Source organism: Mesoplodon densirostris, chromosome 18 (genome assembly GCF_025265405.1).
Source record: "Mesoplodon densirostris isolate mMesDen1 chromosome 18, mMesDen1 primary haplotype, whole genome shotgun sequence".
Lineage (NCBI taxonomy): Eukaryota > Metazoa > Chordata > Mammalia > Artiodactyla > Ziphiidae > Mesoplodon > Mesoplodon densirostris.
Window position 1 is genome coordinate 15,682,464 of NC_082678.1, and position 69,793 is coordinate 15,752,256.

Consider the following 69,793-nt stretch of genomic DNA (forward strand, 5'->3'; position numbering starts at 1 on the left):
GCCCGCCCCCTCCCCGGCGGCGGTGCCTTTCTGGGTCCCAAAAGGAGAAGGAAACGACTCATCTCCCCTACCCAAAAGTACTCTAGAGTGGGCCACCGCGGGCTCCCCCTCTACGTCCTCCCTTCGGCCAGGCCCTCCAGCCACAAAGGTAGGGAAGAAGGATGTGTCCAGCCCGCCGGATCCACCAGGCGCCCTCGGGCTGGACCGGGAGGCGCGGGGCCGAGCCTCCGGGATGCCGTGGGCCAGGTCGGGCCCCTTGGCAGCCCAGCCCTTTCTTCTGGGAAGGCGGTGGATTAGGCGATCAGATCAGCAGCGCAGAAACTAACAAAGGCCAGTGTGGGTCAGGGCCCCCCCTCGTGCACGTCTGGCCGGCGCTCTGTACAAGCGGACTCGGGCCCACCACCGGGAAGGGCGCGGGTTCTTACTCCCTCTAGCCCGCTCTTTCCTGGCCATCCCCAACCCCTTTCTGCTGCTCTCAAAGGCCGAGGACAGGACAGCTAGGGTCGTCCCTGCCCACCTCCTCCAAAAGAAAGCCGCTCCAGCCACCGAAGGCACAACAAAAGAAAACATGCCAGCAGCCTTCCCCGCAAGAATCTGATTTCAAATTCGCAGGGCTTTTTCTGGAGCCGGGCAGAGCTGGGGGGTGGGGTGGTGGTGCATTGCTGTTTGTATTGGGAATCTCCTCCCGAACTAAAACATTCAGGCCTTCGCCCCAACTAGCCTTTCAACCAGTGGTGGCCAACGTCCAGGCCCAACTTCTCTCTTTACTTCAAAGGGAGCTTCATTTTCCCCGGAGGCTGAAATTTATGAATAAATTCATGCTGAGGGTAATGCAAACCTTAAAGGACCAGGGAAGGTTATACAATAAGCAAATCATCTCTTTATTATGAGCCATGGGTTAGGAGTCGTAGTAGCACCACTGATTCAGTTTCTTGTGCTTCATGGCAACTCCCCTGGAATTTTATTGCTGTGTCCTTTAGAAGTGTTACCACATGTGGTGGATTCAAGGGGTTGAGCAGCTTTGCAACACAGTATCACTGGATACTGTGTGTGTGGAAATTTTGTTTTAACCTAAAGAGTTAGTCTCTGGGAGATGTCTCAGAGTGAGCTTATAATGTATTGCAGCATCCCTGGCCTCTACCTACTAGACGCCAGTAGCAACAACACTCACCCCTGCCCCCGAGTTGTGACAACCAAAATTGTCTCCAGGCATTGCCAAATGTCCCCTTTGGTGCCAAACTGCCCTCCCTGGGAAATGCTGGTATAGGGACTCATAATCAACCCCACCTCTTTGCTTAGAACATTTTTTTTTTTCCATCCCAGGAAAGTGGCTGAGCCTTTCCCAAAGTCTTTAATTTTTTCACCCCATGATTCAGTTCAAGTCCAGATAACTATTTTGCCTCAAGAAAGGGAAAGTGAAGAGACTGTTGTTTCCAGGTATCACTCATGACATACACCAGGCTGAAAAGTCAAGAAAAGAATTTATTGATATACTAAGAGTTAACAAAAAGTTAAAGACAAAAATCCTCTGACACCTTTGCTAATGACTCTCCCCTGCAAAATAAATTAACATCAGTCTAAAAAGATCTGCAACCTATTGCTAGTGTTAGTTCTCCAAAAATACTAGAAAATCCACAGAATCTTTAGATGCACTTGAGCAAAAATCTGGTCCTCTAGCACTACCTCTCCCCTCCTCCCACCCCTTTCCCCCAAACCATTGTGGGTTTCCTGGGGGAAGCATTTCCTTTAACTGGTTGGTCCTGATTGAATATGGGGGCTGGGCTGCTGTGCTGTTTCAACAAAGATCTTAAGTTTCCCAGGGCAATAACATATTCACTTTTGTTCTCTCTCTTTTAAAAAAAGCAAACAAACAGCCACACTTTAAAGTAATTAGAAGTGGCATACATGAATAATTTGGCTTTTTTTTAAAAAAAATTAAAAAACACAAATCAAGCCAGTGATTGGCAATGGTCCAAAGCTCTGGTCCTCCCCGCTAGTTTTCCCCTAATAAAACCTCTAGGCCCAGAGCTCTCTTAGTCAGGTCAGAATCTTGAGTGTAACCAAAAACAAGAAACACTCTTTTTGGTACCAAAAATATATATAAAAATATGCCAAATCCTCTAAAGAAGAAGATAGACTGGCCACTTCTTCCTATCCATTACAAAAGCAAACAAAAACAGGATTAAAACACCCACTCGATATACACTGTGATGCAGTTCACATAAGAAACCCTGCAGGATAAACAAGTCAGATGTGTGGCCAATGCCTAGCCACACACACACACACACACACACACACACACACACACACACACAGCAGCAAAAAAAGTACTACTTTTATTTATTGGTAAACATGACGACCAACTCTGAGCATCTGTCCAACTCTTCAGCGAAGGCTGTCACGCCTGCACGTGTGTACACACACAAACACACACAAACATGAACCTCTTGGAGTCGCAAACACCAAGAAAGACACACAACACAGCAAGAAGGCAAAGTGGCTGGGAGTAAGGTGTTTGCAGATTCAAACTTTGGGATTGAAGTAGCTGGTAAACAGAAAGGCACCTAATCAGAGTTTGGAGACCTGGCTGCTGGGGCTGTCAGATCAGCCCAGAGCAGGGTCACCCTGAGGGCTTGCAGGGGAGAGCTGCTACTGGCCTGGCTCTGCAGGCTCTAAGGCAGCAAAACTTGGAGGTTACGAGCTCCTTTGAGGGGGAGGCAGCCCATGAGAGCCCCTTTAGTCTCACCCAGGGACATCTGGGGACAGGAGGGGAGGTTGGTGCCAGGGGCCCAGGGTGCTGGCACCCCTTCCTTCCAGACTGTGCAGTGTGCTGGCATCTCGCCATCTCCTGCTGGGGCAGTGGAGGGGGCATTCTCCCCCTTTACTGCCCACTTTCCAGTTTCAGCCTGGCTGTCCAGGGCCCCCAGTCCTCAGGTTTGCCAGGGTGGGCACCATTCCTGCTGCAGCCAGCATGTCTATCACATACAAGAGTCGGAAGCTGCATTTCGATGCCCCTCAGTGAGGTCTTGGATGTGGATCTGTCCCCAAAGGCACACTGTTGAAATCGATTTGGCTTCACAAAAGCCACCTCTTCCTATTTGGCGTGGAGGGTGAGGGACTGAGGGGACTGGAGTTCTGGCAGGCCCACCCTCAGAAACCAGAGCCCACCGTGTCCACTGCACTCAGGGCTATGGGGACAACAGAAGATCCCACACCTGCTGGCTGATGTTAACTGATAATTGAAGCAGAAATAAAGTTCCCTGCATTCCCACTTTTCTTTTTGGCATCAAAGACCAGTGACCCCACTCACTGATGTACCTCTCTATCCCAAATCAGTAATGGCAATTCTGTTGTTGGTTGGAATTGCCAAGACAGCTGCCGGACTCAGCCATCTGGGGGGAGGCAGTCAGGCTGGAAGCTCTGGCCTTTCCGAAGGCCAGGTGGGTCACTCAGATTTTGTCCCATTTCCCAAATGGTACAGGGATACAGCTTCTCAGCTGGGTAAGAGAACATGGAACCCCCAGAAGTGGGGAGGGATTGTCAGGGGAAGGTAGGTGGGAACTGTGGGAAGCACCTGCACGGCAGCTGGAAGCCAGCGGGTGTCGGCAGGGGAGACCTACTTCCAGCAACTGCCCACCTCCCAGTGGATCTGGGGCAGTTTGTGGGGCCATGACTAGGACGAAGGCAGTCCTTGAACGGGCTGGCAGAAAGGGCAGCAGCAGGACACCCTTCTCCTGCCCCCCGAACTCGGAGGTTTAGGTGGAGGAGCTCTGGGATCAGCCCCCTCCCTGCCCATGCTGGACTCCTGAGTCAACATTTGGGGGCTGCTGTTGTTAATCTGAATCAGGGTTAGATGGCACCAACACCAACCTCTTCAGGGTTCCTGATCCCAACTGCCACACCTGTCCTCTTCCATTAAGGCCACAGCCCTCATCTGTCCCGGGTGGGGGCAGGGACAGGGAGGTGGACAGTCCCCTCACCCTTGCCAGCTCAGGCATTGCTGAGGGGGGAGTTCCGACCAGAAAGGCCCCTTTCCTGCTCCCCCCCGCCTTCCACACACTGAGCAGAGTCCTCCCTGGAGCAGCTCCCCAGGCCTTTCCTCCCCCCAGCCCTAAGTACACCTTCTCTTTCAGCCGCTGGGCAGGAACAGCCAAGCTGGGCCAGGAGAAGCCCCCTCCTCTAACACCTGTGCTCTGGGAAATTGGGAGGCAAGGTGACCACCGCTGCCATCAAAGGCCACGGAGGCAGTTCAAACAGCGAACATGGTTGGGCTCAAGAAACACAGGATGCTCTTGAGAAATATTTCGCTGAGCCACAGGCGGCCACCTAGACTTCCTGAGGCAAATGGAGAGCAAAGCGAAGGCCCAGAGGTAGGAACAAGGGCGAGGCTGGGTGGCAAGGCATCACGGGACCTCCCCTGCCAAAGTTGCAGGCAGGGCTGGGTCCAGGGGAGTTCCCATCCAAGCCTGCCCTTGAAGGAGGCCACCGGCCCCTGGAGAGGATTTGGGATGCGGGCCATGTATCAAAGCAAAGCCAGAGGCCGGAGACGGGCAGGTGAGACCCGGGCAGCCAGGGGGTCAGTAATGCCTCAGGTTGAAGAAGCCCACGCTGGTGGGAGACTCCTTCACCGTGACTGTGATGAGGTTGGCGGTGACATCGGTGACGAAGACGTGCTCAATGAGGCTGCGGGTGGGCTTCCAGTCCTGGCTGGTTTGGACGGACACTGACAGGTTCTGTCCGGCACTGGGCAGGGAGGCCGAGTCAGGGTCCGAGTCGGAGCTGCTGTTCTCTTCGCCGGTGCTCATCTCAGACAGTGTAGCCGTCTTCCGCGCCTCTCCCGGAGTCGGGTGGCCCTCCTGCCCTGGGGTTATGCTGCCCTTGACAAAGTCCCTCTTGCCGGCAGGGGTGGGCAGTGCTGCTGCCCTGGAGGCCAGCTTCTCACTCTTGCTGGCGTCGGTGGGCAGGCCAGCCCCACTCACCGCAGTGAGGCCACCCCCGGCACCCTTCCCAGTGGCTGGGTGGGTGGCAGGGTTACCCTTGGTGGTTGTGGCATGGCGGGCGACCATGCCCAGCCCTGGTGTGCCGTTCTTGACACTCTGTAAGTCCAAGACCTGGAGGCTCAGCTCCTGGGTGGGTGCAGGCTGGGGGCCCAGGCACCCGGCAGGGACCTTGTTGCCACTGAGGACGTGTGGAGGCCCTCCTGTGCCCCCCACTTTCTGCTCCAGAGCACCACTGGGGGCCTTTGGGACTTTGCTTCCCGGGGGGCTTATCCCCAGCTCCCCCTTCTGCGTCCTCACTTTCAGGTCCAGCCCTAGGCTGCACTTGCTGGCAGTTGGGGCCCTGAGAGCCAGTCTGCCGGCAGCCTGGGCCTGGCTCTGGCTCATCCGGTTCATGTAGTGCACGATGGAGCTCTGCCAGCTGATACCACCCCGGCTGGGGCTGCCGGCCATGCCCTTCATCAGGCTGGCCAAGTTCTCCGGGGTGGCCATGGTGCTGGGGCCACTGCAAGCCTCCTTGGCATGGGCCTTCAGGGCTGCCAGGCCGGCCACGGGGGCACTGAGTGGGGGGGGCAGCTTGCCGGCCGGTGCCCCTAGGTCCTTCCGGGCCGTCTTCAGCACCTTGGCCAGGCTCACGGGCCTCCGGGCCGCCTTCTGCTCTGGGGGCAGGGGCTTGCGGCCCCGCTTCTTCCGGATGGGATCCTTCAGTTCGGGCTTGGCTACCAGGATCTGGGCCTTCTTCTGAGGCACTGGGTGAGTCTCACGGCCCCGGGGGCCCCTCTTGGCATCTAAGTCGCTGTCATCCTCTTCATCTGAGGAAGAAGAGGAGGACGTGGAGGAAGAGGAGGAACTGCTGGATTTGGATTTGGAGGGGGCGTCGGGTTCCTGCAACGACAAAGGGGAAGGTGTCACTTCTACAGCCTGGTCTCCAGGGGCATCAGACACCTTGGAGCCAGCCCCTCCTGTGGCTTCCAGACCAGAGAGGTAGCCAGGAGGGAGCGATCTCACTGTTTGGTTCCAGAAAGGATTGAAGAGGTCCTTACGAGGTTCCAAGAAATGCAGTTAAAAGTGAAAGAGAACGAAGAAAAATAGGTGGTTCACAAAGTGAAGCCAGAACGATGGAGGGAAACGCTCACATGCTGACAATGGACGCCGAGCTCTCCAGGGACGCACGGGGAGCTCCTGGCCCTCAGCAGACACCTGGAAAAGGGAAATTCAGAGCAGCATGATTCACATGTCTCAGAAGGGAAGGGTGGAGTGAAGCAGTGTGTGTGAGAGCTTGGTAACCTAAAGCAACTGGACGTCTTGCTTCCATCTCCCCATTTCCAAAGCTGACCCCTTCAGAACCTTCCAGCACATAGGAAAACAAACCACTGCCCTCCTCATCCTCTGGGTGTCATCCCAAACACTAATTAAGCACACCCTACTATTTCTCAGGTCCCCGTGTAAGAAGTGTGCTTTAGGTAGACAGAGCCAACACCTGCTCCCGGCCGCAAAGCTCGCCTGCCCCGAACTGGGGATGATGGAATCAAACCCAGGGAGTCTGGAGCCTCCTTGCCTGGCTGGCCCCCCGCCTTGCTGAGGTGTCTCAACGTACATGTCCCACATTCTCCTGCAGTAAAGCTGACTCCTCCAGCCCCACTATCCTGCTCAAAAAGAACATTTTGAAGACAAAACCAGGCCAGCGTACCCTAGCCAATAAGACTCACGGCAGGGTTCTCAGCCTCCTGGAAGGGCAGTTTTGTAAGAAGTGACTGAGCTCCTGGCCAGTGTGTGGGTTCAGGCCCTGGGTGCAGTGCCTTCAAGAGAGAAATCAAAGACACATCTAAGACGGGACCCCTTCCCCATCCTGCCTCTGAGCTACTGGAAGGAGGGGCTGTGCCATGGAGCCCAGGTGTGTGCGCCCCTCTTAGCTGCACCTACCTGGCAAACCTATGAGCACCTACTGTGTACATGCTTCCTGTTTTTCGTTCCCTGTAAGCCAATGGAGGTGAGAAAGGAGCAGAGTGGACGTCACAGGACCACGAAACCAGCGTGGGGGGCTTAACCATTGCAGGGCCCTCCCCAGAGAGACAGGGCAGGAGGTGGAGAGCTGAGGTTTGCTGTTGCCCCCTGCTGGCAGAGGCTCACAGCGGCAGCCTAGAGAGAGGCAGAGCCAAGGTCTTCTGAGCAAAAGAAAGACTTACGCGGAGGTGCCAGCTGGCCTCCTTCCCCAAAGCCCGCAACCCTCCCGCCGCTGCCTTCCACTCAGCCGGCCGAGAGCCACTGCTGGGAGGGAAGCAGCCACCCACCTTGAGCTTGGAGTGCCGGCTGCAGGGGGACATCACTGTGTGCTTCCTCGGCCTGCCCCTGGGCCGCTTGCCTCTCTTCCGGTTCTGCACCTCCTTCTCGTGTTCCCTGAAGACAATCAGCAATCAGAGTCACAGACTTTCCTTCTGCCACCCTGGAACCCCGTGGTTTCAAACACCCCCAGGTAGCTTATCACCAGTTTCCCTGCAAAAACATATCCTGTTAATGAACACATCCAAGGCAGAGGTCCAGACCCCCCTCTTTGCATTAGGGGTCAGTATTATTTTTACCTCCATCTATTTCATTTACATTTGGGTAAAGACAAGTCACGAAATTCAAGTAAAGCTGCGAAAGGAACAGTTCCCAGTTTTCTCCGACTCCTCTTAAAACCCTGTGCGAATCCTGGCCACTTTCTGCGGGAGACGGTATTGTGGAAATTCTACAATACCACAACTAGAAGGAGGCTTTGTGGTCATGTGGTCCAACCCCCTCACTCCAAGTAAGAGAGTCCAGAGGTAGGGAGGTGAGGACCCTTGCCCCCCATTCTCAGTCTTCTAATGCCTGCACAAAATCTCACGGTCGTCAGAGCACTGGGGTAATCAAGGGCTCCTGTTCCCCACGCGGTCTACCCAGAGCCAGTGCCCCTGGCTCACATTTCTTTTCCGGTTTCCTCTTTCTAAGCCCTTTCTGTTCCTAGACTGCTCTAGATGGAAGTACTGGTGACGCCTGATTCCGAGGTGGCCGGGGCTCAGGGCTCAAGGTAGGACACCGTTAACCAGCTCCGTGACTTGGGGTCAGGGAGCCAAGAAGGCCGCCTCCACCCACCACCCCCAAAAGCCTCTATTCCAGGCTACCCCTGGGGAAGAGGCTCTATCTGGAGCAGTTTCCCGGTAATCAAAATGGGCAAACATCATCGCATTGAGGCCTGTAAGGTGATCTCTTCAAGAAGCCAATCAGTACAACGAGACACAGCTCATACTCAAAGCAGCCCCAACCTGTCTCCTAAAAGAACAGGAGCACTCACGGGTCTCCGCTGACACATTAACCTGTACCCGTGAGCTCTGAACCTGAGACTTCCCCTTACAGTCAAAGGCCACATCACCACACCAAGCAAATCACCACCAGTTCCTAGTTCCCAGGGGGATCTCTGGGGTGGACAGGAAGGCCGAGCACCCACCTTCCCAGTTTTCTCTCCCCCTTGATGTAAACTAGACCACCCCATGGTTCTCTGTAACTGCTGCATCTATCTCTCTGGTATTTGCTAACCTCAGTTCCTGTCTGCTGTGCTGTAAGTAAAAGTGATGTTAAGGACACACACTCTCTCCACGGTCAGGACACTGTCTTACAGAGAAAAGTACCAGCTCCCACCCTCTGTGACTTACAGGACCTGAGTTATGGAGTAAACAGCAGACAGTGAGCTTGCTGATAAGCTTCTTCAAAGGCACTGAGGCAAGCATATGCTCGATGTATTTTCTCTCACCCCCCCCCACCAAAATCTATCTCTATTTTTCCCCATTGCTATGGCCCTTCTGAGAAGACCCAAAATGTCCTGCTATAGTGAAAAAAAAGTGGACACAGCTTGAGCTACCAGAGAACAGCTGGCCGGATCGACCCCATCTGGGAAAGCTTTTGAGCACCCAATTTATCAGCCTCTATCAACAGAGCAATCCCCACACCTTGCCCCCACCAGCCTGCTCTGGAATAGCACTCCCTGGAACCTTATGCCATCACATGCCCCTCACCACCCTTCCCCCTGAGTATCTCAAAGAGGTCTCTCTTAACCCAAGTCTCCTACCTAAAAACAGACATGACATCTAGAATTACAGAAGTAAATTCAGCCCCTGAGACTGGTAAAGGGGCCCCCGTGGTGCTCACTTGGTGCTAGCTGTTTTGCAGCACAGAGAAAAATAAATGTGTTGTTCTTGGTCAGACACACCACAGTAGGCATAACTTTCTGCTGTGTGTCCCAGTTCCTTCTCTGAGCCTTCTCTTGCTCAATGGCACCCACGAGGAGGACTGGGAGGCCAGGTCTGCAATTTTTAGGGCAAACCTGCCATCCTTATTTTTATCAGTGCTGTTTGCAAACTAGTCAACAGAAAAGGCCAAGAAGAGAAGCCACAACTTTTCACGAAGGAACCAAGAAGGTTCATTTTGGCAAATCTCGCTGTCACAAAGACGAAAAGCAGCACTTACTCAGTGACTCCCAAGGTCTGGGCACAGTGCTGGCCAGCCGAGGGAAGATGGGGAGAGGACTCATCTGGGACCTCAAACCACAGCCCAAGCCTGGGACTCCTGGAGCGCCATCACTACCCTGTACGACTGTGTGACAGGCCAGGGTCCCCCCAACAGTCTCCCCCTCCCACAGGTCTGTTAACTTTCTCACTTCTTCTGGAAAGCCAAGAGCAGCCTCGGGTCCAGGATGTTTTCCTCTGGCTCCCAGCTGTTGTGTCTGGAAAAGCAAAGAACAGGGTATCTTAAAGCACTACGCACTGATCAGCCACTTCAGAAACAAGCCCAAGTGGGGTTGCCCCATTGCTCTCCGATCCCTGTTGGCAGCCAGGGTACCGGGGTGCTGGGGAGAGTCCCGAAGGGTCTCACCCACGCCCAGGACGAGCTCCTGGACACCGAATCTTGAAGCTAACACCGTGTCCTCAAACTCAAAGGGAAACCACTATCTCAACCCCCAATTAACACCCGGCCTCAGGAGGACTCTACAGCCTCCCTCTGGAGGAAAACAAATCCCAATAAAATGGAAAGTCGCAGAGAGGGAAGACCCCAAACCCTGGTCCGGAGCCAGGGAGGGAAGGGAAGGCTCCTTCAGGATGCAGGGAGGAGGAGGCCTAGGGGCACAGAAACGCAGCCCAAAGATGTTGCTGTCGCCCAGGCCTACGCGGGCCAGGAACCCGGAGAGTTAAGCAAAGAAAGAAAAGTGGGGTCCGGGAAGAAAGGGGAACTGGGTCTGCGCGATTGTCTGTAAATAGAGCCCCTTCCGGGATGCCAAGTCCCCTCCCTTCCATTAAAAGGGAAAAAAAAAAAAAAAAAAAAAAAGGAGCCCTACATCCATGAATAGAAAGCTCAGGTTACAGCGGGGAAAATACGGACTAGAGGAGGGGGGCTCGCGTCCCGCGGGGAGGGCTGAGGCGGGCGGGGGCGCATGCAACAAATGGGCGCGGGAGGAACGCGCGGCGCCGGAGGGGCGCGGGCCAGGCGCGGGGAAAGGCGGCTGGGGCGCCGGGAGCGGAGCTGGGCGGGCTGGAAGGGGAGGCCGCCCAGCCCTGCAACCCGCGGGCTTGTAAACAAAGGGCACCCCGCGCAGGCTGGGTGCCCCCTCCCGCCAAACCCGAGGAGCCCCCGGAGCCCCCGCAAACTTCCCGCCCGGCGCGCGGACGCCCCCCGACGGCGCGGCCGAGGAACCCCACGCCGCCCCCCCTTCACACCGAGGTGGTGCGGGCGGGAAGGCGGGCGCCGCATTGTTGGGGACTCACTTGGAGGACCAGCCACGCCACTTGACCAGGTACTCCAGCTTGCCCTGCAGGGAGAGAAGAGGCGCGTGAGCCGGGGTGGGCGGGGGCGGGTGGGCACGGGCCGGGCCGCACGCACCTTGCGGAGCCGCTTGCTCAGGATGCACTCGGCGGCGAAGACCTGCTCGCCCACGCTGCTCAGCTCCTCCATGCTGCCCCGCCCAGACCGCGGCAACCGCCGCTCCCCGCACAGCCACCGCCGCCGCGCGCCCTGCCGGCCGCACACAAAGCACCGCCCCCGCCCCGCGCAGGCCCGCCCCGCGCACGCGCAACGCCCCCGCGCCCCGCGCGCCCCAGCCCGCCACCAGCCCTGCGGACCGCCCTGTTCCGGCATGGGCCAATGAGCGAGAGGGGGCGGTGCCGGGGGGCGGGGCGCGCATTGTTCACGGCGGGATCAGCTTCGCGCCCCGGGCGGGGGTCCGGCGCGCCTGGTCTGGGTGGGTTGGGGCCGCGGGCAGCGCGCGTGGGTCAGCCGAGCGCGGGCGGGTCCCTCGCGGGGAAGAAGGAGGCGCCTTGCCTCTTCGGACCTGGCGATCAACATTCGAGTCCCGCTTGGTCTCCGGGGTGCGCCCGGCCTCCTCCGAACTTCGTTTTCCGGGCAAAAAGCCATTGTTCTGCCCCGAAGCGGGGGGAAGTTGGGACGCGGCGAGGCGGCCGCTTCCTGCCCCTGTCCCCGAGGGGCGCTTCTTGGGGCGTGGAGGGCCCAAGCGCCCTCCGCATTTTTGAACTTGGTCTCCTTTGGTCTTGGGCAGTCGTACTATTTTGCGTGGGAGCAAAACGGGCTGGGGCGGGGGCGGGGAAGGAATGGAAGACAAAGTACTGGGGGAGGAGGTGAGCGGCAAAAACGGAGCAGCCCAGCTTTTTCTCTCAAAGGCGAGAGAGGAAAATGCATCTGGTGGAAACGAACGGCTCTTCGTTCTTTAAGTTGTGAAGAGTGGCACCCAACCCCCAAGTTTTAGGGCGTACGTAGGGGGAAAAGCAACTGCACCTTTTAAAAATTTGTTTCATGATTTTAAGGAAATGAATGTGGAGGAGATGGGATCGGGATTTGAGGACATGGTTCTAACCTAGGACTAAGTCATTAATGGGCCCGCTAGGATTTGGCAGTCCATGTCCTTTGGATCAATTGCATGCGGCAGAGAGGAGACTGGACCGGGTTTAGAGAAGGCGGTGGGCTGGAGTGCGGTGGGGTCATCTTCGGCAGCCACCCTTAATGCTGTTCAGATCAGTATTCCGTGAGCAACTCTTCCCTTGAATCATTTAGATCTTGGATCAGAGCAAGTCAAACTAGTAATAAGGGGGATATACGTTAGAGCTTTTTTTCGTTATCAGTACAGCTTAACTCAAAATTCATTTTCTGGCTTTGTTTTTCCCTTGGACACAGCTGCAAAGTACTCTCTGGGTTGAGTAAGTCAAAAAGTCGTTTCTTGTTGCAGGAAACTGTCTCAATGTAATTTTGATCATTAAAACCATATTTATAAAGGATTCTGCAGGAGAAATGTATTTTTGTTGTTGTTTTGATAGGAAAGGCCTACTGTAGAAAATATGGAATTTCAGGAGCCCATCTTTCCATTTCTGGCATGTTCTTCCGTTTATTTGGTTAAATAGGTTACATTCATATGATATCCTGGAGAGAACTTGGGTAGCATTTGCAAACTCAGATATTATTTGCAAAGGAGGTGGGAAAAAGGAAGATTGCTTTCGGTGGGGGGTTGATTGCTTACTTGGGAGGGGCTGCAGCCCAGAATACCTGTTTTGGGATAAAACCTGCACTCCTGGGGTAGAGAGAACTGCGTACAATCTCTCTCCAGTTCTTTTTGTATCCTCATCTTGTGGAGCCAGGCAGTAAATTGTGGGGCTGAGGCCAAAGGTGTATTTATTGTAACCCTACAAATAGCTGGATCAGTTTCAACTCACATTTCCTTGCAAAATTCATCTTGGGTGTGAGGTTTTTTTGCCCTGGAGGTTTCCAGTTTCCTCCTGATGATATATGTTATCCTGGGATACTTGCTTAATTTTTTTTTAAAGGAAAGAAAGCTTAAAAAAGAGAATGTTTTCTTCCCCTAATAAATAAATTTGTCCAGAATGTGATCCTAACTCACTGGGGGAAAAAAATCAATTTCTTGGAAGGTTTAATACATACATTGTCTATCCAACTGGGGACACCCAGTTTGGGTAAAATAACGTTTAGATAATTTATTGGGAGAAACAAATATGACCTATTTGACTATAATTAAATTATCAGATAAATAGGGTGAGGTATGATCCAAAGTTTGTGAAGTGTTCCCTAAAAACAAAACTGGAAGTTGGCAGAATTGAGGAATGATTCCAGCTAATCCAATTGTGTCAAAACATGGGTTTGGGCCAAAGCTGATTCCTTTTTGACTGTCACATTTAAGAATTATTAAGACAAATTAGAACTAATTATTTTCTTATTCATTCAACAAATGGTTCCTCAGCATTTGCTGTCATCTAGACATGACTGGATATAATGCAGAGTCCGTAACAGCGCTGTCTAGTAGAAGTTTCAGAGAGGATGGAAATGCCTTATGTCCATGCGCTTCAGTGTGTCAGCCGCCAGCCATCTGTGGCTAGTGAACACTTGAAATGTGCTGCTGAGGAATTACTTTTTAATTTAATTTTATTTTAAATAATTTAAATTTAAATAGCCACGTGTAGCTAGTGGTTAAGTACTGGGCAATACAAGTCCTTAGGAATGCAAGGACTATACTTTAGACATATTTTCAACAAAAGTAATGCAATTATTGATACTTAAATTAATCCTGGAACATGAATAGTTTATCTACATTTCCATTTATACTGTTTATGAGAATGTTTAAAACATGTACAAAATGATATTAAAAAATACAGGCATACAGGCAAACATAAGTACTCTGTTTAGTGCCACTTTCTTTCTGTGCAAGTGACAGCACCAATGACAAATATTAAGTAATTAATGTCTGAAATACCACTAAGAAAGGTTAAATATTTTCATGCTGCTCTTGTGGATCCGAAAGCAAAGATACTGAGACAAGAAGTGAATGATGTGACGGTATTATTCTCAAGTCAATGGAAAAGTCAGGAACTGAGATGAAGCCAATACACAGGATCTGTCAGCTTTGGCAGTTAAAACTAAATAACACTGGCTACATCTTACAAAACAGTTTCAGGCCAGCTCTTAGTTTTTTTACAAATACTGTCTCATTACCGTAATCAGAGTTGGCTAAAAGGAGTAACTAACACCATCCACACGGGACACACGCTCAATGGTCTGCATGGGATAAACTCAGGATGTATAATACATTGCACAAACTTGAATATTTAATGTGATGATTTGTCCCCCAACCAGGTCCGCTCACATTTGCAAGCCTGAGGTATAACTTACAGGCTAGCTGTGTTATGTGATGCTGACTCTGTATATGCAATGGATAAATGTTATACATACGTGACACACAGTGTTTATGTATCAGAACTCAAGTAAAAATAAGCACAGTTAGGGCCCTTGCAGAAGTTCTCAAGCTTTCAGTTTGCCTAAGTATCCCCTGGGCACACAATGCAAATATTGACCCCTGGGCCCCACCCCAGACATCCTGACCCAGGAGACCCCCGAGGCCATCTGCAGCTCACACTGTTTAGAACACTTCTTACAAAGGGCAGCCTGTCCCAGCCCTCATTTTACAGATGAGGACAAGGAATCGTAAATTGCTTCAAGTCCTGAGGCTGTGGAGCCTGTTCCTGCCATTTCCCACTTGTGCCTGGTGGGGGCGGGCAGGCTACGTCTGGAAGCAGTGAGGCAGCCTGCACGCAGTAGGCCCTCCAGGGCTGCACGAGGCCCGCCCCAGGCCGCCTAGCCTATTGCATGGCCCCTAAACATACGCACAGACTGGACCCCCCCCTTGGATCCTGGGGGCTGGGGAGGTTAAGGAATGCTGTTGTAGGAGGTGGGGAACGACAATTAACCAACTCCTTTGCGATCGATGTTGCTTTGGAGACCAGACCGCAGCCCCCTGTGAGAGACCTCTGTTGTAGAAGGCTTTTATTTTAAAGAGTGTCGTTTATTAATTTTGCAATCATATCAGTCCATGATTCCAATTTCTTACTATTAGAAACAGTACAGTGACGAACATCTTTATTTTTTTCTTAATTGAAGTATAGTTGATTTTTGATGTTGTGTTAGTTTCTGGTTACAGCAAAGTGATTCCTTTATACATATATGTATATACACACACACACACACACACATATATATATATATATATATATATATATATATATATATATATATAAATACATTCTTTTTCAGATTCTTTTCCATTATAGTTTATTACAAGATATCGAATATACTTCCCTGGGCTATACAGTAGGACCTTGTTGTTTATCTATTTTATATAGAGTAGTTTGTATCTGCTAATCCCAAACTTCTAATTTATCCCTGACCCTCCTTTCCCCTTTGGTAACCCTAAGTTTGTTTTCTATGTCTGTGAGTCTCTTCTGTTTTATAAATAAGTTCATTATATTATTTTCTTAGATTCCACATATAAGTGATATCATATGATATTTGTCTTTCTCTATATGACTTACTTCACTTAGTATGATAATCTCTAGGTCCATCCTTGTTGCTGCAGATGGCATTATTTCCTTCTTTTTTATGGCTGAGTAATATTCCATTGTATATATATACCACATCTTCTTTATCTATTCCTCTGTCGATGGACATCCAGGTTGCTTCCATGTCTTGGCTATTGTAAATAGTGCTGCTATGAACATTGGGATACATGTATGTTTTTGAATTAGAGTCTTCTCCGGATATATGCCCAGTAGTGGGATTGCTGGGTCACATGGTTAACTCTAGTTTTAGTTTTTTAAGGAACCTCCATACTGTTGTCCATAGTGGCTGCACCAATTTACATTCCCACCAACAGCGTAGGAGGGTCCCTTCTTTTCCACTCTCTTTCCAGCATTTATTATTTGTAGACTTTTTTCTTTTTTGGCTATGTTGGGTCTTCGTTGCTGCGCGTGGGCTTTCTCTAGTTGTGGCGAGCGGGGGCTACTCTTCGTTGCGGTGTGCGGGCTTTTCATTGCCGTGGCTTCTCTTGTTGCAGAGCACAGGCTCTAGGCGCGTGGGCTCCGGTAGTTGCAGCATGCAAGCTCAGTAGTTGCGGCTCACTGGCTTAGTTGCTTTGTGGCAGGTGGGATCTTCCCGGACCAGGGATTGGCAGGCGGATTCTTAACCACTGCGCCACCAGGGAAGTCCCTATTTGTAGAGTTTTTGAGGATGACCATTCTGACTGGTCGAACATCTTTTTTTTTTTTTTTTTTTTGGCCGCACCGTGTGGCTTGTGTGATCTTAATTCCCAGATCAGGGATTGAACCTGGGCCCTCTGCCATGAAAGCGCGGAGTGCTAACCACTAGACCGCCAGGGAATTCCCTGGTCGAACGTCTTTATCTTTACACGTGCAAGGTGCTAGCACATCTCTGGAACAGCATGCCTGGATGCTGTATTGAAGGGCACTGGGTCTACTTTTTTTGTTGTTGGCTATTGCCAAAGTGTCCCCCAAGGGTCGGCACTGATTTAGACTCCCACCCCAGGTAGATGGGGTTGCCTCTGTCCCCGAATTCTCAGCAACTATAGGAGGTATAAGTCCATCTAGGGCATTTCTGAAAGTATTTGATGCTTAGCTGGTTTCAGTGGTATTCTAACACAAATTAGTCACGTCTGTTACACATCCCACATCTGCTTTTTTTCAAACCTTTGCCTGGTGCGGGATTGTTAGAGTGTAAAAATGATTTTATGAGTGCAATTTTCCAGTGTGAAATATCAATACATTATTTTCTCAAATTTAACAATAAGTTACACTTAACAAAGTTTTAAAATTTAGGGTGAAGTCCTTATTTAAAAACCAATAATTAGCTTGAGGATTCAAAGCAGTAAACAAATACACATCGTGAGTTTGCTAATTGTTGTCCCTGGATGCTAAAGGCGATCCTGAGCATCCTCTATAAATCCTTTGGGCACCATCGATAAACAAGGGTTTCAGGAGTGATGGACCTGAGAACTGGGTTGCAAATCCCCCTGTGAATCAAATGCACGCTCTTGTTCACTCCCTTCATTTGCTGGGTTACTTCTTGTCTAAAAGAACCCAAACAAAGAAATGTCTGTCGCTCAGGTCACATGAAACAAGAGATTTTTGTTTCCCTCTTTAATCCTGCTGCTTTGGTGAGATAGTACGAAGGTAAGTCCAAAAGACACATATTCTTTTAAAAAGTCATTTTCCTGCTTCTTGTTGGCAAACATCTCAGTGATAATCAGAGGAACTGCATTTGGAGGCAAGGAATGTTAGAACCAAAAGGCACCGTGAAAATTCTGCTTTGCAGGTGAGCACAGGGTGGCCCAGAGGACGGCGGGAATGTCTAGTTTGACATGTCCGAGGCTGGGCCCCTGCTCATGCCGGGCAGCACCTTGCCAGCCCCCCAGCCTCCAGCTCTGCTCCTCCATCACCATAGGCCTTTGTGGCTGTTAACTGAGCAAGGAGAGTGGGGCATGCCCCGGGTGCCAAAGGTTCAGACGGATACTGAAAAAACTCCCTCCCCCTCCTGTCCCCAGCAGCCTAGTTCTCCACTCTGGAAGCAACAAACTCGACCCCTTCCTAGGTTTTCTTCCAGGGACTTTCTGTGCCTGAACCAGCAAGGATGCGTGGAGCATTTTCTCCTGGTGCACCCTCCCGCTGGTTTCTTCTGATCACACAAATGGTAGTGCACTAAGGCTGTTCTGCCTGCTGCTTTTTTTTTCTCTTAGTTGTATGGCTCGAAGGTTACTCCCCAACCAGTGGATAGACCTACCTTGCTCCTTCGAATCTCTCCATGATATTCTGTAGTTGATGTATGGTAATTTATATAAATAGATCCTGACTGACAGACGGTGAGTTTTTCCAATGTTTATCTCTTGCTGCAAAGAGTAACATTTGTTTAAAAAACCAAGTTTTTCTGTTCTCTGGACTGTGAGAGGGATGCAGGCCTGCAGCAGAAGTGTCCATGATGACCGCAGAAACAAAACACTGGTTGAAATGCTGTTCATCTAATCACAATGCACGGCCATGTACTGGAGCCCAGCTCCTTTGGCTGGGCATGTCCTCACAGGTTCTGTGAGCATCTGAAATAACTCCCAGTGCTGACAGTGGTGACCGCTGTCTTTTGAGGTATTTTCATAGAATATTCCTCTTTGGAGCTAAAATCTTCTATTATACACGTCCTGGCTATGTAAGTGAAAGGGGCTGCTATCGACATCACCATTTCATATTTCTTGGGGTTTAGTACAAGTTGCATCCTGCAGTCGCTGCTTTTTAGAGTCTCACGTCTTAGTGTGAATGCTGCTGATGGGAGCACGTGTCCCAGACTGAATGGCACATCAATGTACCCACAACTTCAGTAGACAGAGTTGGACAAGATAGTGAGGGTGCAGCCAAATAGGAATTTGCAAGGTGAATTTTGGGTTCAGAGGTGGTCATGAGACCATGCACACAGCAAATATTTTTTAGTGGCTCTTTTAGCCTGGCACTGTGTTAGGCCACCCTGTAGGAGTGAGGAACAGGGCTGGCAGGGACCCCAGCCAGCAATGACAACAGAGCAGGGCCCACGGCCTCATTTGGGGGGTGGATTGTATCAGTCACGATCCTCCAGAGAAACAACCAATATAGAAATGCCAATACCTAAAGAGATGTATTGCAGGGAATTGGCTTATGCCATTGTGGGCTGCCTGGCAAATTGGAAATCTTAAGGCAGGCCATCAGGAAGGGCAGGCTGGAATTCATGTTCACAGGCAGGATTTCTTCTTCCTCACGGAAACCTTAGTTCTCTTCTTAAGGTCTTTCAACTGATTGGATGAGACCCACACAGATTATCCAGGAAAATCTCCTTTACCTCTAGTCAACGGATTGTAGATGTTAGTCACATCTACAAAATACCGTTGCAGAAACACCTAGATTAGTGTTTGTTTGAGCAACTGGGGACAATAACCCAGCCAGGTGGACACATAAGATCTCCGAGGTAGTATGTTATTATGTGAAAAATCTAAGCATGGAGCAATAGTGTATGAGTTTCCTAGGGCTACCATATAAGCTACCACAAGCTTGATGACTTAATAGAAATTTATTATCTCACGATTCTGAGGGCCAGAAGTCTGAAATCAAGATGTCAGCAGGGCCAAGCTCCCTTTGAAGGCTCTGGGGAAAAATCCTTTCTTGCTGCTATTAGCTTCTGCAGGTGGTTGCCTGTAATCCTTAGCATCCCTTGGCACAGGGACCATTCCATTCTCCTCCTCTGTCTTCACATGGACTCCTTCCCTGTCTCTCCTCTGTCTCTCTGTGTCTCAAACCTCCCTCTCCTTTCTCTTATAAAGACATTCTAAATCTTATAAGTCCAGTCATCAGCTGTAGGGCCCACCCTAAGTGCAGGATGCTCTTCTCTTGACATCCTTAAATTAATCACATCTGCAAAGACCCTATTTCCAAATAAGGTCACGTTCACAGGTACTGGGGGTTAGGACTTGGACATGTCTATTTGGGGGCCATTATTTAGCCCTCTATAAATATATATGATATTACTTCTGTTGTGCAACCAAAAGGAATTTGTGTGTTGGTGCATGTATACAAATCTTTTGAGAGGATACTCAGGACATGCATAACAGTGGTTATTTTTGGGGGGCAGTGAAGAGGTTTTTTTTTTTAAGATTTATTATTTATTTATTTAATTTATTTTTGGCTGTGTTGGGTCTTAGTTGTGGCACGCGGGGATCTTCGTTGAGGTATGCAGGATCTTTCATTGTGGCACGCAGGCTTCTCTCTAGTTGTGGTGTGCGGATTTTCTCTTCTCTAGTTGTGGTTTGCGGGCTCCAGAGCGTGTGGGCTCTGTAGTTTGTGGCACTCAGGCTCAGTAGTTGTGGCACTCGGGCTCAGTTGCCCTGCGGCATGTGGGATCTTAGTTCCCTGACCAGGGATCGAATCTGCATCCCCTGCATTGTAAGGTGGATTCTTTAAATGCAGTGGTCCAGTGGCTAAGGCTCTGTGCTCCCAGTGTAGGGGGCCGGGGTTCGTTCCCTGGTAAGGGAACTAGATCCCACATGCCGCAACTAGGAGATTGCATGCTGCAACTAAACATCCCGCACGCGGTGACAAAGATTCTTCGCGCCGCAACAAAGACCTGGAACAGCCAAAAAAAAAAGCAGCAAGTGGTAAGTATCACAACTAGAAGAATTAAGGAGAGAACAGTTGCCGCTGAGACTTTCAGGTATCTTTCTAAGAAATCACAGACCCAGTGGGCATGAAAGGGTGAGGCCTCAGAGGACCAGACCCTGGTATTTTTGATGTCTTGATGTAGCATCTTGTTTCCCTGGCAGGATGTATCTGTATGCTTGGCTCCCTAGCCCTGGTTCTGGGGAGAGTGCCCACCTCCCTTTGGGGTGCCAACCCTCACCCTCTCCGTGTGGTTGTGCGTGTGTTGGCTGTGGGGCTGGACATGCATCCTGGGAGCTTATGCAGCTCCTGGCTTGGGGATGGCCGTGACTCAAGTGGGGGCAGTTCCAGCCCTCCCCCGGCCTTCACCTAAGGACCCTGCGGGAGGGTCTTGCTTCCTCTGAGGTGGCTAAACTGGAGGGATGTTCGTCATGCCCATCCCCCCGCCGCCCCTTGATAAGTGTGTCTACTGAGAGACACTGAAGCCAGCACACAGAGAAAGGCAGGCTAAGAAGGAGAGAATGAGAAATAGAGAAAAACAGAGAGAAACCTGGGACAAACCCAGAGTATCCACCGGGGCCTTCCTAGTTGGGACATCCCCTTGGTGGCCCAAGCTAGTATGAATTGGGTTTCTGCCCCCTCCCGTCAACCCAAGACTCATTTCAACTTCCCATCAAACATTTGTAAAACTTGATGTTCTAGGCCACAAAGAATATCAAATTCCAAAAGTGGAAACCATATGGGCCCCATTCTCTGATCACGAGGTAATAAAACAGGAGACTAACCAAAAAGGGGGGCTGTCTAGAAAGAATCTAAACAAACACATCACAGAAGCAGACATCAGCATCAACAGGCACCTCAGAAGATGCTCCATGTCACTGCTCATTAGGGACACGCACGGTAAAACCACACCTCTGCCGAGCAGATACAATTTAGAAGACTGACAATAGTAAGTTCTGGTGAGGGTGTGGGGAAGCTGGAACCTGCACACGCTGCTGGGGGGAAGGCAAAATGGTTCAGCCGCTCTGGGGATCAGTTTGGCAGTTTCTTAAAAGTACATAGACACTTACCATATGACCCGGAAATCCCCCTACGTATCTATCCAAGAGAATTGGAAACACATGTCCACATGAATCTTGTATGTGAATGCTCATAGCAGCTTCATTCGGAATAGCCAAATGCCCGTCAGCTGGTAAATGAATAAAGAAGTTTTGGTGCAACCATCCTAGGGACGGCTGCTCAGCAACTAAAAGGAAGGGATTACTGATGAAAGAAATAACACGGACACGTCTCAACGTCTTACACTCAGTGAAAGAAGCCAGACACAAAGGACTACATATATATGCTTTCTTTTCTATGAAATTCTAGAAAAGGCAAAACTTACAGACACAGGAAGCAGATCAGTGGCTGCCTGAGCCAGGGGTGGGGGCTGTCTGCAGAAGGCACGTGGGGATTTTTGGCAGGATGCTCCCCAAACTGGACTGGGGATGTGGTCCTAAAATCTTTCTTCACCGTCCTAGGATTTCCTCTGCCTCTCTCATGGGACAGCCATACAACAGAATGCCTTATGGTCATAAAAAGTGCTGTAGAATTTTTTTTTTCTTGTTCTGGGCAGACAGACGTGTTAAGTTTTTTAAAAAGCAGACTATAAAGCTATATACACAAAATGATTCCATGTTTGTTAACTATGTCCACAAAAGGCTGGAAATATATTTGTCTAATTTTTGCTTATTTTTAAAAATCGTGTCTGCTCAAGGAGTGTGTTTTGCTTACATAATGAACAAATAGAAAAGGTATTTGTAAGAAAGCCTGGAGAGGGACTTCCCTGGTGGTCCAGTGGTTAAGACTCCACACTCCCAATGCAGGGGGTCTGGGTTTGTTCCCTGGTCAGCGAACTAGATCTCTCATGCCACAACTGAAAGAGCCTGCACATGGCAACGGGGATCCCCTGTGCCGCAACTAAGACCCGGTGCAGCCAAATAAAAAGAAAAACAGAAAGTCTGGGGACCCTCCACTCTGGTCTTTTCTTCCGTCATCTTCTGTATCCTAAAACTTAATTATGGTGGTGGTTGCACAACTATATACATTTATCAAAATGGATAGAACTGTTTAAAATGGGTGTATTTTATTGTATTTAAACTATATCCCCCAAGGCAGAAACTAGTGAAACTAGAGAAATCTGAATAAGGTTTGTGGATTGTACCAATGTCTATTTCCTGGTTGTGATATTGTGCTATAATTATTCAAGATGTCAACTTTGAGAGAGGCTGGCAACCACCAGAAGCTGGAAGAGGCAACGAAGAGTCCTCTTCTAGAGCCTTCAGAGGGAATGTGCCCCTGCCGACACCTTGATTTCAGACTTCTGGTGTCTGGAACCGTGAGAGGATAAATTTCTGTAGTTTTAAGCCATGTGGTTTGCTGTACTTTGTTATAGCAGCCCTGGGAAACTCATACAGAGGACTTTGAGCCCCTGATGGTAGTGACATTTGAATCAGTGTGGAGGGATGGTTAGGCAATGAGAGATGTCACGCTAATTGGTAATCTTTTAGGAAAAAAATAATAAAGTTGTACACTTTACACTGACACAAAAATTTAAAAAATATCAGATGGATAAAAGGTTAAATTTTTTTAAAAAGTAAGGCTATGACAGAAGAAAATATAGGAAAGATAAATTTGTTTACTCATGGAAAGTCCTTTCTAAGCATAATACGAATGTCATTAAAATAAAAAAGATGAGTAACTATAAAGATGCATTAAAAAGCAAATGCGGGAATTCCTTGCTGGTCCAGTGTTTGGGACTCGGGGCTTTCACTGCCAGGGCCCGGGTTCAATCCCTGGTCAGGGAATTATGATCTTGCAGGCCTGGTGGTGCAGTCAAAAAAAAAAAAGCAAATGCAGTGCTGAAGCTTGGTTGGGTCCTGGTTTGAAAAAGAAATTTTGGGGACAGCTGGGAAAATTTGAATCTTGATTGAATATTAGATGAGATGGAGAATTATTTTTCATTTTCTCAGGTGTGATAATGGTTTTGCAGCTAGGTAGGAGGTGGGCCTGGTTCTCAGGTTTTGCAGCTAGGTAGGAGGTGGTCCTGGTTCTCAGGTTTTGCAGCTAGGTAGGAGGTGGGCCTGGTTCTCAGCTAGGTAGAAGGCTTCTGTGACATTGAGGTATTTAGTGGGGAAATGCCATCAACACCTACAACTTCTTTTCGTATGAATTCGCAAAAACAAATTGATAAAACAAATGTGGCAAAATGCTGAGAATTAAGTGGAGAGTACCCAGGTGTTCATGAGCTCTTCCTTCAACTTTGCTGTATGTTTGACATTTTTTATCATAAAAAGGTAGTGAGAAAAATGAAATTATAAGTGGACAGGATGTTAATATCCATGCTTTATTCTTTATAGAAATAAAAAAAGATATACACTATAATATGTAAAATAGATAAAAAACGAGGACCTACTGTATAGCACAGGGGACTATATTCAATATCTTGTAGTAACTTATAATGGAAAAGAATCTGAAAAAGAATAGATGTATATTTTTATGTGTAACTTAATCACTTTGCTGTACACCTGAAACACTGTAAACCAACTGTACTTCAATTAAAAAAAAGAAATTAAAAAAAGAGGTTCTGAGGATTCCCTGGTGGTCCAGTGGTTAGGGCTGTGTGTTCTCACTGCCAAGGGCCCAGGTTCAATCTCTGGTCAGGGGAATAAGATCCCACAAGCTGCACAGCATGGCCAAAAAAACAAAAAACAAAAACAAAGAGAGACTCCAAGAAAAAAATGGGCAAAGAGACATAAAGAGGCAATTTGCAGAAAAAAAGTTAAGAAAAAAAGTTAAGATGGTAAAGAAATACATGGAAAAGATGATCCCATCCTAGTAATAATCAAATAAATGCAAATTAAAATATCAATTACAGCATCTATTTTCACCCATCAGATTGTCAACAATTTTTTTTTTTCGGGCCCACTATGTGGCATGCAGGATATGCGGCACCCGCGCCGTGCCGCATTGGGAGGGCAGAGTCTTAACCACTGGACCACCAGGGAAGACCCAACAGTTTTTTTTTAAAAATTAATTGATTAATTTATTTATTTATGGCTACGTTGGGTCTGCATTGCTGTGCATAGGTTTTCTCTAGTTGAGAGCAGGGGCTACTCTTCGTTGCAGTGCGCAGGCTTCTCATCGCGGTGGCTTGTCTTTGTTGCCGAGCACGGGCACGTGGGCCATGTGGCTCACGGGCTTAGCTGCTCTGCGGTATGTGGGATCTTCCCGGACCAGGGCTCGAACCCGTGTCCCCTGCATTGGCAGGCGGATTCTTAACCACTGCACCACCAAACAAGTGCCGACCCAACAGTTTTAAAAATTGATACTACAGAAGCATTTAAGGACAAATGGTGAGGATGTAGGGAGGGATACAAGCTCAAGTGTGGGTTGGCTGCATGCAGTCAGCCTTGGCCATTAACAGAGACCCCGAAAGGAGGGAAGAAAACTTCGTTCCAGGGGCCCCATTTGAAAAACAAACACAGTTTTCTTTTTTAATTATTTATTTATTATTTTTTTAAAAAACATCTATCTTTATTTATTTACTGGCCGAGCCATGCGGCATGTGGGATCTTAGTTCCCCAACCAGGGATCGAACCCACACCCTTGTCAGTGAATGCACGGAGTTCTAACCTCTGGACCACCAGGGAATTCCCCACATTTTTCCTGATTATGAAAGTAAAACATATTCCATAGAAAATACATGAACATTTAGATAGAATAAAGATCACCTAGAAAAAGGGCAATATTAATATACTTATATAATTGCTTCTTCCTTACTATTTTATATGGTTTATAACCTTTATCCTTTCTTCACTTAACATTACACCAGGAGCATTTTCCCATAAAAAGAAAGTTCTCTGCAAACGTAACTTTACACGATGGCACAGTTGTCCCTGGGTAATTGTCATTATTGAGCACTTACATGCCAGGGGCTGTGACAACAGTTTATAGAGATGATCGTGGTTTTTTTTTTTTTTTAACATAATTCCTATTTTTGGCTGTGTTGGGTCTTCGTTTCTGTGCGAGGGCTTTCTCTAGTTGTGGCAAGTGGGGGCCACTCTTCATCGCGGTGCGCGGGCCTCTCACTATCGTGGCCTCTCTTGTTGCGGAGCACAGGCTCCAGATGCGCAGGCTCAGTAACTGTGACTCACGGGCCTAGTTGCTCCATGGCATGTGGGATCTTCCCAGACCAGGGCTCAAACCCGTGTCTCCTGCATTGGCAGGCAGATCCTCAACCACTGCGCCACCAGGGAAGCCCCGAGATGATCGTGTTTAATCCTTGTCTCACACTAATCCAAGAAGCAGGTAAAATTATTATTCCCACTTTAGCAACTTTAGGTTTCCTACTTTGGCTTGTGACCCCTTCCTGCATCTTCCGGGCCAGTGGTGCAGCATTGTCTGTTGCTTCCTCTGACCTCTGCTTCCTCCCTCACATCTCCTCCTCTGACTCCCACCCTCCTGTCTTCCTCTTTCACTTATAAGGACAACTGTGATGACGTGGGCCTGCCCGGATAATCTGAGATCATCTCCTATCTCAAGGCCCTTACCTTTATCACGTCTGCACAATCACTTTTGCCTTGTAAGGCAGCATATTCACAGGCTCTGGGCTTTCAGACGTGGACATCTCCGGGGGCTGTTATTCTGCCCACCACACTTGCCCACATGACACAGTGTAAGTGATGGAGGCCAGATTCCTCCCTGCTGACACATTGTGATCTATTCAACCTCTGCAAATTGTTGGCTCGTTAGATTATTTCCAGTTGTTTTAACATTGAATAAATAATGCTGGATAAGCATTTTTGAATAGAAAACATTTTGTAATTTGAATTATTTCCTTATGGTATGTTTTCTTGGAGGGAATCTTGGGATCAAAGGGTATAATAATTTCTGTTGCTCTTGATACTAAGGGCTGTCCAAAAAGATTGGCCACTGCCCACCACCAGTAGCACCATATTTATCAGAGAATTCTAGCTCACATTTTTGTCTTAGAGCAGGAACAGCAAAAAGTGAATCCAGTTGGCATGGAGACCAAGTGCTGAGGCAGAGGACTTCTGCTCAGGTTGGGGGCTGAAAATTGCTGCTCTCAGGTGGAACGTGGCCCATAGATCTCCTTTATTTTGCTTGCACACTTAAAAAAATGTATACATAATTCACCAAGATAAAATTCACCATTTTAAAGTATACGATTCAATGGTTTTTAGTATATTAATAAGGTTGTACAACCGTCATCACAGTCAGTTTAGAGCATTTCCACCGTCCCCCAAAGAAACTCTGAACCCGTCAGTGGTCCCTCTCCATCCTCCCCCACCCCCGACCACCCAGCCCCTGGAAACCACTAACCTACTTTCTCTCTCTATGGAGTTGCCTATTCTGGAATTTCATATAAATGGAATCATACAATATGTGGCCTTTTGTGTCTGGCTTCTCTCACTAAGCACCATGTTTTCAGGGTTCACGTTTGGTGTGTGGTGTGTCTGCTTCACGCCCACTTATGGTAACATTCCACCACCTGGATGTGCCACATGCTGCGTATCCACTCATCCACTGATAAGACCTTTGGGTTGTTGTCACTTTTTAGCTGTTACAGATAATGCTGTTGTGAGCCTCTGTGTGTACGTTTTTCTTTGAACACCCATTTTCCATTTTCTGGGGTATACACCCAGGAGTGGAATTGAGGGATTTTGTGGAATTCTCTGTTTACCTTTTTGAGGAGTGCAGTGGCTGCACCATTTTACATCCCCACCAGCAACGCACAGCTTCCAATTTCTCCACATGCTCAGCAACACTTCTTATTTTCTGTTTTTTAAATTCTAGCCATCCTAGTGGATGTGAAGTGGTATCTCATCGTGGTTTTGATTTGATCTCCCTTATGTACACGTTCTTTGTTTTTTTGCGGCACGCGGGCCTCTCACTGTTGTGGCCCCTCCCACTGCGTAGCACAGGCTCCGGACGCGCAGGCTCAGCGGCCGTGGCTCACGGGCCCGGCCGCTCCGCAGCATGTGGGATCTTTCCGGACCGGGGAACAAACCCGTGTTCCCTGCACCGGCAGGCGGACTCTCAACCACTGCGCCACCAGGGAAGCCCCACATGTTCTTTTTTTTTTTTTTTTTTTTTTTTTTTTCCGGTATGTGGGCCTCTCACTGTTGTGGCCTCTCCCGTTGCAGAGCACAGGCTCCGGATGCGCAGGCCCAGCGGCCATGGCTCACGGGCCCAGCCGCTCCGCGGCATATGGGATCCTCCCAGACCGGGGCACGAACCCGTATCCCCTGCATCGGCAGGCGGACTCTCAACCACTGCGCCACCAGGGAGGCCCCCCACATGTTCTTTTTAATTGGAGCTAGTCATCTCTTGAAAAAATGTAAAAGTCAGGTAACCCTGGGTGAATTCCACCCCCACGGGCTCCTGCATGCACCTGCTTTCTCTCTTGCTCCTGTTTGCCATTCTGCACTTAGGGGCCTACCCAGCCTGGATGGCAACTCCCATGGAGGGTGGGGTGCTGCTTGCTCGGTGCTGTCTCCAGACACTGGATGCCCAGCCGGGAGTGGGTCTGGGCCCCTCCCCCTGGTGGCTCCTCTCCCTGGCAGGCTCCTGATTCAGCCTCTTTGGGTGCTGTGTTGTGTTGATCGTTCTGCACGTTTCTCTCTTACAGGCCGCGGGAGATGGAGAAGTAAGGCCTGGATCAATGAGGCAGCTGGGAGACGCATTTAGGTAAGTGGCTGTCTTAGTCCACTCAGGCTGCTATAACAGAACACCATAGACTGGGTGGCTTATAAAAAACAGACATTTATTTCTCATAGTTCTGGAGGCTGGAGTCCAAGATTGGGGTTCCAGGGTTCTGGTGAGGGACCTATTCTGGGTTCCAATCTGCAGGCTTCCTGTTGCATCCTCACATGGTGGAAAGCGGGTGAGAGAGGGCTCTCAGGTCTTTTATATGAGCACACTAACCTTGTTCATGGGGGCTCCACCCTCATGAAAATATCACCTCCCAAAGGCCCCCTGCTCCTAATACCATCACATTAGGGGTTAGGATTTCCACATATGAATTTTGGTGGGAACACGGACGTCCAGTCCACGACACTGTGATTGGTTCAAAGTTCAGTGAATCTTGTTTCATGAAAACCTGCCCAGGGCCAGGGCAGGTGACTTCTCTGACAGATGCCCTCTGAACTTTTTTGGTAAGGCTAAACCACCTAGCTGGCCGGCAGGGTTCAGCCCTCAGAGCTATGAGAGTGGGAATTGCTTGTAGGAAATGAGCTAGTGCTCACTTGGAGGCTGGGATGAGGCCTGGGCCTCCAGAGGCCGGCACACCTGGATTCAGGTTCGGAATTCGCCCTGAGTTGGGAGGAATTTAGTAGTAGATGCCGCTTGGGGTGACGTCAGGACTGAGAGTCACTCGGGCCTCAGTGAATGTTAGATGTCATTACGACATCTCATTATTACATCATTGTATGCCCGCTCCAAAAATAACTTGTCAAGATGAAGGCACAGAGCAGAATATAGGAAAATGTCAGAGAGTAGAATAGAGCTGGAGGAGAGGCCCCAGATATGGGAGCCATGGGGTCTTCCACCCCAACAAGTGGGGCTACCACATGCTCCCAGGCAGGCAAGGGGGCTTTCTGCCATCTCTCCCCACGCCCAGAGTTGGAGGGATTTCTGCCCAGGCCTTGCCCAGGGTCAGTGGCAGGGTGTCCACTCTGAAATGAGCACAGGGCTGGAGCAGGGCCCTTCCCATCTTCTCTGCCACCTGAAAACGTCTGCTCTGGGGCTGGACACGCAGGCAGCATTGATAGTAGAAGCAGCAGGAGGGGGATGGGTGTCCACTGTGCTAGTTTCTCTGAGATGGAGGAGTTTCCAGGGTAGTAGGTTGAATTGTGTCCCCGATGTGTCCAAGTCCTAATCCTGGGGGACCTGTGAATGTGGCCGTATTTGGAACAAGGGTCTTTGTAGATGTGGTTAAGTCAAAGATCTCGAGATGAGATCACCCTGGATTTGAGCTGGGCCCTAAATCCAATGTCAGGTGTCCTCATATGAGGAAGGAGAGGGGGATTTGGGACACAGACACAGGGAGAAACCCGTGTGCTGGCGATGCAGAGATTGGAGTGATGTGTCTACAAGCCAAGGATTGTTGGTAAACCCAGAAGCTGGAAGAGGCAAGGATGGACTCCCTCTCAGCCTCCAGAAAAAACCAACTTGCCTTGATTTCAGATCTCTGGCCTCCAGAACAATGGGTTTCTGTTGTCTTAAGCCCTCCCGATTGTGGTAATTTGTTGTGGCAGCCCTAGGAAACTAACACAATTGTGTGAGGGCCTTTCAGTGCTAGAACTGGGAGAATCCTGAACAAATAGAAGGGTTGGTCAGCCTGGTGCTGGAAATATCCACCATGTTTTTTATTTTTTTTAATTTATTTTATTATTACTTTTTTATTGTCTTCTCTTTTTATTTATTTAATTTTTGGCTGCATTGGGTCTTTGTTGCTGTGCGTGGGCTTTCTCTAGTTGCAGCGAGTGGGGGCTACTCTTCGTTGCTGTGCGTGGGCTTCTCATTGCGGTGGCTTCTCTTGTTGCGGAGCATGGGCTCTAGGTGCGTGGGCTTCAGTAGTTGTGGCGTACGGGCTTAGTTGTTCTGGGGCATGTGGGATCTCCCTGGACCAGGGCTTGAACCTGTGTCCCCTGCGTTGGCAGGAGGATTCTTAACCACTGCACCACCAGGGAAGTCCCAGCTACCATGTTTTTTAAACTTGAGTCAAAACACTTTCTCTTAGATCAGGACTGGTCACTTTTCTACATCTCAGCTCCCCCTTCTGTCTGTCTCTCTGGTATCCAGCTTTAGGTAGCATTTGGGGCCTCCTGTTTAGGTTGGCCATGGCTTCCAGGGAGTAGGAATGGGCAGGGGGTGCCTGTCACCCCCTCAGTAGCCCTGTATGTCTTTGGGAATGTGCAGTCTCACCGTGTCTCAGCTTCCCTCCTTTGAAAAGAGGAGATGCTTCCGGCCTGGGTTATATAGATGATCCGGCTTCCAGCTGAAAGTTGCAGCAGATGACAAAATGCCAAGTGGTCCTCATCTTCCTGGGGCTTGTTTCTGAGCTGGGAGGGCACTGGTGGTTTCACTTAGGAAAGAAACAGCCAACATCTGGTGGCAGCGGGAGCCCAGAAGCCCCGTCCTGGGAGAAGAGCTGAGCTGTCCCCACACAGAATGTCTGCTTGCTTCCTTTTTCCTATTTCCTCCCTGATCAGATCAGCAGACCCACTGATTATCTAACCAGTGAGACCGCCTGAGAGAAAGGAAGTGTTCCACACTTCCCACCACCCAGACCCCATCTTCCTGGTTGTCCATACAGGTGCCTGGGGGGACTGCAGCACCCACCCTGGGAAGCAGCTGCGGGCATCACCTCCCTGCCCCCTAGGGACTGACTTTGCAGTTGTAAAGCCAACAGCCAGGAGAATCATTTTGCCCTCGACACAGGTGGGGTCTCGCTTGGATTCATCCCAAGCTCTCCTGCCCTTCTCACTATAGTCGATCCCAGGAAACCTCCTCTGATGTTCTGGAAGCCTCCCAGGAACCCCCCCAGAGTCTTTTATTTCCATCTCCAGCAACACAGAGTTGTTTGGCTGGAGATGTATTGATAGTTACACCTGGGCCGAGGCCTTCCCCTGGATGAGGCCTCTTGAACACAAACAAGAATTCCTTTTGATCTCACAGTTTCTCAACTGCAAGTATTTAGAAATGACTCTTGCCCTGAAGCAGGTGGCCAAGTGTCAGGAGGGCAGGCAAGACAGAGGAGTTGGGCAGGCTGGGGAGGGGTGCAGATTCCCCCCGAGGCTGGGTGCAAAGGAGGGGACTAGTTTGCACGTTGGGGGTTGGGGGGCGAGGAGATTTACTCTTTCAAGAGTCTGGTCTTATATTTTCCTTACATCTTGTGTTGTCCGTATATATAAAAGCAATGTGTGCTCACCATAAAAGATATATTTCTATTTTGTGTATTTAATATATACATAAAATATTTCAAATGTGTTTTTATATACTGTTTTCCATATATATATATATATACACACACACACACACACACACACACACACACACACACAAGTAATACATGCTCGTGGTAAAAATATATTTATAGCTTGTCTTTTTGAGTATTTTTTTTTTTTTTTAAATTAATTAATTAATTTATTTTTTTCTTTTTGCGGTATGCGGGCCTCTCACTGTTGTGGCCTCTCCCGTTGCGGAGCACAGGCTCCGGACGCGCAGGCCCAGCGGCCATGGCTCACGGGCCCAGCCGCTCCGCGGCATATGGGATCCTCCCAGACCGGGGCACAAACCCGTATCCCCTGCATCGGCAGGCGGACTCTTAACCACTGCGCCACCAGGGAGGCCCGAGTATTTTTAATATATTGTGTTTTTTGTACATATAAAGTAACATATGCTCACAGTAAAAATAACTTGTAAAATTGAGATATAGCTTACATATACTAAAGAGTACAGATCTTAAGGAAATAGCTCAGTATATTTTCACATTATGTATATATCTTTGTAATTACCACTCAGGTGGAGGATACTGAGGCAAAGACTCCCTTGGGCACCCCCCCCCAGGATGCCACCTCTATACCAACTTCTAACACCATAAATTAGTTTGCCTGTTTTAGAATTTCATATAAATAGAATCATGCAGGATGTCCTCTTTGCTGTCTGGCTTTTTTTTTTTTTTTTTTTGGCTGCACTGCGTGGCTTGCAGGGATCTTAGTTCCCCCGACCAGGGGTTGAACCGGTGCCCCCTGCAGTGGGAAGCTAGAAGTCCTAATCACTGGACGGCTAGGGAAGTCCCTGTCTGGCTTAGTTCACTCAGCATTAGTCTGCAAGGTTCAGATAGTTCACTTTTATTGCTGAGGAGTATCCCATTGAATGTCTACCCCACGAATTTACTCATTGTCTTGTTGATGGAATTTGGGTAGTTTTCAAGTGTTAGACATTGCAAATAATGCTGCTATAAACTCCTCATAGAAAGTATTTTTGCAGGCTTATGTGAAGTTTGTGGCTCAAAGGATATATAAAATCTTAAAGTTTGATAGATGAAGCCAAATTGTGCTTCCAGAAACTTTCACCAATGCCCACGCCCACCAACATTAGGTGAGAATGCTTTTATTCAACTTTAAAATAGATCCCCCCACCCCGCCCCCTGCAATAGCATCTCACTTTGCTTTGTGTTGCTTTAGTTATGAGCGAGAGGCTGAACACCTTCTCTTGGATTTGCTGGCCATTAATATACTTCTTTTTTGAGAATTGTCTAAATATTTTATTCAAATCCTTTCTATTACGTCATTCATCTTTGTAAAATTGTATTTGCGACCACTCTTTGTATATTGAAGAAATTAGGACCTTGTATTTGAAAAGCATGGAAAGGAAATAATTTTATACCTACAGCAAAACACAGGAGTTTCTACTGATGTTAGTTTCGAAACTCAACTGTCGTGCCACATTCTTCCTTTGCTTGTATACCTTGATCACACAGTATCAAAATGAGGAGTTTAAGTTTAATTTTGCTAAGTGCTTTAGAATAAAATAAACCCAGAACTGGGAGGCACCATCATTTCTCCATCTTATTTCCAGGGATGACTTCACCAATTTACCACAGCATGGTTTCCCTTTGAGCCTAGACTGGGTCTCAGAGTCCTTCCTAACCCAGAGCTCCTTGTGGCCCGTGGTGTCTTGCGTTGGCATGAGTTGAAACCTCTGTGCCTCCACGATGGAATGTCACCGACTCCTGGAAGTTACCTGAATGCAGTGATGCACAGTAGAAGTCGGGGTAGTACCAGTTTCACCAGGCTGAGGGCAGGAGTTTGGAGCTCCGGGCAGGGGATGCAGGTATTCTGCCTAGAAAGCTGTGCACAGCCATAGTAGGTTCTCACTAAAGAGTTGATGGAATGTTGGTGATATGGTTATGTGTGCATTTTGAAGGTGAGGACGGGGAGAAGGAGAGATTGGTGGCCTAGGTGGATTCATGATAAATGTAAAGGACCCAGTTTTGGAGCAAGAGATACGTTGATTGTATTTGTTGGTCCTTGTCCATGCTTGTTGCCCCCACAGGTAGGTTCGCAGAACTGAAGGGAGGGAAGCCTGGGTGACAACAGGGACACCTCCTACTTCCCTTCTCCAAAGTCTTTGCTGTCCTTGTTCTAGGCTCGGCTGGCCAGGTCTCGGGTGTCAAAGGCAGACTTTTTAAGCACCTTGTGTTTCAGGCTGAAGATCTTGAAAAAAATGTATCCGACTGGGCATTTTGCCTGCTCCTTTTCCTGTACAGAGAAGCCTCCCCCATCTGCCTCCAGCTGGCTTTGCAATTTAAACTTGAAAATGCTGAAGCCTTTTCCCACAGCCACTTTGGGATGACTTGGTTACTTTCCACATCCTCCCAATTAGTTCACTGGTTTTGTGTATCCCTCAACATTCTTTCTCATTCCACTGTGAAATAAAATGTATTTATGTAATTCGAGGGAAACGTTTTAACATCCAGATCATCACAGGTAGCCTGTCTGGGCTTCTTCATGGAGCTAAGTTGATGGCATTAGGTACCCTGGATGCACCTCCTTACTAACCCACCCCTCTGTGCAGGCGTGTGTGTGTGTGTGTGTAAAGGCTCACAATTCTCCGTGTATACAGTTCCTTTGTATTGTGTATATTACCAACATTGCATTGAAAAACCAAAGCATCAAATGACATATTTTAAACCTACTAGGGGATAGACAGGTCGTGGGCTGGGTGCTGGGGAAACACCTGGGAATAAGGCTTGCTGCTATCAAGAAACTTTGCTCAAACCCCAGACTGGCAGTCAGTGGGCTTCATTTGGCATCCAGATGTGATGTGTGGCCCATGCTGGGTCCAAGCTGGGTCTTTTAAACATTTTTTAAATTGTAGATTTAAATTGTAAATTGTTAAACATAATATAAAATTTACCTTTTAACCATTTTTAAGTGGACGATTCCATGGCATTAAGTACATTCACATCATTGTGCAACCATCACCACCATCCATCTCCAGAATGTTTTCATCTCCCAAACTGAAACCCATTAAACACTAACTCCCCATCCATCTCCCCCAGCCCCTGGCACCCACCATCTACTGTCTGTCTCTGTGAATCTGACTGCTTCAGGTCCCTGACATGAATGCAATCTGAATATTTGTCCTTTTGTGACTGGCTGATTTCACTGAGCATCATGTCTGCAAGTTTCATCCACCTGTAGTAAGTGTCAGAACTTCCTTCCTTTTTATGGATGAATAATATTCCATTGTATGGGTAGACCACATTTTGTTTATCCATTCATCCATCGATGGACACTTGGGTTGCTTCCACCCCTTGACTTTAGAGATGGTGCTGCTGTGAACATGGGCGTACAAATACCAGGCAGGCTTTTAAATATGTTGAATTAATTGTCAACATTTAATAATGGGGAGATTTCACCCCCCAAGAACATCCACTGTCAAGTTTCTTGTAGAAAACAGGGAGATCTGTCCACACTGGGCTGCCATCCTGCATGTCAGCCACCGCAGAGCAGATAGAAGCTGCTCTTGACCCTGGGACAGTGTCATCCAGACAGTGAGACCAGAGGTTGACTGCTGTATATTACTGTGCTTATGCTATTGTCTTTCTCATGGTCGAGTTGAGAAAAAAAGCAAAATATTTCCATTACCTGTGTCTGTATCAAAAGTGGAAAATAAAAAACAGCTGGAGAGGTCTCCATTTCTTGGGGAAAGAGGACTATTCTTTCTTATTGAACATCCAAATGGGGTAGGTCTGTGGGCAAAAAGCCCAGAGGATTTGTTTCATGTTATGAAATAAACCAGCCCCTTCACCTGTTTCAGGTTCCTGCTGGGCATTCCAGCTGACCTCTGGTTGGGGTTTTAGGAGCACTGGGTTCCAGGTGTAGCTCTATCCCTATTAATGGGTTGCTAATCCATCTGGATAACAATACCTAATCACTCCCATGGCGAAGTTGTTAGATGTATAAACTAAGCAGGTGTAGTGGGTTGATTGGCAGTCTCCAAAAAGATGTGTTCTAAGTCCTAGCCCTCAGTACCTCTGAATGTGAGCTTTTATGGAAAACGGGTATTTGCAGATGTAATTAAGGATCTGGAGATGAGATTGTCCTGGATGAACAGAGTGGGTGCTAAATCCGATGGCAAGTGTCCTTATAAGACACAGAAGACTAGAGACACAGATAGAAGGGAAGCCCATGTGATGACGGAGGCAGAGATTGGAGTGAGTGGCCACAAGCCAAAAGATACTGGCAGCCACCAGGAACTGGAAGAGGCAAGGGAGCATTCTCCCCCAGATCCTTCAGAGGAAGCCTGGCCCTGCCGACACCTGGATGTCAGACTTCTGACCTCCAGAAGTCTGGATTGTTTGAAGCCATCCAGTTTGTGGTACTTTGTTAGAGCCGCCACAGAAAACACACACAGCGGGTAGCTGGATTGTCTCTGTGGATGAAAGAGTGCATATTCGTCGGTAACTTCAAGATATAGTTGAAGATACAAAATACAGCAATGCTGGGACTTCCCTGGTGGTCCAGTGGTAAAGAGTCCGCCTTACCATGCAGGGGATGTGGGTTCGATCCCTGGCCAGGGAACTGAGATCCCACATGCTGCGGGGAAACTAAGCCTGCGTGCCACAACTACAGAGCCCATGCACCCTGGAGCCTGCGTGCCACAACTAGAGAAGAGAAAAACCCGCATGCCACAGCTCAAGAGAAGCCCGCTTCCACAACGAAGAGCCCGCATGCCTCAATGAAAGATCCCACGTACCCAACGCAGCCAAAAATAAATAAATACTTAATTAAAAAAAAAAAAAAAGGAAATGCTTTTGGCATCACGTTGGCCTTGGTGGTCAGAATAAGAGGACAGTGAGGCCCTGCTCAGTCTATGTAACTTGCACTCCCTAAAGTGCAAAAAGGACTTCCCTGGTGGTGCAGTGATTAAGAATCCTCCCGCCAGTGCAGGGGACACGGGTTCGAGCCCTGGTCTGGGAAGATCCCACATGCCGCGGAGCAACTAAGCCGTGGGCCACAACTACTGAGTCTGCACTCTAGAGCCCACGAGCCACAACTACTGAGCCCACGAGCCACAACTACTGAAGTCCGCACGCCTAGAGCCCGTGCTCCGCAACAAGAGAAGCCACCACAATGAGAAGCTCGCGCACAGCAACAAAGAGTAGCCCCCCGCTCACGGCAACTAGAGAAAGCCCGCGTGCAGCAATGAAGACCCAGTGCAGCTGAAAAATAAAAAATAAAGTGCAAAAACCACACAGAACCCCGTTTTAACAGAGGAAACTGGGCACACAGGTGTGATGATTTGCACATAATTAGTGGCAAAACTGGTGGCGGAGCAGAACCACAGAAAGAGTGAAAAGGTGGGTGATGACAGTTGCTTCCCATCTGGGTGAGTGGTGGTGGGAACCTGCCTTTGTGTTTTACCTTAAAAAGCAATTATTAGGTCCAAATAGCATCCCTCTGCTGTTGGCTCTTTAAAAAGGATGAACATCCTTCCCTATGCTTGCTTATTGGTCCTTTGAATTTCTTTGCAGAATTTATTTACCCACGTTTCACATGAGAAAAGCAAACCTCTGGAGAAAATGACATAAACAGAAAACGTTAATTTTCTAATAAAGTCTTAAGAGTAGCCATAGTAAGAACTGAACAACCAAAGCCTTTTCCGGGAGGATCCTCCCGTAGGGAGTGTGCAGCTGGGGAGGGATGACCGTTCTGGACAGACACTGGGTCTTTCCTGTTCCCTGGGCTGGACATTTACAAATTATGTGCCGCTGCCCCTGACCTGTTTGTTTAGCAGAAGTTTCCATGTAAAACACTGGACTTCCAGAGGGGTTTTCTCTGTGGTGTGGCTTGTCCAAAAACGTCGGCTCTTGCATTTGTTCTCCAGAATGAGTTTCTCCCAAGGAACTGCTGGTTAAAAGAACCACTTCCCTAATTAATTCCAGATGTGGAATACATCAACCTTAACTTTTTATTAAGAGGGTGGGAGGCATCTGTTAAGGTGTGCTCTGTTTAAAAAAAAAGAAAAACAATCTGCTGATGACTTGAATCTGATGATTGAAAAATGTCATTTTCCACATTGAGCCACCAGGAATCAATTCACCGGGACTTGGCTGATACCCCACAACTGGAGCCCAGAGCAGCCTTGAGGAGGAGTTTCCAGGTGCTCCCTGGAGCATCCTCGTCCACCTTCCCTGAGCTTCTCTTATGGAGGAATTGGGGCTCCAGCCAGGTTCTGGTGGGAGTTGGGTTGATCTCCTCAGAGCGGGGACAGCCCAAGCTGCTCCTCCTGGCTCCCCTGTGGGTCCCCGCAGCAGCATTTATCAGCTAAGCAGAGGACTGGGACAGCTTTGTTGGAAGCGGGCTAAGCAAACTGGGTCCCCCGTGTTTCATGGCCTGAAACACGGCCACTATGCAGTCTCCCTGCTTTTTTTTTTGTGGGGCCCTAGAACCTGTTTATTTTTCTAAAATACACGTAACGTAAAGCATATCATTTAAACTATCTTAAGTGTATAAATCAGTGGCATTTAGTACATTCACAGTGTCCTGCAACCATCACCACTATTTAGTTCCAGAACATTTTCATCACCCCAAAAGGAAACCTGCATTCATGAAGCAGTCACCCCCTGTTTCTCCCTCCCCTCAGCCGCTGGCAACCACTAACTGCTTTCTGTCTCCAAGGATGTGCCTATTCTGGACATTTCATATAAATGGAATCATACAATATGTGACCTTTTGTGTCTGGCTTCTTTCACTTAGCATGTTTTCAGGGTTCACCTGTGTTGTAACGTGTGTCAGTGCTTCACTCCTTTTTATGGCTGAATACTACTTCACTGTATGGATACATCCCATTTCATTTTTCCATTCTTCGGTTGATGGGCTTTTGAGCTGTTTCCACCTTTTGGCGACTGTCAAGAATGCTGCTATGAACATTTGTGTACAAGTTTTTGTTTGAACACTTGTTTTTAATTCTTTTGGGTATATACCTAGGAGTGGAATTGCTGGGTCCTTTGGTAATTCTATATTTAACTTCTTGAGGAACCACTAAACTGTTTTCCACAGTGGCTGCACCATTTTACATTCCCACCAGCAATATATGAGGGTTCCAACTTTTCCATATCCTCACTAACACTTATTTTCCTTTTTTAAAAAAAATATAGTCATTTTATGGGGTAAAGTGACATCTCATTGTGGTTTTAATTTGCATTTCCTTGAAGATGGTGACATTGAGTGTCTTTCCTTGTGCTCCTTGGTCATTTGCCCAGCTTCCCTTGCATTTTACCAGCACTCTGTGTAACAGTGGACAAGTCTGTCCAGAAGGGAGTTGAACTAGGTCAATGGCCTTCAAGCTGCTTTGTCCACATAACTCCTAAAAGAATTTGGAAAAATCATGCAACTTTGGTACCTTTTCAGGTTAATATCTATTGTTTTTCATCATGAGGTTCACAAGGTTGCAAACGATGCGAGCAAGTCATGTTCCTCCGCTAAAAACAAACCAACCAGGAATTCCCTGGTGGTGCAGTGGTTAAGAATCCGCTTGCCAATGCAGGGGACGTGGGTTCGAGCCCTGGTCTGGGAAGATCCCACATGCTGCGGAGTAACTAAGCCCGTGCGCCACAACTACTGAGCCTGCGCTCTAGAGCCCACGAGCCACAACTACTGAAGCCCGCGCACCTCAACGAAGAGCAGCCCCCGCTCGCTGCAACTAGAGAAAGCCCGTGCACAGCAGCAAAGACTCAATGCAGCCAAATAAAACAAAAAACAAAAGAAACCAAACCAACTCAGCAAACCACTTTGCACCTTGAGATAAACATAAATCACAGTCTCTAAATGATCCAACCCTGCCTATTTCCTGTGAACTTCGACTCTATTCCATAACAACAAGAATTTTAGCCCTGACCTTTGCTCTTTCTGTCACGTGTCCTGACCTGTAGGATTAGCATTATCGCAGGAGAAAGTGGCTGCTGACCCACCCAGGACAGATGAGTGTAAATTTGGTGACCTTAGTTCTCTCATGATTTTTTTTTCCCCTTTAAATACGTGATGGCTTTTTGGATTTGGTGAGCCAGTCCTTCTAAAGTCTGCCTCTTCTGCACTCTTTGCAAGAAAACTTTCTTTTTCTAAATGCATTTGCCTCCAGTTTTCCTTGGGCAATTCTTTTAAATATATCAAACGAAATGTAATTTAGGCAGCAATGTGGCCTTGTGATACCAAAGACACGGGCAGATTCTTCTTGGTTCTTTTCTCCTCCACCTTTCACTTCTTCCACTGAATTTTATTTTGATAAAAGCATTTTTACATTTGAAAGTAATTCACTAACCACTCAAGCATAGGTCCCTGCAACAAAAACATGTATGTAATGTAAATTTAAAATATTTTATTTCCTGTGACTCTAAGACTCTATTAAAAAAAATTTCTCTGGGTTGAGTAATTTATACAATTAATCAACTCCTGAAACCAACAAAAATGTATTAAAATTGTAGTATATGTTTATGATATACATATAAAAGTTAAATTTTTGTTGGACTGCATCTCTTAACGAGATAGTTGGGGCTGTATGTTTTCAAATGGTTCATGTGTCACTGGCTGAATATCACTTATTATTTGAGATGTGGTTCAGAATCAATTCCAACCCTGTTTTTCATTTTTATTCGTGTAGACTATGAGAAAACTTGCTCATATAAAATTTATTCATGGTAATGGGATAGTTTTGTTAGAGCTATGTCGCTCCACTTTTTGAAATTCTTTGCAGATTTAAGCTGAAAGTTTCAGTGATTTATCACCAAAAGGAAAACAAAAAATTGACCAGAGTAAATTCTCATCTGGATGGAAACGATTCCGGGTCTTAGCGACTTGCCTTCTTGGCACTGGGGTTATGTGAGTGGCCTGGGTCCCTCCCCTCCTGGGAGATTCACCACCTTCAGCCTCCTTCTGCCTTGTGGGATGGAGGGGCAACTTCCGGAAGTGCGATGGGGTTAGGAGGCGGCATCCCTGTGATGGTGGTGGTGGGGTCCCCCAGGCTCAGGCCCTGGCAAGCTCTCCCTGGAAGCGCGCCCCCGGGCGGTCCGACCCGGACACCCTCGGGCTGGCCCGCTGGGCTTTGGCCGCTAGGAGACGCAGGGTCAGGGCGCTTCCGGGCGGGATGAGGAGTGGGGGGTCCGGGGCCACCGCGCTGACTGTCCAGCCTGGGGGTGCGCGCCCCTGGGTGCCGCCCCGTCCCTGAAGTGACCTTCAAGGTCGAGCTGCAGAGAGTGACAGGGAATCCGCTGCCCGTCGATCACAAAAGGGACGGGCGCACCAGTTTAATGCGCGTGCGCGGGCAAGGGTTCTACCCGGCTGCGGGCGGTGCCTTCGGAGGTAGAAGTCGGCGCAGGGCCAGCGGGGGGCGCCTGTTTAGGGCTGGTATCCTCCGGCGTCCAGGTCGTGTGTGTGTGTGTGTGTGTGTGTGTGTGTGTGTGTTGTACGTGTATTTATGCTGTGTGTGGCTGGGTGTGGAGTGAGGTGGTGTAGAGCGTGGGGTGCATGCAGTGTGCGCAACACGTGTGGAGTGTGCGTGCATGTGGCGTGTGCTTTGTGTGTATGTGGTGTGTGTGGGGTGGGATGTGGTACGTGCCGAGTGCGGGTGAGATGAGTGCGCGGCGTGTGCGGTTCGCGTGTGACAGTGTACAGCGTGCGTATGCGGCGCGTGAGGTTCGCGTCCCGTCCTGCTTGAGTCCCCAACTCAAGCGGGCTCAGCGGTCCTCTGCCTGCCGAGGTGAACCTCCGGCCCGGGCTGCAGGGAGTGCGGCGGGTAACCATGGCAACAGATGGTCCCGCGGCGGGGGTGGGGGGTGGGGAGGCGTCGGATGAGGCGCCCAGGCTGGGGTCTGGACGCGCTGCCCTCCTTGGTGACCCTGCTTGCCTGGGGGACCCAGCGACCTGACTCGGGAGCTCTGCCGGCCTGGGGCGGGGGCCGAAGGATTCCTGCCGTCTCGCCTCCCAGCGACACCGGTGCGCAAAGCGCTTGCGGCTGTGAGGTGTGAAGGCGCAGCAAGGCTTCGGCGCTTCGGCTCCTGCTCAGGGATGATGAACCCGCGCGTTCTAAAGGTCGCCGGAATGCGTCGCAACCAGTTGTCGGGTTTTAAGACTCGCAGGTGCTCCTGTTGGGTCCCAGGACAAATGAAAAGACTGGGAAGGGCTGAAGGGAGGCTTCTCTTCAGTGGAGAGGGGAGCAGCTCGCTGGGTTCCGGAAAGCACAGACTTCTTTGCCAGCAAGTAGAGCCTTCTCGGGAAGAGGCTGGCCAAGCCTACCAGGATTGAACTTGGATATACCTGTGCTCCCCTCCCACCTTTGTCCAGAGCAAACTGGTGGGTGACGCCACCTTCTTATCCTGCTTAACACGAGGAGGTTGGTCTAGGCCATTTTTCTTCCTCCCTCCTTCCCTTCTTTCCTTCCTTCCTTCCTTCCCTCCTTTCTCTTTCTCTCTCTCTCTGCCTCCCTCCCTTCCTTTCTTTCTTTCCTTCTTTCTCTTCCTTTCTCCCTCCCTCGCTCCCTCTTTCTTTTCTTTTCTTTCATTCATAACCTTTATCTAGTGCAAAGATTCTCAAATGTGGTGCCAGGGGCAACAGCATCAGAATCACCTGGGAACTAGTGAGAAATGTAAATTCTCAGGCCCACTTCCAGACCTACCAATTGGAGAACCACTGATCCAGGGTGGCCCTTGTGCTAAGCATGGGGCTATGTGATCCCTTCCCTCATGGGATCCTAAAACAAATCTAGTGTCGAAAGTTCTCGTTTTCTCTGAACGTCCGGTATTTTGCTTGGGGCTCCATCTAAAACTAGAGGAAACATAAATACTGCTTGACCACTTCCCCAAGGCTGGTCTGAGGAGGAGTGCAGCTATTTCAGAGGAGGAGGAGAAGAAGAAGCTGGAGGAACAGGAGGTTCTACTTCAGAAGCTGCTTGAGAAAGGCTTCAAGGGGTGTTGAGGAGCCCAACAAGAGTGCTGCCTTCTGGTGACAGCGTGCAGAGCTGGCTCTAAAGAATAGGGCTTCTTGACAAAGGGGGCTTTCAGTGTCTCCAATCATACACCCAGCCAGGCATGAACTACCCAGTCTTTACTCAGATGTTTCATCCATTACTGCCAGCAGTTGGACTGGCCAAATTCAACAAAGGCTCTGAGCTGACAGGCAGTTGTGTGTGGATGATGTGTGAGTCCCCAGTCATCTCCATGTGGCTACAGAATGCAATGCATGGCTTTGTTTCAGCTGGGGTTTTCTCCAGACTCTTTTGGTTAGACTGATAGTAAAATGAACTTTGTGTCACAAACTGCAACATTAGTTTTCTGTGGTGTCCTGAACTCCTCTGATAGGTAGCCGAGAAGGGTGCAGGGCATGTTTGAAATATAGTGTATTTCTGTGGAGGGGCTGGGAGGGGGAATCTTTGGACATTGGCCATAGAGAGGCCGAGTGCTGCCCTCCAGAAGTGTCCTGGGCTGGCCACACTGTGGGGGAGGGGGGGAGGCAGGAGGATCGTGGACAACCTCCAGCAGGTCTGCTTCCAGATAACCTTCTTCATTATTTATACGTTTTGTTATGTCCACCAGTCAACATTTTTCTTTAAATCAACTCATTCTTTTTTACTTAAGTTACTTTTAAAAGGAAAAAATTTAAAATAACAGACTCAAATGGAAAATCAGTAGCACTTATCCAGGCTGAAGATGATCATAAAAAAAATATCATGCAAATAAAACAGGGTTGTAACATTCCACTCTTATACAGTTGCCCGCCAGAGCTCTGAGCCTGGGTCCTCTCTCTATGCTACAGAGGGAGGTGTTTAAGATTTAGTATCACCAACCAGAAACTTTCTGCTAGAGAAACAAGAAGGCTTGGAGATGAAAAGGGAGCCGTTGTTACTTTCTCACTACGTGATACCCTGTCTCTTCATAACTCCTAAAACATGTAGGCCTTCCGTGGGCCAGGCCCTGTTCTAATCAGCTTGCAAATATATATATATTTTTAATAAATGTATTTATTTATTTTTGGCTCTGTTGGGTCTTCGTTGCTGTGCGCGGGCTTTCTCTAGTTGTGGTGAGCCGGGGCTACACTTCGTTGCAGTGCGCAGGCCTTTCATTGTGGTGGCTTCTCTTGTTGCGGAGCACGGGCTCTAGGCCTGCGGGCTTCAGTAGTTGTGGCACGTGGGCCTCAGTAGTTGTGGCTCGCGGGCTCTAGAGTGCAAGCTCAGTAGTTGAGGCGCACGGGCTTAGTTGTTCCCTGGCATGTGGGATCTTCCCGGACCAGGCTCGAGCCCATGTCCCCTGCATTGGCAGGCAGATTCTTAACCACTGCACCACCAGGGAAGCCCAGTTTGCAAATATTAACTCAGTCATCGGGCCCACCCCATGAGACAGGTACTGCTATTGGTCCTGATTTTACAGGTGAGGAAACTGAGGCCCAGATGTGAGAACTTGCCCAGGGCTGCAGAGTGTTGAGTTAGTGAGTGCTGGAGTTCGGGAGCTGGTTTGAACCCGCCGTGCTGCTCAGGGCAGTGCCCCCGCCCCTGGTTCACCCCCAGCTGCACAGATGGGAAACAGCCCACAGCTCACTGCCCGCCTTAGCTCCTGTGTTCCCGATGCAGGAAGCTTATTCAGTAAGTCAGTCAACTGCCTGGAATTTTTTGGGGGGTGCTCTGGTGACGCCAGACATCTGTACTAGCAGGATACTTAATGTGGGACAGACCAGATTATTTTTCTCTCTCTCTTTCTCTTTTCTGTTTGAAAGAGCCAATCAAGAGTAATTCTCAGAGTATCTGTTGGCCCGTCCCTGGAAAGTAGGGTAGGCTGACCATGATAATCGTGGGCTCTCAGTTAAAGGTTGGGTGTCTCTTGGAAACCCGGGGGTTGTGGTTGTTGTGCCGGCACCTGTGAACACTCACTGCTCCGTGGACGTGGATGTTTATGGATAACCCACCGGTCTCCTCCAGCCTGATTTGGGCCTGTCCAGAGTCAGAAGGTGGTACGGGCAGGTAGGAGGGTCTGGGTATCCTGGTATGGCTGCAGGCAGTGGGGACGGGGTAGTCCTTCCAGGACAACTATGGGATGCAGGGCCAGGGAGCCGCAAGGCCTTTCTGGTCAGGCAGGACTCCAGCTCTAGGCTGGTGGTTAGGCAGCTATGGAGGGCAGGTTGGGATGGATGGATCCTGCAGATGGAGATGAAGCTCAAGCTGCAGGTAGAAGCAAGAGGCCCGGGGAAGGGAGAGGGAGGATTCATAGGTGAGGAATAGGCAGATCCTGACAAACCTGTCCTTCAAAGAATGTGTCTCCCATTGTTACAGCTGGATTTATTTGTTTAAGAGCTGAATTTGGGACTTCCCTGGTGGCGCAGTGGTTAAGAATCTGCCTGCCAATGCAGAGGACATGGGTTCGAAAGCTGGTCCGGTAACGTCCCACACGCCACGGAGCAACTAAGCCCGTGTGCCGCAACTACTGAGCCTGCGCTCTGGAGTCAGCGAGCCACAACTACTGAGCCCGCACACCTACAGCCTGTGCTCCACAGCAAGAGAAGCCACCTCAGTAAGAAGCCCGCACACCGCAACAAATAGTAGCCCCCGCTCGCCACAACCAGAGAAAGCCCGCAAGCAGCAACGAAGACCTAACGTAGCCAAAAATAAATAAATAAATTTATTAAAAAGAAAAAGAAAAAGAGCTGAATTTGACAAGTTCAGTACCTCCCACAGAAGGGTTTTCAAGTTTTTTTTTTTTTTTTTTTTTTTGGCAGTACGCGGGCCTCTCACTGTTGTGGCCTCTCCCGTTGCAGAGCACAGGCTCCGGACACGCAGGCTCAGCAGCCATGGCTCACGGGCCCAGCCACCAGGGAAGCCCTACAGTAGGGTTTTAATCATTCCCATGACTACCATCTATGAAGCACCTGCCCCGGTGCTTCGTCCTGGGGTAATCTCAGGGAGGCAGGCACCCCCTTATCATCCCATTTTTTTCAGATGAGGAAACTGAGGTTGGGGGAGGTAAGCGACCCCCGTAAGGCCAAAGCTTGCGGATGGGGACAGACTGGAGCAGGAGTTGGTCTGACTCCAAAGTCTACGCTCTTGAAAGTAGCTGTGAACGCACAGTCCTTGAAGTGGCTCAGTACTGACAGTGTCCACGGCGCTAGGTGGTGGACAGTGTCTTCTCTGCTCCTGGCCTGGCCACCTGGGTCCCCTCTCTGGAGCCAGTCAATGCTCACCCTTTCATGAAACTTCTCCAGGGACATGTCTTATGTCTAGACTTATCCCCCCTTTCTCCCCGCCCCAGTGGCATTCTACCATTTGCAGTGTTTTCTTTCTTGCTGAACAATGTGGCATAGAGATTCTGGTTCCCTGTCATTTCTCATCCCCCCTTTCCCTTTTAACGGGGAGCCCACCCTTTACCACCTCTTGCTGGCTGTCCCTCTAGGGCCCATCCCCAACAAGAATGAGTGGGTTCCCCTGTGTTTGTCAGCCTCCTAAGGAATTAGGAGTTTATTATACACTGGATCCAAGTGGGAAGGCTGTAAGAAACCAGCAGGCTTTAGAACAAAAGGTCACACCCACATTGGTCACTGCGTTTTAGTAACGACCAGCCCGGTCCTTTATTCCCATCCATGCTTTCTGCCTGGCGGTACCCTCCCGGTGGCCTGGGTGCAGGACCTGGTCAGCCCAGATGGAGATGCCCCTGGGCTGGAGGCATGTGGACTTGGGACTGGGAGCTCCAGGCAGAGCCTCTTCGCCGCCCATCGGAGGTGGAGGTTGAGGTCCGAGCATCTGAGGGTTTGGTCCTATAGCTCGACCGCCACCAGGCCTGTGATGCCTTCCCGAGAGGGCTCCCGACACACCCCCGCCCCCGTGGCCACAGATGGTGGCACCCCCATGGGACAGTTCTGTGGTGAGAGGAAGTGGGGAGGCAGAAGAGGGGGATGAGAAGGAGAGGGAGGGGGAGGGAAGGAGTGGGGGCATCCTGCGAGTCTGGGAGCCATGGACCGGTGAGTGGACCTGTGCCTCTGGAGGTCTAACCTGGGCAGGTCGTAGTGCCGGCACCATCATGGCCAAGCATGGGCTGGGGCTGTTGGGACAGGGAGGCACGGTCGCAGGTCTACTGAGGAGACAGGCCCATCCATGTCCAGTAGACCATCGCAGCAGGAGCAGGCTCAGGCCCTGTGGCCAGCTTCTGGAGGCTTCCTGGAAGAGATGGACCTGGAAGAACACGTGTGTGTTGGGTTGGGAAGAAGGGATGGGGCAGGAGAAAGGCGGGTCTGGTGGAGGAGATGAAGCAGGGTGCTTGTGGGGGCAGCCTGGTGGCATCTCGCCTGCCTTTAAGCAGTCGGGGTGAGGGACATGCTCCCATTTCCCTCATTCACTGGTTCCTCCGACTTTCCTTAGGGTCTGATGAAGCAGATGAAGCCCGGAGGGAGGGATAGAGGGAATTCGGCTGGGCAGGGTGGAGCACAGAGGCACCCATGGTGGGTGGAGTCTGAGGAGGACCCCTGTGGGAATTCCTGACCCTCAGCTGGACCTGGGAGGGCACAGAGTGGGTGAAGGTGGGGCATGGGGGTGCAGAATGACTCCAGCCTGCTCACATCTCCATAAGTGGCTCTGTCCTTCATTGGGCAGCTCAGGCCCCGAACCTCAGACTCAGCCTTCATCTCTCCATTTTCTTCACCCTCCATCTCCCACAATCTATCCATAAACCTTGGAGGTCATGTATACCCTTAAAGGTATCTTGAATCTGTCCATTTTGCCCCATCTCCACCCTGCCACTGAGATGTCCTGCTGGGACCCCTGAGTGACCCCCTCACTGGCCGCACCTGCTTTTGTTCCTGTGCTCCTGCCTGGCAGTAAGTGTGCCATTTAATCATTCATGTCAGACCACGGCACGTCCCTGTGCGACCTCAGCTGGGGGCTCCGCCAGGGCCTTCTCATGGAAGCCCATCGCGTACCCATGCTTGTATACCAGCCTCTGAGCACACTGGCTTCCTTTCTTTCCCAGAAGCACAGGAGCCAGTCCCACCTCAGGGCCTCTCTCTTGCTCTTCCCTGCCTGGAATCTCGTCCCCTGGGGCTTGGTGTGGCCAGTTGGTCCTCAACATTCAGGCCTCATGCCCCCCCCCCCCCCCCCGCTGCAGAGTCTCTTCCAGGCGAGGCCAGGTGACCTAAACAGAAGTCCCCTCTCCCCCACCCTCTCTATGGCCTGCTCTCTGCCATGATTGGGTAGGTATTTGTTCTCTTCGTATTATCTGCCCTCCCTGGCCCCTAAATTACAAACTCCAGGGTTCACTGTGTGTCCCCAGAGCCCGGGCCAGAGCCTAACACCAAGCGGGCTCCTGCTGAGTAGTTTTAGAAAGAACGAGTGACCTGCTTCTGCTTTGTCCAGGGGCTGTCACTCAGCAGCAAGCTGAGTCCTCCGAGCTTGCTTCCCGCATATTCCAGGAACACTGCCCTGCAGTTCTCCTCCCAAACCTGACCCACCGTGGCTTCCCTTGTTCCCAGGGAGAACTGAGACATTGCAGGCAGGAGGGAAGGGGCTGGGGAAGTTCTGTCTGGCCTGTCTGCTTTAGATAGACCTGCTCCAAGTCTAGAGCAGAGAGGCTGGGATGGGCTGCCTGGGCGCCCGAGGACTGACAGGGCGGGGGTGTCAGCTGGAGTTGCAGGGAGCTTGGTCCCACCCTCCCCTCTACCTCCTGGGCCTCTGACCTTGAGCAGTGGGTATTATGCGACCTTGACCAGGAGAACTGTAGCCACCAGCAGTCCTGTCACCAAGAGGGGCCAGCTTCTTGGCAGGAGGGCAGACCCTAAGGAAAGTCGGAGGAACCAGTGAATGAGGGAAATGGGAGCATGTCCCTCACCCCGACTGCTTAAAGGCAGGCGAGATGCCACCAGGCTGCCCCCACAAGCACCCTGGTTTCATCACCAGCCCCTCCCGCCCCCAGGCCTTGTTCTCCTGCCCCAGCTGCACTGGCTTCCTGGCTCATTTCAATGTGACCCCTCACAGCCCCTGCCCGGCGGGGCCTGCCCACCTCCAGCCAAGCACCCACGGGGGCTACCACCTTGCCAGCTCCCAGGTGACCTTTGCCCCTGAGATGGGTCAGGGTTGGAGTGAGGGTATGTGTGTGGGAGGCTGGCAGAGGAAGACTTTAGGAAGAAAGGAGCCCTCATGTGGCCATGGAACCTGGAGGTGGACTTCACCTGGAAGGCCTGTCTTGTGGGCAAACTGCCAGCCCCTCTGGCCCTCAGCCTCCCTGCCTTAAACAAGGCTGCTCACATCCACCTGCTCTCCTGTTTGCACAGCCAAGTTGCACTGAAGTATGTTAGGGGCCGTGGGAATGTCAGGGACTCGAGATGTTCCCGGGAGCCAGGGACAGGGAAAGAGAAGATGACACCTAGTGGCAGGCTGGGCACCCTGGTCAGAGCTGTGCAAGCACACATCACCTGCAACTGCCTGGAGGCGCAATGGGTGCAGGTGGAGGGCAGGGGTGCACCTGAGGGGGTCGTGGGCAGCTGGGTGCTGAGGACCCCACCACCGGCCTCCTGGAGCGTGGGCAGCAGGGTGCTGAGGAGCCCATCATTGACCTCGGGCGTGATGCCCAGCAGTCTGCACATGAGCTCGTACACATGGACGCTCTCAAAGGGCTCCACCTCCAGGCCCCTCTTGAAGCTGGGGCCCACGGCCCGGAAGATGGTCTTCATGTCCATGACGTTGTTGTCGAAGCCGTGCTCCCCGTTGTTGAACTGCACGTTCAGTCTCTGCGGGAAGGGAGGGTCCCGAGTGAGTTGTTGCTGGCCCTCCCAGCCCACCCCACCCTCTCCACCAGCACTCTCTGCACAGCCCTGCATTGGCAGAGGACCCGTGGAAGGAGTTCAAAGTGGGGGGGGGGGTGGGAAGGATTCTGAGCCTCAGTTTCTCTGAATTCTTAGCCCCCAAAGATCAGTGGCTTAAAGAAGGAGCCTTAGCGAAGACCCGGTGACATGAATGGAGACCGCCAAGTAAATGGGGTGGAGCTTCAGCCCAAGGATGCTTGCTGGGCTCCTTTCCATTGCTGGGCGCCCCAAACATCAGTACTTCCTTTCCCAGATTTCCTCCCCTGCTCTGCGTCTTCCCACTCAGCCTCCCTGGGTTCTTTGCTCTCACCTCTTCCATGTCACTTTTACAGCTAATCTTCCCGCACTTTACCCTATACACATGTGCACACACAAACACATATATGCGTGCACATGCATGCACACATGTACACACAGGTATGCAATGAACGTAAACCCCCCACTCCTGTTACACAGTGCAGGTGTGTCCCTTTGGGGGCTGACACTCCTCAAATTAGGGTCTGGCTAGAAACAGGGGGTGCTTTTTACAGAACTGGAAAGAGACCCAGCAGCCCAGGGAAGCACCTGCACCCCCAGAGACTCACCCCATGGATGACATAGCCGAGGTCACTGTACATAAGCAGGGGGGTGATCCTGGGGTGGCTGGCGTAGTGGAAGGACTTGGGGAAGAGCTCCTTCTTGTAGACGTGGAGTCTGGGGTGGGCGTCCTTGAGGACCTCATATACCTTCTCCAGCTTTCCTTCCTTGGGGAGCAGCATCCCGTTTGGTCCGTAGTCTAGGAGCTCGAACTCAATGTCCTTGAAGGTGAAGTTGGCGATCTTGTGGATCTCCACCAGGTCGCTGGCTTTCTTGTTGACAGTGCCCATGCCATGGTCAGACACGATGATCAGGTTGAGGCTGCTTTCCAGGCTGCTTTTCCTGATGCTGTCCCGGAGGTAGCCCACGGTCCTGTCCACCTGCATGACCATCTTCTTCCTCTCCTGGGACTCGGGGCCATACTTGTGGCCTGTGGAGTCTGGCTCCCCAAAGTAGAGGGTGACCAGGTCCAGGCCCTCGTCTGTGAACCACTTCATCACAGTGTCGATGTTGGCCCTCCATTCCACCTCGTCCTTGTAGTTGTGCAGGGCGCCTTCCTTCCGGCTCAGCGTCACGGCCTCGCCTTGGTAGGTGACATTCCCGCCCGGGTAGAAGAAGGAGCCTGTCTTTAGGCCCTGCCGGGGGAGGCGGTGTCAGTGCCACGGGCCCCCTCCCACTTGTCCCCTGGCTGTCATGAGCTGCTGACGCTTCTGCCCTCACCGCCTGCCCTTGCTCTGCCCACTCACCCATCCCTGCCCCTAACTGCAGGCACAGGACTTTGTATTCTCTGAAAGGCCTTTCATAGCTCTTACGTTATTAAGGCTGATACTGATTTTATAGAGGAGAGAGCAGGTGCCTAGTGGACTCGGCACTAATGAGATAGTAGATATAAAAGTATCCCAGATATGCTGCGTCCTCATCGACACTGTGGCCCTAGGTCACAGTGCTGCCCCAAGAGCCCTCCCCTTCCGGCCTGCAACCCGGCTTCTGCCTGCTATACTCTCGTCCAGCTGTGTGTCCATCGGCCCCTCCACACACCGCCCATGACCTGCCCTTCTAGCCTTCAACCTGGCCATCCGTCTGTCTTTCCATAAACCGATTGCTCTTTTATTTACAGGTCCATCTGTCCTCACAACCATCTGTCCATGCATGCCCCGTCTGCCTGGCCACTCCCACTGGCCATTCTTCCTCGAGATGCCAAGTTCTTGGCTATGCTTTCTGCAAGTCAGCCTGGTGTCTGGTAGCTCCTTCCAGAGTGAGGGGACTCAGATATGAGTGGATGCCTTGCCTATGAGGTGGGGGTAGCCTCTGAAGTTTATTCTGGGCTCACCTTGAAAAACATTCATTTGAGTTTGTTGCCAGGAAGCCCAGAACATTGCAAGATGCTGGGGTCCGGGGCTTTTCACTAGGATGACCCACCTCTTTAGAGTAGCTGCCTGGCCCTGAGAGGCGTGCGGGAGGGGAACAGTACGAAGCCATTTCATTGTTACCTTTTCGTGGAGTCACATTATTTTCCCCGCGGCCCCCTTCCCACCAGTACTGAAGTCCAGATTTCACTCTGGTTGGGAGGATGGAAAAACCCCTCTGGGTCCCAGGGCTCCAGGGAGGGCTGGGCAGGCTGTGTAGCTGCTGGTGGGTCCTCATGGGCATCAGGCTCCCACCTCCCGTGGGACCCCACTCAACACCCCTCTGTGCCGGGAGTGTCGGACTCCCAGGGCGGAGACTGGGCCTGCCATGGATGTCACGTGGTCATGGCCTCGTTGGCTGAGTCCCCCTCCCACCTCCCCCATCTGTCCGAGTGGGTGTGGGTGCAGCATTACCTGCCTTTGGGCCGTGATCCAGATGGGCAGGCTGCCGTTGTCCCACCACCTCTGGATGCCCAGTGTGGTGTGGTAGGGCAGCTTCACCTTGCTGCTCGTGTTGTAGAACATGTTGTGAACCACCCCGTGGTTCTCGATGTATTTGCCTGTGGGGTGGGTGGGCACGTAGAGGAAGTGGTGGGAGGGCAGGAAACAGCCAGGGCAGCGGGGAAGCACATGCCGCCATGGGAGCCGGGCTGGGCCGTCTCAGCCACATGCTCTGACTCAGAGATTGTGCTTCCACTTTGAGCAGCTTACCCTGCAGCTAAACACGCACAAGAGTGCAAATACACACGTGCCGGAATATCGTTTGCAGCCTCGTTGGTTTTAGCAAAGGGTTGGGAGCAACCTGGCTGGCTATCAGGAGGGAACTAATTAAGTAAATTATGACCCAGCCATGACATAAAATCCCAGGCAGGCAGATAAATGAACCAAGAGGAGGCAGGTTTTATAATTTATTGTTTTCATGGGCAAAATGCCTGTGTGTAAGTTCAGAAGGTGGAAAAGGCGGGGTGATGAAGAGCTCGCCTCCTTTCTCCACATCCCCATTGTGGCATGTTAAGTAAGGAGGTGACATGCAAAAGGGAGCACCAGGTGCCTCCGTTTGTGTGTGGAAGGGTCTGTGGTCATGGGAATGCTGGTGTGAGAATAAGCTGTCTGTACCGAATCATGTGCCCCAAAGTTGTGTCCACCCGGAGCCTCCAATTGTGACCTTGTTTGGAAATAAGGTCTTTGCAGATGTAACTGGTTTTGTTAAGATGAGGGCATTCTGGATCAGACAATGACAGGTGTTCTTATAAGAAGAGGAGAGATACACAGGGGGGAGATGGCCATGTGACAAGGGGGCAGGGATTGGAGAGCTGTGGCCACAAGTCGAGGAACGCCTGGGCCACCAGAAACTGGGAGAGGCAGGAAGGATCCTTCCTTACAGCCTCCGGAGGGAGGGTGGCCCAGTGACACCTGGATTTTAGCCTTTTAGCCTAAACAGAGCAATAATGGGTTCGAGGGTGGCTGAGAGGGGTGAGCAGTGGAAAGAGCAGGAGCCTCAGGCTCATCTCTCCTGCCTTTCTGAATCCTGGCCACCCTCACCTCCACCAGAAGCCCTCCCAGGTTGCCACCCTGGCTGTGATCACTGTTTAAACTGTTTAAACTGAGACACCCAGGTGTTTTTATCTGCCTTCTATCCGTTGCCACCAGCGGTAAGGGTTGCTGACCCCCCACCCCGCCTTGGCCGTGCCATGTCTGCCCAGTGAGAGTCTTCCCTCCTTGGTCTTTCCTTGGCCTCTGGCACCACAAGCCCCATGGGTCAGGGCTCCATGCATGTGCTCGGTTCCCTTTGTTGGTTCCCTGGTTTCTCAGCTCTCCCCCCACCCCCAAGCCCCACCTGAGGCCAACACTCACCAGTGACCAAGGTGAAGTGGCAGGGGCTGGTCATGGTGACAAAGGCCGGAGTCATGTAGCGAGCCTTCACCCCATCGAGCGCCATGGCGTCCAGGTTGGGGGTGTGCACGTCCCGGTCATAGTTCCAGCGGAAACCATCGAAGGACACCAGGAGCAGCTTGTTCCGGGACCCCTGCCTGTGGATGGGTGCCCCTGACGCTGGAACCAGGAGGGTGGCCAGAGCCACGGCGAGGAGGACAGCCGGGCCTCCCATGATGGGTTCTCCAGACATGCGAGGACCCAGGCAGGCTCCTGCTGAGGAGCAGAGCAAAGTCCCAGGGTCACTGGGCAAGTCTTATCCTGTGTGACTGAAATGAGACTGTGCCTGTACCTGTGCCTTAGAGAACGGCCCCCGGCCGCGTGTCCTTGCCTGGCCCTCATGCACACCTGCCTTTATTGCCAGCGGATCTCTCTGGGCTCCATGCCCCGCCCCCTTCATGCATAAGTGTCTTTACAGGAAGCATGGGGACCATTCCCGAAGGCTTGGAGAGCAGAACGGACCCACTCCATCGGGAAAGCCTGTGTCCCCACCCCAGCTCTCATAGTAACTCCTGTCCCTGTGCCCTGCTCACTCTGCTCCCAGAGCACCTGGATGGGAGCCCCTCCTCCAGACCATACTTTTGGGAGGCCTTTGGGGTATGTGGGTCTCAGGCCTGCCTGGGCCAGGGCTGTGGGGTGGGCTGGCCGGGGTCCGGGGTCCAGGGTCCAGGAGGCTGGCCTTGTCCACAGGGAGCCCCAGCTTGCGGGGAGTGTCTCTTCCCCTCCCTGCCTATGTTAAGGGGGCTCCTGGGATGGGGCGGGCAGAGATCCAACCTGATGGCCCGGATTAGCACCTGCTGTGCCCTCCTTCTCGGGCCCCAGGGAGCCTCAGAGGGGTGCACAGGCGTGGGCAATCTCATTGTTGGAGTTCATCAACAAGGTGGTCAGAAGGGGGGCCTCCCTTTTTACCTTGTGCTCATGGGGAGGGTGGTGCGGGAGAGGGACCCCTGAGTTCATTGTGCAGTTTTCTCTCTGTCTCTGTCTCACTCACTTTCTCTCTGTCTCTGTCTCTGTCTCTCTCACTACCTATGAAGCACATTCTGTGAGCCAGGCCCCGTTCTAAGTCCTGGGGACACAGCAGTGAACAAGATAAATGGTGTTCTTGGCTTCTTTCTTCACGGTTGGGGACACACAAAATAAAATGAATAAACAAGTAAAACAGTAAAATAGAGTCACCAGAAAGAAATAAAGCTGGGAGATGAGATGGAGCATCTGTCTGGGGGTGTGTAGGAGGGGGCAGCACCAGATTGGTGGTCGGCCAGGGCCTGGTGAGAGGATTGTTGGGGAGTGATTCCAGGGGTCGCCAGCCAGGGGAGGGGGTCGGGGCAGGTAGGAGAGCGGCAGGGCAGGTCCTGGGGCGTGTGGCTGTTGTACGGAGCCTGGCATTCTTGTGCAGTGCAGGGAGGATGCCATGGGATTTAAAAAAAAATAAAAATAAAAATAAATTTATTTATTTATTTATTTATTTTTGGCTGCGTTGGGTCTTCGTTGCTGCCCACGGGCTTTCTCTAGTTGTGGCAAGCGGGGGCTACTCTTGGTTGCAGTGCATGGGCTTCTCATTGCGGTGGCTTCTCTTGTTGTGGAGCACAGGCTCTAGGTGAGCAGGCTTCAGTAGTTGTGGCCCAGGGCTTAGTTGCTCTGTGCCATGTGGAATCTTCCCAGACCAGGGCTTGAAACTGTGTCCCCTGCATTGGCAGGCGGATTCTTAACCACTGCGCCATGAGGGAAGCCCCCATGTGATGGTGTTTTAAACATGGGAGTGACATAAACTGATTTAACATTAAAAAAAAAAAAGAACACACAAGCTGCTCCATTTGCAGGAGGGTCAGCGTGACAAAGGAAGGGAGGTTGGGTGCTCCACAGGGAGGGGGCTGCTGGTGTCTAAACCAGGGTGGTGGCAGTGCGAGTGACAGATGCAGAGGGAGTTTGGAGATTTTCCTGGAGAGATTTGCTTCTAGATTGCACGTTGGGGGGGATGGAAGGGGAGCAATCAAGGGAGACGTTCGGGTTTCCCACCTGAGCAGCCAGAGTGATAATGTTTTGCATATATCTCATTGGGTGATTAGAGGTCAGAGGGCAGGTCGAGGGCAGAACATTCTATTTTGGCCACATCCAGTTGGAGGTGCCCATGAGAAATTTGATGGGAGGTGTCAAGTCCTTGGTATGTCCTGGTTTAAATTGTCTTCCGCTGCTGACCTGCTGAGGGCGGTCCTACCTAGGACTCTGCTTGGCTGGCCAGAGGGATTCTCATCAGGCGACCCCCAGCCTCACAGAGCTGTCAGTAGCCTCCTCTGGGGTGAGGCAGTGGGGACCCCGGGGTGCAGATTCTTGGGCCCTTCCCCCCATCTGCAGAGCCACACCCTGGGGGGAATCCACGCACGGTGCCACCCCTCATGATTCTCTCGGATGCTAGAATCTGAGAGCTGGAGATGGTTCCCCACCTGGACTCCTACAACCAGGGCATGTGGGGGCTGCCGTGGGCCGGCGTCACACAGAGCTGGGGTGCAGGAGGACCAGAGGGCAGGCCTTCCTTCACCGAGATCGTGGCCCGGAGCTCCAGCCAGTGGACCAGGTACCTGTGAGAGTAGCCACCGAATGTGGGGCACCACGGTGGAAGTGTGGGTGCCTTAGGAGAGAGCAGCGGGGACCGCATTCACACTAGTGCTGGGAGTGGGGACCTGAAACCTACTCTGAGGATCCAGACCTACAGGATGGATTTAGCTGGGAGAAGAGAGTGCAGGAAAGCCTTCCAGGTAAGGACAGACAATGAGGGTGATGAGGTGGAGGAAGGGAGTGATCAGGCTTGAGGCTGGGAGGCAGGCCTGGGGGAATCTGGATTTTATGTTAGTTGTCTTCTAATATCAGTTCTTATATCTTCTAATATGTAGTCTCCCTTTCTTCCATAATAAAATGTCTGCCAAGAAAAAAAAAGACTACATTTCCCAACATGCCCTGCAGTGTGGTTTGGCCATGTGAGCATGTCCTGGCCAATGGGTCAAAAGAAAAATGTCATGTGACAGCCCCCAGTCTCCTCCCAGCGCCAGCTTTTCCCTTCTTTTTTGATTCTTTCTCCCTCTGGTTCCTCAAGCTCAGAGGCAGTCCCGAGGACTGACGATGAGGGGCTCCCCGGGGGAGGGTACACAGAAGGAACCTGGTCCCCCAAGGCGTCCTGGGCAGTGTGGCCGAGCCAGCCTCGAGTGGCTCAGCCCCTGGGGCACCCTCGAAGGGAGAGTTACACAAGCTCTGTCTTTGCTTCCACTGACGTTATTTGGGTTTTCTGTCACTCTCAGCAGGACCTATCTTAACCTAATCCAATAGGATAATGGCTCTGGGAGGCCCTGCTGGGTTTAAGCAGGGTGTGTGTGACATAATATGCTGGCTGCTGTGTGGGGGGTCGGGAGGCGGGAGGTGAGTGAGGGGCTGATGCAGTGGTCCAGGGGCAAAGCTGGGGCTAGGGGCAGAGGGGCACAGACCTGGGGTATGCTGGTGGTGGGTGGGTGTGGGGTGTGGTGAGGGAGGAGTCGCTGTTCTGTTCTCACTCTGCACATCCTTCTGCTGGTCCTCATCGGGGATATAGGAATTCCCTGTCCTGCTCACCCTCTCCTGCTGGCCTGGGTCTGCCCTGTAGGTGGCATGAAAGGTCTGCTTCCCGCTCTCAGCCAGACTTGGGGTAGCTCCCCTCCTTTTTTTGGCTCTGTACCTTGCTCACCTTTTGTCACAGGGAGCTCCTTGGCTCACCCTCCATCAGTTTCCTTTTTTTTCCCCTGGTCTCCTAGAGCATGTCAGCAGAAAGAGTGTGCAGTTGACTGTAGCTAACAGTGACAGGACATCTCTGCAGATCAAGCCCAGGGCTTTATCCATGATCTGATTCAAGCTTTGCAGCAGCTCTTGGAGGCAGGAGTTAGTAATACCCTTACTTTACGGGTGAGGAAACTGAAGCATCGAGAGGTTTAAGGTCACTGAGCTAGTGGAGGAACTGAGACTTGCGACCAGGTGTTCTGGCCGCAGAACCCCCCTTGGAACCACTTCTAGATCCCATTGACTTATCAGCCACTTGGGATCTTCTTGTCCAGCTTTGGGGGCTGTTGATATTTTTCTTTAAAGAATAGTGCAGCTGGGCTTCCCTGGTGGCACAGTGGTTGAGAGTCCGCCTGCCGATGCAGGGGACACGGGTTCGTGCCCCGGTCCGGGAAGATCCCACATGCCATGGAGTGGCTGGGCCCGTGAGCCATGGCCGCTGGGCCTGCGTGTCCGGAGCCTGTGCTCCGCAACAGGAGAGGCCACAACAGTGAGAGGCCCACATACTGGAAAAAAAAAAAAAGGAATAGTGCAGCTGTGAATATCTTGGTATCACTAACTTTTTTCTTTTCTTTCCCACTCACATTATTTCCTTGGGCTACAGTCCCTAGCGAGGGGTTATTGGACAAAGGATGTAAAGGCTACTTGGTTCTTACAATCAGATTGCCATCAGGAATGGGTGAAGTGGATAGTTGCTGATACCTCCTCTGCCCCACTATTTTCATTGGGTTTTATTTTTTATTCCTTTTGGGTAGCTTAGTAGGTGTGTAATGACGTCTTAACATATTAAGCCAGAGAGGCCAGGAGAGTTTCATGTCACGATTTCTTATGTCTAGCTACCTGCATGCAGATGCTTCATCATCTCTGACCATTGATTGAGTGGTCAAAGCGATCATCAAATCTTAGGGCTTTATTAGTTCTTTGTGTAATTTGCAGCGTATATTTTTGGGAAGATATACTTCTGAAATCTATTTTCCTGTCATTTATGTTTGTCACCTGTAACTTTCCCCACCCTCTTGCGTGCTGGTCATTCTTCAGGTAGACTCAAAGCTCCTTGCAGGCAGGGCCTGCTGTACTGTTGTTAGTTATGTCCCCAGAGCCTGGCATGATGCCAGCCCAGAGTAGATGCTCAACGCATATTTATTGAATATGAATAAACACATTTAGAGGGAAAATTTATGCAAGTATCTACCATACTTTCTGATTAGGCAAAACATTTTTTTTTTTTTTTTTTTCTTTTTGCAGTATGCGGGCCTCTCACTGTTGTGGCCTCTCCCGTTGCGGAGCACAGGCTCCGGATGCGCAGGCCCAGCGGCCATGGCTCACGGGCCCAGCCGCTCCGCGGCATATGGGATCCTCCCAGACCGGGGCACGAACCCGTATCCCCTGCATCGGCAGGCGGACTCTCAACCACTGCGCCACCAGGGAGGCCCGGGAGGCCCTATTTTTAAAAATAAACTTATTTTGCAATAATTTTAGGTTTAGGGAAGAATTGCAGAGATAGTAGAGAGTTCCCATACACCCCAGGCCCAGTTTCCCCTATTATTAACGTCTTACATTATGTGGTATTTTTGCACAGTTTATGAACCAGTATCGATAAGTCGTTTTTAACTCAAGTTCATATTCTGTTCAGATTTCCTCAGTGCCTGCCCCAGTGTCCTGTCTCTGTTCCAGGATCCCCCATTACACTGAGCTATCACATCTCCTTACATTCCTCTTGGATGGTTCAGTTTCTCCTACTTTCCTTGTTTTTCATGACATCGACAGATTTTAAGGTGTGCTGGTCAGAGCTTTTTTTTTTTTTTGCGGTATGCGGGCCTCTCACTGTTGTGGCCTCCCCCGTTGCGGAGCACAGGCTCCGGACGCGCAGGCTCAGCGGCCATGGCTCACGGGCCCAGCCGCTCCGCGGCATATGGGATCCTCCCAGACCGGGGCACGAACCCGTATCCCCTGCATCGGCAGGCGGACTCTCAACCACTTGCGCCACCAGGGAGGCCCTGGTCAGAGCTTTTGTAGAAAGTCACTCAGCTGGGGTGATATGATGTTTTCCTCTTAATTAGACTGGGGTTATGGCTTCTTGGGAGGAAGAGCACAGAGATAAAGCATCTTCTCATTATGTCATGTCAAGGGTCCATACTGTCCACGTGACTCATCACTGTGGATGTTGACCTTGACCATCTGGCCAGCAGAGTGTCTGCCAGTTTTCTCCACCATGAAGTTACTCTCCCCTGCCCTCCTTTTTCATACTCTACTCTCTGGAAGGAAGGTCACTAGGTGCCTCCCACACTTAAGGAGGGAGGGGTCATGCTCCACCTCCTTGGGAGCATTTACATACATTTGTCTATTCTTCTGCTTTATTAATTTATTCAATCATTTATATCAGTATGAACTCATGGATATTTGTTTTATACTTTAAATTATAATTCAATACTACTTATTTATTTATTTATTTTAATACTACGTATTTATTGTGTTGCTTAAATCACTCCAGCTTTGGCCGCTGGGGGCTCTTTCAGTTGGCTCCTGCATCACTCTGACACACCCCATCGTTTGTCTCCTGGAGCACTCCCTTGCTTTTTGGAGCACAGGATGTTCCAGGCTCATGTTGTACATGTTCTACCTCAGTCCTGCAATCAGGTGTTTCTCAAGGAGCCCTGGTTCTTGTTATTGGAGGATGATATTAGATCTGGGTGGTGGGTGTGCGCCTTGCTACTGGGGTGTTGATAAAACATTTAAAAAGTCACCATCTTAGCTGTTCTTGAAGCCAAGGACTCCTCAGCTGAGTCAGGTGCATGTGCAGCTTTGAGAGACAGGGCTGATGTACTCCTCTGGATGCAACGTTTATGGGCAAACCAGGATCCATAATGGAGAGAGATCCTGAAGGATCCCTCCTTGAGGACACAGAGGGATGCATGAAGTGGTTTATTTGCTGCTTTTCTTATTTAGGGGGCCCTGACCCAGAGGCCTGGGGACCAGGTGGATTTGACACATGTACAGGTGGCGGTGTGCAGCACACATGTAACCCTGGGCAGCTCAGGTTAGGGAGAACAGGCCTGCCCAGCCCAGTGCTCGGTTTCTGCTGGGGAGAGGGACATACCAGGCATTGTCCCCATAAGGTCAGCTTCCCGGGTCAGTGCCACCCTGTTCTCATTCACAACCTGGTATGAGTGAATTACATTGCACTTGTTTCTGTGTCTCCCCTGCTAGGCTGTGAGCGACTCTTTTTCCCCGCCTCCTGACACACAGTAGGCATTGCATGATTCTTGATGCATGAATGAGAGAGTACATAGATGAAATTAGCAGGTCGGGACCCCTGCTGTGGCCTTCTGCTCCTGACCGATCTCCTTGCTTCTCCTTTGTCTCCTTCTAAAAATGGGAATCTCTCTCTCCCTCTCTGGTCACCGTGCCCCCTGGGCTGTGCTGCCTGCCAAGGAGCCCTGGATGCCCTGGTGGGGAGTGGGTGTGGGAGCAGGGGTCCTCCAGCCATGGGCTGTCCCCTCTGTTGGATGAGCCCTGGAGGCCAAGGGCCCACCTCCCAAATTTCCACAGTGATGTGTGCAAAGTTGGGTCTGGGTGGGTCTCTCCCAGCTGCCAGGTCGTGCTCTTTCGGGGAGAGTGTGGTGTTGCCGGCACACTGTTTGCTTCTGGGGATGCTGAACGAAGAGCAGCACAGTTATACAATTTAGCTGGAGTGGGAGGTCGCCATCAGGCGGGACCTGGACAAAGAAGAATTTGACTTGGGGACACGGTGATGACCGTTCCTAAACAGGGACCAGGATGCAGGTGGTTGCTGCGTTCGTCATCTTGGGAGGTGGTCCACGTGAACCCCTGGCTTGGGGGCTGGAGTGGGTGCTTCATCCTCATGTCCCTGGAGAGGGGGGTGTGGGCTGAGCCATTGAGCCTGGGGCAAGTGCCTGGGGGGCAGTGGGAAGCCACCAGGAGCCACACACAGACAGGCCTGGGGTTCTCAGGTGTGCCGCCAGGAGTGGCCACAATCTTTAGAGACAGTGGTTTACGTGGGAGGGGGACCATGGTCCAAGTATGACGATTCCTTCTCAAAGGGCTGCTTCAGCCCAGTGGTGCTGTGGAGAGAAGGAGCAGAGAGGACTGGCTTCCTCCCCTCTCTCTCCTGGAGACCTCCCAGCATTGGCACCGTCCAGTGTCATGGGAGGCCGTCACCCCTTCCTGCTGGGGCCGGGACCTGCCTGCTGACAGCTGTCCTGATTAGTGACCTGACCTTCCCAACTGGGATTTTATTAGTGCAACAGTGATCCACTTTATCAATTGCTATTGCCTTTTATTACTTCTCAGGGCCTTTATCTCAGCGGCCACCTCGACTCCTGGCTAAATGAGGATTAATATTTTAACAGGATTATGTGCTGTGGTTAGCAGGACTCTGGGCGCCCCCCTCACTCAGAGTTTCTCCCCTCCCCGCAGGCTTCCCTCCTGGTGTGCAGGGAGGTCCCCGCAGAGATGGGGCCGCTTGTTCCAGAGCCTGGGATGGGATGGGACGGGGGTGGGTGGGGAACGGTTTGTCTTGAAGAGCAGGTTAGTCCTAGGGTGGGGACAACCCTGCAGGGTGAGGTCCCTGTAGAGACTGCAGGCTGTTCCTGGGATCAGCGGGCTTGACCGCCATCGGGGAGAAAGGAGGAAGATGGAGCCAGAGCTGTGGAGAGAGTAGACAGAGACAGAGATGAGGAGAGAGAGACAGAGAAGGAGAGGGAGAGGAAAAGGGAGGGAGGGAGGGAGAGGCTAGGAGGAGGGCTGCTTTGCTGACGCCCACTTGCCCACGTATCTCAGCCCCCAGGGTTGGATCACAGCCTCTAAGTTTGCCAGCATCAGACCTTGATCTTTCTCCTGGAACAAGATTTCACTTTCCACCCAAGTTTTAGAAAAGCAAGTCTGCCCCCTCTCCTGTTTCCATCACTTAGAGGACAAAGCCCAGGTTCCCAGGCAGGGCTTTGAGGACCGGTGCTCGGCCCCCGAGGGTCCCCCAGTGTCATGTCGGCATCACTGTCCTTTCCCAGAGCCACCATCTCCTTCATAAACTGAGGAAGGGCCTCTTCTCTGCTCAGGGCCAGGCCTGGTCCCCCCACCCCCATCCCCACTTGGGGAGCTTCTCCCCGTTGCCCCAGGCAGAGTCGGGAACCTTTGGGGCTGTCCTTTGTGGTTCTTTTGTTGAACAACTTGTCACCTTTTCTGAAATTATGAGTCTGTGGGTCTGATTTCCCCACCACTGGGCAGCGGGTCCCTGAAAGGACATGTCTGTACTGTGTTCATATCTAAGCACGTGGAGGTATCAGAGTGTTTATGGAGAGAGGGATGGATGGGTGGATGAATGGTTGAGGAAGGGAGAGGGGAGGTGTGCCGGCTGCCCCTGGGCTGGCCTTCTCCTCCCTTTGGGCTGGGGAGCCTGACGGACCCAGCGGGAGACCCCAGACTCAGCTCCTGCAGGGCCCTACTTGAGGAGAGAGGGGCCCATCACCCTTCCTTCCTGGAGGTCCAGCACTGGAGGTGTGAGGGACATGGAGTGGATGGGGGACTCAGGAGGGCTCAGGGCCTGGGCCACCTCCAGGATTTGCTTAAATGGCCCCAGACATTAGGTACTTGCCTAAGACTGTAGGTCAGTCTAGAACTGGGCCCTTACATCGTTGAATTGAGGGACAACACCTTCTCTGCCCCTTTCTTACTTTCCTCTCCTCCCCAGTCTCCTAGACGTATGGGGGGTATATTTAAAAACATAAATAAATAAAGATTTGTTTTAGGTTTAGTCATTTTAGATTCACAACAAAATTGAATGGAAGGTACAGAGATTTCCTGTATTCCTTCTGCTCCCACTCATGCATGGCCTACCCATTATCAACCCCCCACCCCCACCCCCCGCCCGGCACGTTTGTCACAATCGCTGAATCTGCATGTACACATCATCCTCACCCAAAGTCCATAGTTTCCATTATGGTTCACTCTTGGTGTTGTATAAATACATTCTATGGGTTTGGACAAATTTATGACATGTATCCACCATTATAGTATCATACAGGGTAGTGTCACTGCCCTCAGAGTCCTCTGGAGGGCAGTTTTCATTCCAGTTTCTCTATGCTGACTCCTGCAAAGAGAGTTTAGGCACCTCATACCCATTAGGCTGGCTGCGTCAAAACCAAAACAAACAACACCAGGAAACAAGTGTTGGTGAGGATGTGGAGTGCACTGTGCACCACTGTTGGGAATGTGGAATGGTTTGGCTGCTGTGGAAAACAGTATGGTGGTTCCTCAGAAAATTAAAGTGGAATTCTCATGTGATCCAGCAATCCTTCTTCCGGCGATGTACCCCAAAGAATTGAAAGTAGGATCTCAAACAGATACTTGCACACCCATATTCATAGCAGCACAATTCACAATAGTCAAAAGGTGGAAACAACCCAAGTGACCATCAATGGATGAATGGATAAACAAAACAGGGTCCAATATTCAGAAATAAACTTAAAATGGATTAAAGACCTAAATATAAGACCGGATACTATAAAACTCCTAGAGGAAAACATAGGCATATCACTCTTTGACATAAATTGCAGCAATATTTTTTTGGATCTGTTTCCTAAAGTAAAGGAAATAAAAGCAAAAATAAACAAATGGACCTAATTAAACTTAAAAGCTTTTGCACAGCAAAGGAAACCATCGACAAAACAAAAAGACAACTTGCTGAATGGGAGAAAATATTTGCAAATGATATGACCTATAAGAAATTAATAGCCAACATATATAAACAGCTCATATAACTCAACATCAAAAAAACAAACAACCCAATTAAAAAATACGCAGAAGAACTGAATAGACTTTTTTACAAAGAGGAAATGCAGATGGCCAACATGCACATGCAAAGATGCTCAACATCGCTAATCATCAGGGCAATGCAAATCAAAACTGCAATGAGATATCACCTCACACCAGTAAGAAAGGCTATCATCAAAAAGAACACAAATGACAAATTCTGACAAAGATGTGAAGGAAAGGGAACCCTCCTACGCTGTTAGTGGGAATGTAAATTGGTGCAGCCACTGTGGAAAACAGTATGGAGATTTCTCAAAAAACTAAAAATAGAACTACCATATGACCCAGCAATTCTACTCCTGGGTATATTTTGAAAAAACCAAAAACACTAACTTGAAAAGATACATGCACGCCAATGTTCATAGCAGCACTATTTACAATTGCCAAGATATGGAAGCAGTCTGAGTGTCCATTGACAGATGATGAATGGATAAAGAAGATGTGGTAAATATATATATACATACACACAATGGAATACTACTCAGCCAAAAAAAAGAATGAAATTTTGCCATTTGCAACAACATGGGTGCACTTGGAGGGCATTATGCTAAGTGAAATAAGTCAGACAGAGAAAGACAAATACTGTATGATATCAATCATATGTGGAATCTAAGAAAAACAACAAACTAGTGACTATAACCAAAAAAGAAGCCGACTCACAGATATAGAGAACAAACTAATGGTTACAAGTAAGGGTGGGTACATATGAGGTGGGAGGGGGTGGGAGGTACAAACCATTGGGTGTAAGACAGGCTCAAGGATGTACAACATGGGGAATAGAGCCAATATTTTGTAATAACTGTAAATGGAAAATAACCTTTAAAAATTGTATAAATTTTTTTAATAAAAAAATAAAAACAATCAAAATGAAACAGAACAAAACATGGTCCATCCACACAATGGACTCTTATTCAGCCATAAAAAGGAAGGAAATTCTGACACAGGCTACAACATGGATGAACCTCAAAGACATTAAGTGAAATCAGCCAGTCACAAAAGGACAAATACTGTATGATTCCAATTATATGAGGTCCCTAAAGGGGTCAAATTTATAGAGACTGAAAGTAGAAGAGAGGTTACCAAGGGCTGGAGGGAGGGGAATGGGGAGGTATTGTTTAATGAGGACAGGGTCTCTGTTTTGCAAGATGAAAAGAGCTCTGCAGATGGGTTGCAACAAAATGTGAATGTAAATTTTATGTTTTGTGTATTTTGCTCCAGGTGAAATTTAAAAAAATAAAAAGATCCTGGAATCCGAGGACCTTTCAGAGATGTCAAGAATGTTAGGGGTGATTTTTGACTATTCTTAGAGAACTCTAGATTCTGTCTTAGAGGCAGAGGGATGATTCTCTAAAACATGGGAAACCCCAGAGAGGCCCAGCTCTGTGTGGGGGACTTCAATACAAAGATAAGAAAGATGGGGTCCTTGCTGGAGGGCAGACACATAAAATGAAATCACAATAATAAAACTGTTGTCTCCCCCAAATTTAAAAACAATTTTAAAAGTTCAAAACTAACTTAGGAGATCATTTTGAAAAGAATTCAAACATATTTCAGAAAATCTGGAAAATACAGAAAAGCAGAGAGAGGGTGATAGGAGTAATTTTAACGCTCACAGCCCAAGGGGCCACAGCCACTAACGGTCGTTGCCACGCACATCATAAATGTTATTTTTGATTCTGTTTTTCTCCTTTTTTTAAAAAAAGAATTTATTTATTTGGTTGCGCCAACTCTTAGTTGCGGCAGGCGGGCTCCTTAGTTGTGGCGTGTGGAGTCTAGTTCTCTGATCAGGGATCAAACCCGGGCCTCCTGCCTTGGGAGCGCGGGGTTTTATCCACTGCACCACCAGGAAAGTCCCTGTCTTTCTCCTTCTTAATAGTGTTTTATGAGTGTTAAGTGATTAAACAGAGCATTTGCAGGCCAGTGAGGCAATGTGCCAAGGACTGTGATGAGGGCTGCAGGATGGGGTGTGGGGTGTGGGGTACAGGAAACGATTCCATAGGTGCAGCCCCCATGCTGAGCTCTGAGGAGTCTCGCCTCCCCCAGGCTCCACTGGTCCCGCAGGCCCAGAACCCGGGGTCCTGATTCCCTTTCAGCAGACTTTCTGTGAGATGGTCCGCAGCTGCAAAGCCCTGGATTTAAGGCAGGATGTGAGTGGGGGAGCCCTAGCCCTCCTCATCCATCAGGGCAGGGCTGTGAGGGGCAGCGACCACATTTGGGGGGTGCTGGAGGACGCTCAGTGCTCTCGTGCCTGTTTCTTTTCACTGTTCAGGGTTGCTTCTTAAGCTTCCAGAGTCTGCCACCCCCCTGCCCCGCAGACCTCTGCCTGTCTGCAGCCCTCACCCGGCTAGAGTCTTCCCCTCCTCGGCCCCTTCCCTTTGTTGGCTCCCTCCCTGGGCTCCAGCTGTTGAAGTTGAGCCCCTGTCTCCTTGCTCTCACCTTCCCCGCTTCTTCCTGCCCTCTGTTAGCTATTCCACACCACGCTTCCCCCTGCTCACACATCACTCCATCATTTGTTCTGTGACAGCAGCTGCCCATTAAACGAGAATTAACTCCCAGGTCCTGGCTGACGGAGGTGATCAGACAGTGAGGTCTGTTCACCTTGGAGAGGGGTCTTGGGCTGGCGGGCCAGGCGCCCAGACTCACTTCTGGGACTCTTCATTCAGGGGCCCAGGGAGGCAGCTGGGAGCTGCCAGGCAGGGTTGTGTGACTCTGCGTCCTCCCTGTGCTCTGGGTGATGCCCCATGGTATCCAACGCTTATTTAAGAAGCTTGCTTTCTTTTCTTTTCTTTTTTTTCTTTAAATTTCTTTATTTATTTTTGGCTGCGTTGGGTCTTGGCTGCTGTGTGCGGGCTTTTTCTAGTTGCAGCGAGTGGGGGCTATTCTTCGCTGCAGAGCATGGGCTTCTCATTGCGGTGGCTTCCCTTGTTGCGGAGCACGGGCTCCAGGCACGTGGGCTTCAGTAGTTGTGGCACGTGGGCTCAGCAGTTGTGGCACACGGGCTTAGCTGCTCTGCGGCATGTGGGATCTTCCCGGACCAGGGCTCGAACCCGTGTCCCCTGCACCGGCAGGCGGACTCTCAACCACTGCGCCACCAGGGAAGCCCCCAGGACCGTCCCTTTTGTGACCCCGCTGGCCAGGTCTGATCAAATCCTTTGTCCCGTATTTGGCTGAGCACCTGCCACCTGCCAGGAACCCACTGCCTGGGACCCGCTCTTCTGATAGTCACAGCATCATTCAGAGCCCCTCGGCCTCCATAGAGCTCATCTACTGGGTGTTTTTTGCTTCAGACTTGCTTTGTCATTGTCCCCTACTTGTTTTGGGTATAAATCTTTTTCCCTATTCTCTTCTTAGAACTCCACCTGGTCTGGTCCTCTGCCACCAGCCGTGGTCTCCAGGGGCACTCAGGACTGAGGCCTAGAATTTTCCAAAGGAGTTTTTCCTGAGTGTGTTGGTGTAAACGGTTTTCCCCTGTTGCCCCAGTGGCTGAGATCTGATGGGCAGAGGGAGAGAGGAGGTGGCAGCTCCAGGGGGCGGGGCCACGGGGCAGTGTTTGAGGTCTCTCTGTCTCCTCCACTGGCTCCCAGAAAGCACCTGGCCACCTTAATGGGGTGGGGCAGCGGCTCTAAGAGGCCCGAAGATGGTGGGGTAGGAGTGGCAGGTGCTGAAGTCCAGAGTCGGCTGTGGACTCTTCCAGACACTGTGGGCAAAGGAACATGACAGATGACGTCTCTGTTCATCAGACTGTTATCACAGAACCTTCTCCTGTAAAACTTTCAGAGGACCTGCCATCTCCAGAACCATCTATTTTATAACTATTTGGATGCTGTTTATGCCCTGATAATGAAGAAGGAACGTATCATGACAGATAAAGGTCTACCTTTGGCCATGATGGGCAGATAGGGGATATCCAGCATGTCACTGCCAGGCCTGCTCCTCCCAACTCATCAGCCTTATCTGGGGACAGGAACGGTGTCCCTTTCGTGCAGTGAAAGTCCTTGGGCAGGTAACAACCTTTGTGTGGTCCCATGATCATCCCCACCTGCCCTCCTGTCATCACAGCAATGTTGATAGGAACGGGCTCCATGTCACAGGACACTGGGTGATGACTGGAGGTGTGTGGGCTGAGCTGGGGATGCAGAGAGATGAAATCAAGAGCCTGCACTCCAGGCAGGGAGGCAGGGCCAGGGCCAGAGGAGGGAGGAGAGCATATGTGCGGGGCCCTGTCTCCCACGGGCTGCCCAGGCCGGGCCTCTCGGGGTCGGTGGAGGGGCTGGGGAGGGGAACAGCCCTGTCTCACAGAGAGTTAGTGCAGGCTGCCCAGTGGGGCTGATTCACTGCGGGTTTGTCAAGGGTGGAGGCCAAGGAGGAAGGGGGGTGAGGAGCGGAGGGAGGTCGCTGATGCATCACCTGCCCTCAAACCACCAGGGTGACCTTCTCAGCCCCTCTAGCTCCCTTGAGTCCAGCATTCAGATGAGGCTTGCAGAGTGCATGAGCTTCCTGTGGCTGCTGTAACAAATGATCATAAACTCAGTGGCTTAAAATAACACACATCATTCTCTACAGTTCTGGAGGTCAGAAGTCTCACTGGGCTAAAATCAAGGAGTTGGCAGGGCTGCCTTCCATCTGGAGGCTCAAGGGGAAATCCATTTCCTCACATTTTCCAGCTTCTATGGGCGGCTGTGGTCCTGGGCCCATGGTCCCCAGCTATGTTGCATCCTTCCAACCTCTGCTTCTGTTGTCACATCTTCTCTGACCTCCCAACCTCTTAGAAAGACCTTTGTGATGATGACAGTGGGTCCACCTGGATCATCCTGGATATCTTCCCATCCCAGGATCCTTAGTCACACTTGCAAGGTCCCTTTTATTATATGAGGTACCAAATTCACAGGTTGCAGGGATTGCGATGAGGACATCTTGGGGGCCATTTTTCTGCTGGCCACAGAGAGGGAGTGTAGGGGCTGTAGGACCTCTGGGTAAGCTCCTTCCCCAGCACAATGTTGAACTGGTTCTGAAAGTCCACGAGGGGTGTGGAGGGGATGAGAGGCATCCAGGATGCTTGGTGGGGGCCCAGTAGGAACTCGCCCCACCAGGTGCCCAGCCCTGCAGTGAGAGCCCCATGGGCTTGTGGGTACAGGAACCATAAAAGAGCAATGATGACACCATAGACTTTCCCTCCCCCAAATGAATATTCCCTGAGCAAGAGAGAAGGTGGGGGTCAGGGATACAAGATGAGTCAACTTCTGCAACTTCTAAAATTTCTACAATGCCAGGTGAGGTTTGTAGGAGACAGGACATGTTTTTCTTTCAATTTTTTTTTATAATGTAAGTTTTCAAAATACTTAAAGATAGACTAGCATAATAAATTCTCATATATGCATTCCCCCAGTTTGACAATTATCAAGAATCATCACATTAACTTCATCTATTGCTGTTTTCTTGTTCTTTGCTCTTCCCTTTGGCTGAAGTATTTTCAAGCCTGTAGCAGACATTCTGTAACTCTGCTCTGCCAAACGTCAGGATGCAACTCTCCAAATATGGGAAACTTTGTGACATACTTACAGCTCCATTAGCGCAATGTCATAATTAACAGTAATTCCTTAGTATCAGCTAATGCCCTATTTATAACCAAATTTCTCTGATGGTCTCAAAAGTACTTTTTTTTTTTTTTTTTTTTGCGATATGCGGGCCTCTCACTGTTGTGGCCTCTCCCGTTGCGGAGCACAGGCTCCGGACGTGCAGGCTCAGCGGCCATGGCTCACGGGCCCAGCCACTCCGCGGCGTGTGGGATCTTCCCGGACCGGGGCACGAACCGTGTCCCCTGCATCAGCAGGCGGACTCTCAACCACTGCGCCACCAGGGAAGCCCTCAAAAATACCTTTTTGCAGTTGGTTTGTTTTAATCGTGTTCCAGACAAGGACCACAAGTTAATTTAATTGTTGTGTCTCTTAAATCTCTCTTAATCTAGATCAGGACCCCCTCCCCATTTCCACCAGCCATGACTTGCTGCAGAAACCAGATCTGCTGTCCTGCTGAATGTCCCACATATTCTGGATCTGATTGCATCCTACTGCTGTCACTTCATCCCCACCCTTCCTGGAAATGGGAGTTTAGCTCTGGAAGCTTCATTCAGGCTTATCTTTCTTCCAGAACCCTTTGTGGCTGGGGCTCTGAGTTTCACTCGGAGGCACACCTGTGATGCTAAGATTGACCAACAGGTCCCAGAGCTCCTTGGTAAAGTCTTTCATCAATGGTCTTATCCATTCAGGACCATTTTGAGAAATAATTATTTCACGAGAGCTTGCAAAATGGTGATTTCC

General features: G+C 50.4%; 3 protein-coding genes across 3 annotated transcripts; all 3 read right to left on the reverse strand.

The window, feature by feature from the left end:
- Window positions 1–1,531: 1,531 nt before the first annotated feature.
- On the reverse strand, window positions 1,532–11,017 carry CBX2 (chromobox 2). The gene is made up of 5 exons (XM_060081244.1): window positions 10,887–11,017; window positions 10,772–10,815; window positions 9,670–9,735; window positions 7,289–7,394; window positions 1,532–5,882 (listed from the first exon to the last, which is right to left on the reverse strand). Exons 1-5 carry the CDS (start codon window positions 10,956–10,958, stop codon window positions 4,578–4,580), a joined length of 1,593 nt encoding a protein of 530 aa, XP_059937227.1. The 5' UTR covers window positions 10,959–11,017; the 3' UTR covers window positions 1,532–4,577.
- Window positions 11,018–11,190: 173 nt separating this feature from the next.
- LOC132479115 (basic salivary proline-rich protein 4-like) lies at window positions 11,191–47,051 on the reverse strand. The gene is made up of 5 exons (XM_060082705.1): window positions 46,997–47,051; window positions 45,748–46,002; window positions 40,860–41,193; window positions 40,184–40,342; window positions 11,191–11,626 (listed from the first exon to the last, which is right to left on the reverse strand). The coding sequence occupies exons 1-5, from the start codon at window positions 47,049–47,051 to the stop codon at window positions 11,191–11,193; spliced, it is 1,239 nt and encodes a 412-aa protein (XP_059938688.1).
- Window positions 45,835–53,025, reverse strand: ENPP7 (ectonucleotide pyrophosphatase/phosphodiesterase 7). Its single transcript, XM_060082260.1, has 6 exons — window positions 52,773–53,025; window positions 51,333–51,478; window positions 49,521–50,147; window positions 48,597–48,861; window positions 47,812–47,909; window positions 45,835–46,315 (listed from the first exon to the last, which is right to left on the reverse strand). Exons 1-5 carry the CDS (start codon window positions 53,023–53,025, stop codon window positions 47,827–47,829), a joined length of 1,374 nt encoding a protein of 457 aa, XP_059938243.1. The 3' UTR covers window positions 45,835–46,315; window positions 47,812–47,826.
- Between the last annotated feature and the right edge of the window lie 16,768 nt (window positions 53,026–69,793).

Excerpts from the sequence above, each read along its gene's own strand:
- ENPP7 (XM_060082260.1), bottom strand. The coding sequence starts at position 53,025 with ATGGGAGGCCCGGCTGTCCTCCTCGCCGTGGCTCTGGCCACCCTCCTG. Across the intron at positions 51,479-52,772 it reads CCACTTCACCTTGGTCACTG|GCAAATACATCGAGAACCAC; the intron begins GTGAGTGTTGGC and ends CCCACCCCACAG. Across the intron at positions 48,862-49,520 it reads TCGGCTATGTCATCCATGGG|AGACTGAACGTGCAGTTCAA; the intron begins GTGAGTCTCTGG and ends CCCTTCCCGCAG.
- CBX2 (XM_060081244.1), bottom strand. The coding sequence starts at position 10,958 with ATGGAGGAGCTGAGCAGCGTGGGCGAGCAGGTCTTCGCCGCCGAGTGC. Across the intron at positions 7,395-9,669 it reads CTCTTGGCTTTCCAGAAGAA|GGAACACGAGAAGGAGGTGC; the intron begins GTGAGAAAGTTA and ends GATTGTCTTCAG. Across the intron at positions 5,883-7,288 it reads GCCGGCACTCCAAGCTCAAG|GAACCCGACGCCCCCTCCAA; the intron begins GTGGGTGGCTGC and ends TTGTCGTTGCAG.
- LOC132479115 (XM_060082705.1), bottom strand. The coding sequence starts at position 47,051 with ATGGGCTTCCATGAGAAGGCCCTGGCGGAGCCCCCAGCTGAGGTCGCA. Across the intron at positions 46,003-46,996 it reads AGCTGAGGTCGCACAGGGAC|AACTGTCCCATGGGGGTGCC; the intron begins GTGCCGTGGTCT and ends CTCTCACCACAG. Across the intron at positions 40,343-40,859 it reads CCGGAGGTTCACCTCGGCAG|GTCACTTCAGGGACGGGGCG; the intron begins GCAGAGGACCGC and ends TCGACCTTGAAG.